Source organism: Lagopus leucura, unplaced genomic scaffold (genome assembly GCF_019238085.1).
Source record: "Lagopus leucura isolate 7727_CA_CO unplaced genomic scaffold, USGS_WTPT01 Super-Scaffold_100022, whole genome shotgun sequence".
In the NCBI taxonomy this organism is placed as follows: domain Eukaryota; kingdom Metazoa; phylum Chordata; class Aves; order Galliformes; family Phasianidae; genus Lagopus; species Lagopus leucura.
Window position 1 is genome coordinate 2380626 of NW_024962275.1, and position 70748 is coordinate 2451373.

Below are 70748 nucleotides of genomic sequence, written 5' to 3' on the forward strand. Positions count from 1 at the left end.
CTATCCTCAGCTTTCTCTTTATACTGAAGGCCAAATCTCTTCGTGCTCCCATTTCTCCAAGCAAAGACATAACTGATAGTGCCAGGAAGCAAAGTAGCTCTGTATTCATTCAGTGTGCCAGCAATTGTTACCACTCCTCAGCACAGAGAAGGTTTAAATCTCATGCACACTTTTAATTCCCTATGCAAGGCTCATGGGTTACAGGAAAGGATGGTGCTGCTGATACCACCAGATAGAAATAGCATCTTGTGACTGCTCTAGCATGGTAAAAAAGGGGAGTGCTGTGCATTAGGGTTTTAATTATTGGATACACACAAATCATTTATTAGATATCGATGTGCTTTTTAAGGATGTTCTAGCGGTGTGAAAATAGCTGATAATTAACCTATGATGAGATAGATTTACCTCCCTTAGAAAAGCAGGGGAATCTCTGAGGGCTTACATTTATCAACCGTTTCACTGCCCATCCTAACGAGCCAAAAGCCTGTATGGGAAAGGAATGAACGTTTGGAATTAATCACACAGAACTCACCACAGTTCTCACTGTGCGGAAGAACTGAGAATAAGGATTTCAGATGTATGATATTCATGACTGTGCCCGTGATTTTATTAGCTTCCCAAACAGTATTTGGAGGAGCAGACAGCTAATTGGACGCTAGATGTTCATTATCTGTTTAGAAAAGCAATATTGGTAGAGAACAGCTGAATCCTAAGAACACTGGGCCGTTGGTTTGATAGAGTTTCACGTAATATATCACAGCATCAGGCTCTGAATTCCACAGCCATCCAGGGCCCAGCAGCTGCTGCTATGTGGTGCTTCTGGGCAAAATGCAGTTCATCAAGTGTGTGAGCATGGGGAGAGAAGAGACACGGTAAACAGAAAGCAGCATCTCTATTCATCCCCAAATGGGATCTGATTCCTGTTAGGCTCTCGGTGCCTATTCCAGCTGCAGCTTTGCCTGTGATGAAGTTTGCTGCTCTGGATGGTGACATCAGGGGGGAAATTTGAGAGAGGTGACAGCAGTGCCTCCTGTGTGCCCACCTGCTGGAGCTGTGAGGTGGCAGCCTCTAATTTCTGCATTCAGTTAATCCTGAAAGAATCACCAATATCATTTCCATTTCCATCCAGCTTTCAGCTCAGGGCTTCACACCACCTTCCAGCCACGGGTGAACTAAACTTCCTTGTGGCAGTACAGAATTATTATCCTAATGGTGGCAAAGAGGTTGTTGGGCAGCACACATCTAGGAAACAACCTCTGCTTTTCGGCTCAGCCCTCTGCCTCACCCTGAGGTCACACTTGTGGGCTGCAGGTTCAAAACCAAACGCATCAGATAAAATCACTGCTTGCTATAGAAGGAAGACAGGCATCTGCTGGCTCCCATGGCACTGGGGCTTTGCCTTGGAGTTCAGTACAAAGGCGTGAAAACTCAGCTGGGGAATGATTACATTTACTGCACTTTCACAATGCAGTTCTTAATAAGGAGACTTTCCTCTTAAAACGAACGGAAATGAACTGCAGAGCAATCAGACGAGTTGATGCCACAAACAAGACCGGCTGGCTCGAGTTTCCCATTCGGATGCTATTCAATGCCACTGTTATTTCTGAGCATGAAGGTGCAGCCAAGTCTGGAAATGGAGGGATTTGAAAAACAACAGGAAGAAATTCCATATCCCCTACCTGCCTTAGTGAAATGTTACAAGAGACCTGAGGATGATGATTACAGGGCTGTTCCAACTGCAATCGGGGTCTGCACCAGGTGGCAAAGGGTTAAGCCTGAGTTATTTTGAACAATAGATTTCACTTGATTTTTCTGTGTTTCCTACTTTGCAGACTTACATTCTGAGGCTTTACAACTTAATCCCCACTGTAGTAATAAATTTTTTTAATCCTGTGTTTAAAATATGAGATTTACTTGTCAAAATCTGGATATACAGCAGGAATTATAATCGCTATTCTGCAAAAGCAATTCGCCTCAAGTTCAGGCTGGTGTTTGGGAGAGTTTGCCAGGTGCTTCATGTGGGTGCTGGAGGTCTGCTGCTTTGCTGAGGGCAGAGCAGCCTTCCCTTGGTGCTGGGGATGCAAGAAGTTAACAAGCATTTCCCAGCTCGAGTTTCCCATTTTCCTTTGTGTGTGTCTGCTGTTAACGGTACCACCAGGTCCCTCAGCACCTAGCAGGCCATGGCTACCTGACAATTAAAGTGCTAATTCTCTAGCCAGAACTGGGACTCAAAGCAGCTTTGCCATCTCACAGCCACGGCTGGGAAACACTTGGCCAAGGCCTTGAGCCTTTGGGAAGGGTGTTTCAGGTGGGGAATCCATGCTGGGTAAAGCACTGCTTCATCCATGCAGACTCACTCCAAGAAACGCATCGAGTGCCTCTAAAATGCAATCATTCCTCAGCAGAAATTCATCATCTCTGCTCAAATCTCCCGAGTTGAAAACCTGTGTCACTGAATGGCTGTGGATTCCAGCTCCTGTAGCTGGAAAAAATGAAGGTATTCTGCCTCACTGAACCCAGCCCAAACTCCCTTCCCAGCAAGTCCAGCTGCATTTTTATCCAAACACTGTGACCTAAACTGCAACAAATGGAGCCAACCCTTCCATCAAGAAAGGCTGAATTTATTGTGGGCGAAGAACAACAAATCATAGGCTTTCAGATTTATGGACCCCAGCATCTGAATTGACTGTAGAGAAAGCAGCCTTTCCAGCACTCTATTCATTTCTTTAATAAAGTTGAAAATGTAAAATATGCATGCATGCAGAGCCACCCAATCTGAATTTTATGTAAAGTGTGCAATAAGATTATGGATGGTAGCAACATATGACTCCTTGTAATTTCATTATGTAAAAAGACACAGTTGGGATCTCTTAGGCTCCTATTTAAACATTTGTGAATTAAATAATGGAAGGAATGCAAGACCAGGATTGGACAACATCATTTTGCAATAGGCAGAATTGATAGGCGAGTGGTTTCAGTACTTGAGGCTGTAATAGTCTGTGTTGCCCAATTAGGGGTGGGAAAAAAAAGAGGAGAAATCTGTCAAAATGGGGAGAAAGCAAAACGTAATGCAAACACACCCTGAGCTTCAGATACCTGTAGGGTTAGACCTGTGTGCTAACCTGTGCCTGTCACCCTAGGGGAAGCACAACAACAGGCTCTTCCTTTCACTGCTCTGTCATCAGTGCCACTTCGGTGCCGTGCTGCAGACACCAGAGCCCTCTGCCTCCCTCCCTGGAACCACAGAGGAGCAGGTGACACAAACTCATCATCTTGGAACACATGGGAGGAAACGTAAAGGCGCTGCCAGGCACATCCAGCTGGCTCCTCTCCCCTGAGGCTGATGGCAGCGCCCTGCAGCTCTAATCTGTACATTCAGAGCATCTAACTTGATGCACCGGCTGCATACCTACACTGTGTACGAAATAGAATCAGCTCTTTCCCCTGCCACCCTCCAAAAATAAAATAAAAAGGTCTCATGCTAAACTTCATCAAGCACCTGTCACAAGTTTTTTGTAAAACTGTTTGGTCACAGTGACAGCATAACCAAGGAAGGAAAAGGATTGAGCACGTTTTGGTTTTATGACTGCATGCATGGGACATCTCATACCCTGAGTTAAGCAAACTCTAACCTGTTTGGGCAATACCTTTTGGTTAATAGAAATGCCATTATTTAGGCCATCACAATCAATAAATTGGATTTTGCTTTTGCAAGTGAAAGGGCTGTTATTTTTCATACAGTTTGTCAATAGGCTCTGGGTTATGAGGTATATGAAAGATATTCTATGCAGGCCAGAGAGTTATGAGCTCTCAGGCGGATGAATTATTAAAGTTCTTTTTACTTCTATAAAAAATAAATACAGGGATGGCCGAAACAGATGCCATAAATTGCGTTTCTGATCTCGGATTTCCATCTCTTCTTGTCTGTTCTAAAGGGCTCTTTGCACTGAAACCCTTTCGCCATTTGCATCCGTGCAGAGAAATCCATTATTATCACTGAAATAGGGTCCCTTGGTCTGGACTTACAGGTGAATATTTACCACATACAGGAATTAAGAGGAAAAAGGCCGGATTTTGGAAGGAAAGACGTGGGCTTCTCTTATCAAAACCTCTTCTTGCCCAGCAGGGTTGTCTCCCAAGCCAACATGGGCACACTGCTCTCTGGAGATGTTCTCAGTTCCTTACATCTCATTTCCTGCCCCTTGCTCCCCCCTGGAAGCCTCACAGCTGTGCTGCCTGGGTACCACAGGCAGGGAAAAGGCAAAAGGGCAGAACTGAACGTCTGCTTTTTCTTGGCAGCTCCCCCATCAGTCCTGCACCTCTGGCTGGAGATCACCTGTCCCCATGAGCTACTGTAAAGAATCCTCCGCAGAGGAAACTGTAATTCATGGCAAATAGAAATAAATCATTTGAGGATAAAATAAAACCTGTGTATATGGATGGCACACACCATGGCAGCTCCTAGGCTGCCTTCATTGGAAGTCTGTCTTCCTCTTTGGCCCCAGCAATTCTCTCCAGCCCTCACACACCAGCTCAGCAGAGTTTTCTGCCCTACCGCCCCGCTCTGACACGATCCACCGTTTCACCTTCATGCACCCCATATACCTCAACAGCATGTTCAACATATCACATTTTTCCCCATTCCCAAGCGTGCTCAGAAGAGCCACAGCTCACAGGATGGGTCCTCTTGGTTCCCAGATGCTGCAGGGCTGTTTAAGCAGAAGGAGAACTCTCCACCCTGCTCCCACGTGTTACCACATTGCTTCCCTTCCCCCCCCAGTGCTCAAAGCACTCTAAGCCAGCCTGCTCTGTCCTTGCCGTTTCCTTACCACTGCACTCCAGTTAATACCTTTTTCATAAGGAGTTTTAAATTATAAGTCTAAATGAGGCCAATAAATTATACTTCATAAAATTCTGTGCACATCATTTTCCCACAGAAAAGGCTCCAAAGAAATATTTTCTGTGCCACCACCTATGTTCCCATCCCTTTGCAATATAACATTTATTCTAATATTAAAATGGCAGCTGCTCTATAAATTGTGAATCATTAGCACTCTTCATTGATTTTTCCCTTGCAGCCTGCAACCCTGGGCAGCGACTGTGTGTGAATATCAGTCTATTGGATTGAGATTCATATCCTATTTGAGGGTCAAAGACCGAGACCTCATGAGCTTGAACTTCTATCAGCCTAAAGCTGATCAATACTTGGAGATATATTTGATCCTGGCTGCTAGCACAGATTAAGTGGCCATAAATACAATCAAAAACGTGAGGCTGCTGGGAAAAGCGCCTGGGGAATGGGAGTGCAGCAGCACAGGTGTCAGCTCCATTGGCTTCAATGGGTGCTGTGCTGGGGGAGCAGGAGGCTCAGCACTGCCTGTGAAGGAGGATTAGGCACCTCTGGGACCTCAGACCTGCTGGGGTGCCTCAGTGCTTTCTAAGACTGGCATTCAGGTGTGGGCAAGCAGAGCTTCCACACAGCCCACAGCCAGCAGTGCCAAGCCAGCCCCAGCCATAGGGATGGGCACACATGGGGAATTGGTTGGAAACCATCAGGTGGTCAGAATGAGCTCCTCTTTCCCTACATCTTCCCTCCCACCCTCCTCGTCCACCCAACAAAACTTTAAATACATGATTAAAATGACCTATTAAAGAGGAGAGAGTCATTCCATTTCAGTATATTGGTGGTGATTCCGCGCTGGCTGAGGCAGAAAAAAAATCCATAATCATAAGCCTTATTAAAGAACAATATCCTTTGAGGGCTTTTTGTTTTCCTCTTTAGATAATGTAAAGCCTTGAAAAATAGACATAGAAATAGAAAGAAATAGAGACACTGTGTTGCACTGCTAGAGACCACGGCACTCAGGGAAATTACCTTCCTATTTTTAGGCATGTTTACAACACGCCTATTTGCAGCATTACCTTTGATCCTAAACTCTAATTTATAGGATTCTTTTTATATGCCTGGGAGATCCAGAATGGAGACAACCCTAAGCTTGGCATGGAGTCAAAGGGAACCGATTGGAGAAGGAGGGAGTGCAGGCATAGGTGTGGGGAGGAACCACTGCACTCCTCTGCAGGGCACAGCATCCTCCATCAGCGCCTCCTCAGCCTCCTTAGGAGGGAAGCCACCGTCTGCCCCCAGCCAAAGGCATCCCAGTGTTTGTGTTGACGTGGCTTTGTGTCCTTGCTGTGTCCTTGTGCAGAGAGACTTCATTACCATAAGGAATATGTTTTTATTCCACTACATAAGTACTACTTATTATAGTCTCATATATTTTCTGACACAACCAAGGGGTCTTTATTGTTGTACATCAAGGTCACTGACAAGTAATATATTCAATCTATTAAGTTATTAGGGAGATAAATAATTTGGATGCAAGCTGAACTCTGAACTTTTACCTTTTCCCCTGACAGACGGGTAGTTTCTTGGCATTCATACTAATCTTGCCTGTGCTTGAATAGTAATTCCATTAGGGTTATGACTGCAGCTGTACATATGCAACGACCTCAGATACAATTTCTTTATGGAGATGGGCAATAGGAATATTAAAATTTTAAGCCAAAGAGGATGTAATTTAACTTTGCATTATTTATTGTGGATGCAAATCCTTTATAATATTAAAGGATAAAGAATTAATAAAAGAAAGATCCCATAAACAATCCATAAAGTCAAATGCAGATCGTGATTTAATGCAATTGCTTTTTAGTGTCTCCTGGTCACAGGCTCGCAGCTCATTAAAAACATCCAGTCAAGAATCAGGCATTGCTGCTGCCTTCAGGTCCTTCACTGCTTCAGGAAGCAGCCCCAGCTCTGCTCTCACGTGGAGATACCCAAACCTCAGGGTGCCTGTGGCTAATCTGAATCCAGAGGGTACTGCAGTTGATCAGTGCCTGAAAGCAAGCTCCTTGCGCCTGCATGCACCACCATTGCCTTGGCTGGGTTGTGCCCCAGGTTGGGAAGCTCTGGTGTTCCCTACACTACCAAACAGTTTTCATTTCTGATAAAACCCAGCTCCAGCAACTGTGCACCTTTGAATTTTAACTGGTGAATACCAATACCACGTCCTAACTGCTGGGACAGGAGCGTGTGGAGCATCATCCACAAAAGTGGGGACAAAATCCAGGGCTTTCCTACCATCGCCATTAATGTTCCTACTGCAAATACCAGGAGATTCATGCATCTCTTCGTTTCAACCAGTAGAAGACCTCGTTCAATGAAAAAAAAAAGAAAGTGAGTGGTGTAATAGAAGTTACTTCATTAAGTCCTGTATCCCTAGGTCCCCTCAGTGTCACCTTTTGCTGGAAATCCCAATGATCTTTCAGGAAGAGATTAAACAGAAGTTTATACCCTTGCTCTAAGAAAGCAGGCTTACAATTCCTTACACTCATACAGCAGTTCCCATCTTCCTCACTCAGTTTTTGGAGGATAAAGCAGACAAGCCTTCCTACCTGAAAGGATCAGAGCAGCCCCATGGGCAAGCAGCAGCACCTCATCGCTTCTCCTGTTCCCTCAGGCGCAGCCTACTTGCTGCAGAAGCACACATGGATGCACCTGAGCCTACAGGACATCAGGCAGAGAGAAATCCTCCATCCTCTCCGTGCCCCCATGTGCCACAGGGCAGAGGAGCAGACTCTTGGGCCCTTACACCTCTGTGGGACCTGCAGCAAGGGGGAAGCCGGTACTGAGAGCATCTCTGCTTGTTTTTGTGAGGTCACATCTCAGACATGGACTGAGAGTTCTGTCACCCCACGCCAGTTCAGAACCATCCCAGCAGCCCAAGCATACAGGCACAGAACAGAAAAAGCAGAAGTGTATGGAATTCAGAGCTGACAAACACCATAGCTGCCTGCTTGTTCCCATCCTCCTTACCATCATTACCAGATAGTTACATGTGTGCTCGGTGCTGCAGTACTGAGAAGGAAATAGTGACTTTTACTTTTTGTTTTACCCATCACCATCCTGTTTTTATATATTAGAAAGATGCTGCTGTAACCTCCTGGGCTTCCCAGAGCCATCGTTGTTTACCCACCCATCTTGTTCCTCCCCTAAGGGCTGGCATTGCTGCTCCTGCCCCCAACTGCTAAGGGTGATGCTTTATTCCTTCTCCTGAATACAGAAGTCAGCCCCATCTGGGGACTCACACTGCTGCAGCCAGAGATCGAGCACTTCTTTTCACATCCTCTATTCTTCCTCCTTTCCCCCCCTCCTCCTCATTTATCATCCCCTGCCTGCACCCTTCCTCCAAGCAGAACCCCCTCAGAGCAGGGCACGAGCCCACAGGGTCTTGCACAAAGACCAGCCCAGGGAATGGGAGCTTTGCCCATACAACGATTGTTTGCAATGGGCCAATAAATCAGTTTGAATTTCTTTTTGGGGGTGGTGGGGATGTTTTAGCTTTGTTACCAACACCACCTTTTGTATTGCAATCAGCGATAAGCAAAACTCACTTTGCATTATTTTACCACTTTTAAATCCAATCTCCCACATGCTCTATTAATTTACATTTAATCAGAACTATTGCACGTGAAATAATTACCCATTGATTATAAGGGACATATTTATTGAAGATAAATCATACCTAGTGTATTACATGGCTGTTAATCCTCATCTGGCAGGCTTTAAATAATTAGTTGGTGGTTATTGCAAAGAGGCAGTAAGGAGTTGGGCTGCAGGGTTGCTCTCAGGAGGAAATGCATTGAAGCCAAGCAAAGCACAGAGCTCCAGGACTCTCAGCAGCTGCTCCTTGCCACGTCTCAGCAAAAGCACAGCAGCACCAGGCAGGGCTGCCCTCAACAAAGCTCTGAGCTCACTGCCTGCAGGCTCCCCACAACGTCCCACATAGGAGCTGTGGGTCTCTGTGGCCAGGGCAGCCTGGGTCACCACTGCAGCCTATGGGACCACACGCACACGCTCCACAGCAGGGGGGGTTTGGCTTTGCTGTTACAAGTCAAAAGAATGACATGGATTTGTGGCCTATCATCTTTGGTTGCCTCCTTTAAACTGCTTATTCTAAAACAGGATAAACAGAGGATTAATAACCTTGTAGAACACAGAGAGTCTGGTTTCCCCCAGGGCAAAGGGAGCAGGGAAGCCTCTGCAGCATCCCCACATCCATCCCACAGCTGGGTGAGGGCTTTGCCCCAGCCCTGGTGCCCTGCATGCCCATCTCCAATGATCTGTGTCCCCCTCGGACCTCCATATACTCTTCATGCTCAGGATACGCCCTACAGGACAGAGCAGCACTGACAGCTGACTGCAGGAATTTTGGGGTGAGATTTGGGGGACCCAACCTGAATATTTTTATAAGCTTTCAAAATAAATCATTTCAAAGTCAGGTCCTGCTTCAACACAGAGGGAGGAAGAGTTTGCTTCCTGCACTCCCATTCAAGTTGGATAGAAATGATGGTCCAGAACACACTTGTGAGTTCGGTCTGTCATTAATTGCATCATTTCACCCACTAAACAAGCACACGGGTGTTTGCTAGTGAGTAACCGCACAGCACAAGGGGGTCATTCAACGCAAGTCCCCACATTGCTCACTTATTTCAGGGCAGATTTTCCACCCAGCACCAGCAGAGAGCCCCACGGTGCCCATGGGCAGGGTGGGTGAGGAGGAGCAAGAAGATCCCCCTCACGCTTCTCCTGCAAGACCTTGCTGACTCCAAAACGCCACATTTTCAGCAAAGCAGCAGCACACCTAATAAATCACATCTGCACGCTGCTTTATTCAAAGGCACTGACAGTTTAGGATTGACGACACCCAGGGCAACCCAGTGTCAAGCACTCCTAATGAAAACTATCCCATTTTGCTCCAGTAGTAGCAGCTGCCAACAGACATAATCTACTGGCATATGGAGAAGGCCATGCTAATCCCTGCAAGGTCATTAACAAGAGGGTGAAAATTACATGCAAAGCACCAGCTGTGGCATCCCCTGCTCCCTCACACTTGATGTAGCAGGGGCAACAGAGGTGAAAAATGCAAGCACATCTCTGCAGGCCAAGTGTTTCTATTAAGAGCACAGCTATTTTTCCCTGTCCCCAAACCAAGGTTCAGTGCTGCTGAAATTCTTCCTGTGCAGAAGAGCAGAAAGCCTTCAATAAGCCAAACTTGGGGTCCAGCCCATCCTCCTCCCAGCAGGAGAACTGCAGACAAACAGCCCATCCATGTGGGCTCACCTTGCACTGCTGCCCCGTCCCACTGACACACACAGCTCTGCTTCCATCAACCCAAACTCCCTCCCAGGGATCACTCTCCCCTCGTATTTACTTGGGAGCTCAAGAGCTGTATTTGCCTTTTCGTTAAATCACCCCAACCTTTTTGTAAGCAGTAAATCACAAAGTCTGTTAGCCACCTCCCAACAACAACAGCCTAAAACAAATCTTTTCCAATCTAAATCCCAGCCTGCAGAGCGATCAATCCCATAAACCCCATGATTGTTAACATTACTTTGGGTAATGTTTAAAAACATTAATTTCAAAAAATGTAATAGGAAAAAAGCTCTTTAAATGGGCACAAAGATAAATGGTCGCCAGCAGCGTGACCTTTTTCCATACCACGGTGACATTGAATCATTTTAAAGTTATTTACATTTTCATTCTTCCTTGGAAAAATGTTGACAGGGCTTTCACGGGCCGTAATGGATCCTCTGCACCATCTATGGAAAGAGTAACAGCATCGAGAGCCCTTCCTCAATTCCTCTTCCCTGCCTCATGCAAAAACAGCCTTAATTAATGAAGGAGAGGTGACTTCAGAGCGCAGCTCCTCATTAGCGCGGCGCTGATGGGTGATAAGTGACACAGCTCCCCAAAACACCACTAATGCAGCCTGCAGCACGTCTCAGCACCTCCCTGCATCAACCGCACGCGTGCTTTCAGCCCCAATTCTCGGTGCTGGATTTGACCCCCAGGCTTTCAATCACCGTTGCACTGCAGGTTTGTCTGGGAGAGCTGAGAAATAACCCCCAGCTTTGCTTTGCAGCTGAAGCACGCACCCCTGCCAGCCCCTGCTGGGGCACGAGCATCACACGTGGTACCACAGCACGCTGTGCTTAGAGCACTCACACGCACGCAGAACCGTGGCCGTGTAACACCTGCAGCAGAGGAACCTTTCTAAGCGATGCTGCACAGAGGCACGGTGGCACACAGGTAGCACTGGACAGGCACAGCCATCCTCATCCATCAGGATCCCATGACCACTGTGCCCCAGACACCTTCCTGCCCTCTCCCCAGCCCTCAGCAGAGGAAGCACGGCCCCGTCGAGGCACTGCAATGTGATCTCTGCTTGCCTCCATGCAATATTCATGGTGAGAAGCGTGCAGCACAGGAGCTATCGCCTTCCAGCTGTGCTGTGCCTGCAGGGCAATGCAGCCTCAGCACGTCTGCAGTGCCACAAAGCCCCACGAGCACGCAGGGATGCAGCAGCACCCACACCTGGCCTCTGCCTTCTGCACGAAAGGGTGACAGAAATACCCCATCTGATCACAGCGTATCCAATTAGTGCTCCTCTGTGTTAATGAGATGCTTCAACGAACATAAGGGATTATTTTCCCTGGAAATTATGATTTTCCTGCTGGCAAATCTATCGACAAAACCCTGCACTGATCTGTTTCGATGCATCTGGGCTACTGCTGCCTCTCCAGACCACCTCACTATGGCAATGCTGGCTCTGGTGCTGCAGCACGGCTAATATTGGCATCCCACAATTAGCATGCAGCATATTAATCTGTGCAAATAAATGAGCTTGGTCCTCCAGTCCAGAAAAACACTTGGGGGACCAATTCTTTATTTCTGAGTGTATGATTAGTACAAATTAAAACCAGAGTAAGTTTTAATTTTGCCATATTGCTCAGCTTCATCAAAATGCCCTCACTCCCCAGAGCCAAGTCCCAGCAAGAACACGATGAGGGGATGCTTCAGCTGGAATGATCAGGGTAGGCCAGGAAAATTAATTTTGAAGTTCATGGCAGGAACAGAACACAACAAGGAGGTTACATGCAGAAAACAAAACGGAGAAGGCTGGGCAACAAGGAACAGAGAAGGAGCTGGCTGCATTAAATATTGGGCCAATTGTAGATGATAAACTCAACAGCTGCTGCCCTACCACCAGCCCTGAGGTCACCCGAGCTTCAGTTGGTTGGGTTTCAGTTAAGAAAAGTTGCATGTTGGAACTCAGCCCCATCCACCCCTTTATACATCCCCACAGACAAAGGCCACGTGCAGCTCAATCCCTGGCCCACACAAACACCAGGGCAGCCTCTGAGAGAGCCCAAGCATTGAGCCTTGGAGGTGACATCAGCCCTATCCCAAGGATTTGGGACAAACCCAAACCAGCCCCGCAGCACTGACCTGCAGCACAGCAGAGAGCTCAGACCTGAGTCCAAGCCAGCCAAGGGTGAGCCTAGGGGAACAGGAGGAGTACCTGGAAGCAGCAAGGACACAGCCCTAGAAAAAGAGAGCCTGCAGCCCTATAGCAGGAGCCAGTAAATACTCCCTCAGAGCCCTCCTGGGAGCACAGGTGCTCTGGTTGAGGCTGCTCCCTCCTTCTCAGCCCTCCCAGGTGGCAATAAGCCACACACCCTGAGCAGGACGTGGGCTGCCTTGTGCCTCTGTGCCCCTGATCTGCAGAATGGAGCCTGGCACTGCTGGCGAGCATTCTCTCAGTGTGTCATTTCCATTGATTGAGAGCAGCATCCTCCTCCAGCCAAACAGAAGGCATTCCTGAATTAATTTAGATTTCCCGCTGCCTTGTTAGGCCAGCTGGATACGGCACGCTTCATCTCCTCTGCAAACAGTGCCTCTGTCCCTATGGGACACTCAGCACTTTATAAACCTGTCAAGCTCTTAAAGCCGACGACCGTGAGGCTCTGCAGCACAACGCAGTGAGGTGTGGGTCTGTATCAGCACCAGCCCACCCTGCAGAGGGGAAGCAGCACGGATGGTCTGTCAGTGAGGGGATGCACTTTTGTGCCATGCTTTGGTTGAAGAGCAAGAAGAAGAATAATATGCAATGCATGATTTGTTTCGGAGCATCCAAGCTGCTGCAAACTGTGGTGCTTTGAGAGCATATGTATATACATGGGAAAGAGGAGATTGGCGCCAGAGCTATTTGCATTTGCTGCCCTCCCTCCCTCGTGCACTGTTGTTCAAAGGACTCATCCTGGAGACAGCTGGAGTACCTGCAGCTCTGTGGAAATCAGAGCCTTCTGATGCAGCACACCTGATCCAGCTGGGTTCCCTTTGCAAAATGTGCTGCTCTGCCAGTCCTTCTCCCCGCCAACTCACCCAAAGCTGAATTATTTTTCCTACTTTTCCCACACGTTTCTGAAGATATTTTTTGCACCTCCACCATCAGTTCAGCCCTCGGGGATGAACACCCCAATGACACTCATCACTCCCACGAAGGTCCCCCTCACTCCCTGCGTGTCCCTGGGCTCTGTCCTTTCTCTGCGCCCCTCCCAGGCACAAGGATGCAGTGATGGGGATGGATTTGTGCTGGCTGTGTCCCAGCCGGGGCCGCATGCTCAGCCCAGCAGCCGGCGTCTGATGGTGTCAGATCGTTGAGTCCCCAAGGGATGCTAATGTGACTGCAGCAGGTCCCGGCTATTCTCTACAGCCCGGCGTGTTGTTGCTTCATTAAATGCCAAATTGTTACATTAATTCTAACTGCCCTGTAGAGATGTAGCTGTCAGGAATGATTTACTCGCCTCCAGCTGACTTGGGGACTTTTCACAAGCTCCAACAGAGGAACGGGAGGAAGGCAGGAGCTGAGCAGCAGCGGGACGGCGTGCAGCCAGGCAGGGATAGCAGCGCCTGCAGCATCCCTGGGGGGACAGAGACGCTCACACCGCAGTGGGAAAAAAATCATGAAGGTCTGGAGCTGCTGGCAGCCGGAGCTGAGTGCTCAACCACAGAGTCTTTATGGACACCACTGTGTCACAGCTGAGTCAGAGCTCAGTGATCGCTGCTCCCAGTTCTGCCACCGCCGCCCGAGGGATGGATGGTGCATAAATGTCAGAAAGTCTCCCTGGTTGGTCAGGATGAAGAGGGAGCCGTGTGTCTGCGTTCTGCCACGCTTTCCCTGGGCTCAGAGCAAAAATCCCAGCATTTCACACCCAGCACACCCACTGTGTGGGGGAGCCCCACACTGCCCATCCCCACAGCACCGGAGACCTATGGGGCTGCTCCCCCTCTGCCCCTCAGTTGGAAGTGACCCAACTCATCACTCAAAATGGAAAAGGGAAGGAGGTACAACAGCTGTTGTGCTCTGTCGTGCAGAAGTCCATTTAAACCCAGTGTGTTTGGGTGTCGAATTATTTTCCATCACCAGGCTGCAAAACGCTGTGCACAAAAGCACTGTGCCCTTCTGCACCCCAAATCAACACCTCCCCGTGCCCTGCAGCCCTGCAGGCACACACACCCGTATGTGAGGTTCAGCACAAAACGCACTTCTGCATGGAGAGATAATAAAGATGTCAGAAAGAAAAGGCTAATAATAATTTAAACATCTTTGCTTATTTTTTCCCAATGTATTTGTGCTCGCTTGGTTTTCCTGTCAGCTTTCAACAAAGCCATTTGTGCTGTAATGTTGTTTTGGGGTGTAAATCCTGCAGGTCTGAGCGCTTCCTGCACCTGTAGGGAACACAGGTTTGGGACACAAGGACTCATCAAAGATGGATCTGCCATTCAAAACCAAAAAGTCATGCATTAGATTTTCCTCCCCGCCAGCACACAAACCGCTCCTCCTCAATGCACTCACACTGATCAGCAGAGCTGATGGAGCTCACCTGCAAAGTGAGCGATGCGAGCCACTCTTCCTAATTCCAGTCGGGTTTTATGAGCTGTCACTCCATTCGTGCTGTTGGTTTTATTTCCTCCTTCCAAATTGGTTTTGTTTTTAACGAGAAGAAAGCATTTCTGTTAATGGGATCTCTGAGTCTCAGCCCGGAGATGCACAGCTGAGATGCAGCAGGTGCCAGAGCACCGCTGTCCTGTCAGCCCAGCACTGCACAAAGCAATGGGCAGAGTTTGCATCGCTTCCCTTCCTCAATGCAGACATGCACGGGGAGCAGCAGCTCAGCTCTGCATTTGCTGTGAGGGAAACTACGAGCAAAATCTACCAAACGCTTGGGTCTGCTTCCAGACAGTGGTCCTATAGTAGCACCGTTCCCCTAAAGCAAACTCCATTTCTGCCTTTGTTCTCATTTCCTTCTTTCAAAAATCACTCTTAATAGGAATTAATTATGAATAACGGCCAAAATGTACTGCTGTGAAACAACCAGCCCGGGTTGGAAGGCCTGTCTCTGAACCATGGAGCAATGAAACAGAAAGCAAAGAGTTCTTGAAAATAAGAACTCTTCTCCGTGTGGGTGAGGTGTTGTCTTCTGATTTCCAAAGCTCCATCATTTTCTAATTAATCCATGAGTTTCAATGAGCCGTGGCCCCACGGTGGCACTGTGAGTCACCAGCAACAGTTGTCTGCCTGTTACTCAGTTCTGGCGCAGGAAGGGGAGAAGCTCCTGGGCCCAGACCTTACTGGAGCCCAATGTGCCATGGAAGGCACTGCTCCCAACACCTGAAACGCCCCAGGAGCTGAGGCACACAGGTTTGGCACCATGAGCTGAAATTCAGCTGCTCGGGGACCTCGTGATGCTGCAGCCTGGGACAAATCTGCCCCTGCCTTACACATTTCCACCTGTGCAATGAATGCTGGAAGATAACAACGAGCCATTAAAACCAGCCTGACTGCAACCAAGGGCTGGGCATGCACTGAGCAGCTCTGCTCGGATCTCCCAAGTGCTGCAGCCCCAAAGCTCCCAGTTCTGTTTCTGCCTCTCAGAGCATTTTTACATCAGTTGTATTGCAGCTGTGCTGAGAGAGGAGAGCGCGCTTTGGTGCTTTTGTGAATCAAGACTTCAAGTTTAGAGAGCTTTTACTTTTATTTTCAGGTATTGCATTTATTTATATAGATGTGTTTGATGTGAATTTAGCAAAAGACAATTTAAAGTTCAGCTGACAAATTTATTTGCAGCCTTGGAGTATTCGATCATCGGAGAGAATGCAAGAATATAAATAAAAGACACGGGACAGTCACATCATCTACAGAGAATTCCATCATTTGTACAGGTAACGACACACACATTGCTTTGCCTTTCCTCACCGTCCGCTCGCGCTCTGCAGAGATGCACAAATGCCTCCAACAGAGAAGAGCTGCCGGGAAGGCGAGCGCTCACTGCAAAGCACAGCTGGAGCCAGCGATGCGACCACAGAGAGACCCAGAGGGCGTTTGGCAACAGCAGGGGGAGCGGAGACACTGCAGAAAACGGCTGCAAAGGGATCTTAAAGAACAGCAAAAGATTCACAGCTCTGAGCCGCCGGTGTTCCAGGGCCAGGAAAACCACCTCTCGCCATCGTGATGAAGGTGGAGTTATTTGGGAATAAATACATCTATTCATGGTTCAACGCTTATATGGAGGAATGAAACTAGCAGCCTACAAATCAAAAAGATGCAAAGCGGAATCAACGGGTGGGCTTCACTTTACAAAGGAAAAGGGTCGATGGTGAGTGATTGGCATACGAAAGAGCGTCTGGATTTAGAAGAGTGAAGGTAAATTCAGAAGAAAGCAGAACATACCGCCTCAAAAATCTGCTGGAAGAACAGAGATGTTCGCTACCATGGGGTTTTGAAGTGATCCACTATTAACATTTCTCCTACAGAAATACAGACACGGTCACACCTTGCACCGCGGATGAGGACTTTATTTTCTCTTCAGAAGGTTTTCGGTGCGGGTGGGTGATGGAAGAAGTCCTCGCTTTGGAGAATGAACTGACAGCAGAAAGCAAAATACGTCCTATCAAATCTGTAAAGCACAACTGTCGGTGTTCAGTAAGGACACGACGCCCAGGTTCGTGGGATGCTCCTCACGCTCACCGCTGTGCCACGTCTCCCTTTGCCCACCGTCCACCGCAGACCCACCACCTGCTCGCCCTCCGCAAGCACATCCACGCTCTGCGGGCAGCCGTGCCGTCCTGCACTCAGCACGTCCCTCCTTCTTTCCCCATGGGCAGATGACGTTTGACAGCAATGAGTCCTTTCCCTTCCCACTGCATGGCGGCGGATCCTCTATCAAAACTGAGCGTGGTCGACTTCATCCAGCCAGGAGGCCGGGCTGGCGGGGAAATCCGGGTATCCCCCACTGCTGCCGGTGGAGAGGTCAGAGCTGGGCCCATTCCCGGCCAGGACCCGCATGGACTGGGGCACCCCCTGTCCACCTTGTCCCATGATGCCCAAACCGCTGTCGGGGTAAACCAAGCTGGAGATTAAGGGCTGGTGGCCTGGCAGAGCTTGCAACGAAGCCGGTGACTGGGGAATCCCGTAGGGGCTGTTGGATCGCAGGTCGTGGTACTGGTCCTGAGCTGGGATGCCGCTGTGATCCAGAGCGAAGCCCCCATTTGTCCCAGCCTGCCTCCCCAGGGCCGGGGACGCCTCGCTGAGATTGCTGTAAATCCCATTGGAGTGGCTCATCTCGGACATGGAGGGCTCATCTGAAAGGAAAGCGGAGTGCATTTACTGCGAGGGCGATGGCCGCGGCCGGCAGCACAGATAGGAGCTCCTGAGAGCCCTGGGTACAAACGGATGGGTGGGAACTGAGCAGCCATGCACTCGATACTTGTATTCCTTATCATTCCTTATTATTCCTTATTAGTTACTCCTTATCATTCCTTATTATTCCTTATTAGTTACTCCTTATATTCCTTACTATTCCTGCCCTTGCTGATAAGTCTCCAAAGAAAGCCATGGGATTATTTTTTCTGAGTACAAACGTGTAATACATTTTGGATCTGAAACACAGGCATGAAAAGCACACATTAAAATATAAGACTGTGGTTTTAAAATAATCCTTTAACGAGGAACGTGAGTTCAAGTTCTTTCCAACCTTCTTTTTTTTTTTGGTCTCTCATTTCTATTTGGCTTTGAGGTTTATTTTGAATTTCAGTCTCATTTTTAGGAACTACCCAAGCATTCAATCCATGAAAAACTGTGCATTGCTCAGAAGAAAACGTATTAAATCTCAGCAGCGTTTGTTTTCTCAGGATTGCGATAAGGAGACGGAAGGCTTAAAAACACTTCTGAAAAATGAAAATATTTTGTAAATTACCAGCAAAAATTGTTTGCTTTCGTTTGGGGCTTTATGGACAGTGAGAGCCGTTCTGTTGCCTTGGATACAAATCTGCCTTGGCACCCAACTATCGATAATTGTTCAACAATTTTAGTTATTATTTATAGCACATCCGTAATTAATGACACCACGGCGCAGTGTGTGTGTGTGTGTATACACAGGCTGGAAAATCAAACAGTTTTTAGGAACACGGGAGAGAGCAGAAACACGAAGCTGAGTGCGAATAAACATCCGTGCATCGCAGTGTCTTTGTCGGCACAGGTTTCCATTTCAACTTCTGCACAGCTTTGCATTTCAGCTTCTCTCCCGTGCCCCTGCAAACGATGTCCGTGCCCACACAGCTGAGCCCCGCGGGGATGCAGTGCAGGTGCTGTCAGTGTGGATGGTTTGGCGCTGCCGTCCCTGTGCAGCCACCCCAGCGCAGGGCCGGCAACGAGCGGCCGCCGGGCTGAGGAGCACAGAGCTGTGAGCTCCGGCGTTTACCTGCAGAGGTGGCTGCCCCAAAAACGGGACCCTGTAACGCAGAAATCTTCCAACACGAAGCAAATTCCTTTTTTACAGCAGGGAGGTAACGGCTCCCACAAGACTGGGAAGTATTTAACCAGGAACTACGCAAATAAAACGATTTTAAATGGGGTAATGCAAAAACAGCAGCCAAACTGAGAGGAACATATGCGCCTCTCATAGTTCAGTGCAGTAATTGTGAATTCTGAGTTTTGTGTTTCTAACAGTCCCTCGAGAAGGCTGCATGCAGGGGCTGCTCCAACAGCCCAGCGCTGCCCAGAGAACTCTCCCTGCTACGTCTGGGATCACGGGGTTTTCCCGTGCCATTTCTCAGCTCACGGCTGTCCCCGGCCGAAGCGGCTCCGGCTCTGCCAGGGCGATCCCTCCAGTCCGCCTTCCTCCTCCCGCACTTGTTTTCCCTCATTATATTACAGCTAAAAATTATTAATGTGGCCCCGATGGGGTGAAGCGAGTCCTGCCCGGGCCGCGGCTCAGCAGGCAGCGTTCGGCACAGCCCCGCCGGGCACCGACCTGTGAAGGAGACCTCGGCGTCGCTGTCGGGCCCCTCCTCCTGGATGCTGTCCTTGTCGGACTTGGAGCTCCCCCGGGACCGCTTCATGTTCCTGAAGTACTGCCCCCAGCGCTGCCTCCCCGCGTCCTTCTTCAGCCGCTTCTCCTTGGCCCTGCGGTTCTGGAACCAGACCTGCGAGTAGAGCACGGGGCAGCTCGCTGTGCGCGGGGCCGACCCGACCCCAGCCGCCTCCCGGGGTGGGAACCGCGCGGTCTCACCTGCACCACCCGCATGTCCAACCCCGTCTCCGACGAGAGCTGCTCCCGGACGTGCCGCGCCGGCTTGGGCGAGTTGTTGTAGGCGTTTTTGAGGGTCTCCAGCTGCTTGGCCGTGATGGTGGTGCGGGGCCTCTTGGCCGTGGACTCGGCCTCTGCCGGCACGCTGAGGGTTAGCTCGGAGCTCCCCGTGGGGACCCGGGACCCCCGCCCTCCCTCTTGCCCAACCCTAAGCACGAGTGGAGCCCCGAGGGCAGAGCGGCCCGGAGCCGCCTCTCTCTTCCGCGGGGGCGAAGGGCACGCGATACCTCTCTGCTTGGCCGTCTCGTAGTCAGCCTTGCACACCAGCCTGCTGTCCTCCATCAGGTAGAACTCGTCTCCGGTGGCCAGCTGCCGCTTGCAGACGATGCAGGCGAAGCAGTGCAGGTGGTACACGAAGTCCTGAGCCCGGCGCACCACCTGGGTCGGGGGGATGCCCTGCTGGCAGGCGGCACACTTCGTCCCGAAGCGCCTGGATGGGGCGACAGGCGGCGGCCGCTGAGCGCGGGGATCCCGCGGGCCGAGCCGAGAGCTGCCGCTGTCCGCGGTTCTGAACCCCGGGACGGAGCCGCTGTCCGCGGTGCTGAACGCCCCCGGTTCCCCTCCGCCCCCCGTTCTCCTCCGCCGCCCCCCGACCCACGCACTTGAAGAAATCCTCCTTGCAGTACACGCCGTCCCCGCGGCTGAAGCACTTCTCGGCCAGCTGCGTCTGGCAGTCGGAACATTTCAAGCACTTGCTGTGCCAGTGCCGGTCCAGGACCTTGAGGATGAACCTGTCCACGATGTGTTGATTGCAGCCGGCGCACAGCGGGATCTCTGCGGGAAGCAGCCCCCCATCAGCTGCCGCTCTGACGGTCCCACTGCCACCCACCGCCGCCCGATCCCCCCCGGCCCGGCATTCCCGGAGCTGCCCCCGTTTGAAACCCCGTGGCTGGCCCCGGAAACGGCGTGAAAAACATTCTTTTTCATTCAAATTTGTTGGTGCGGTGTTGTGAAAGCCTCTCCCCGCAGCACGGAGCGCAGAGACACCCCCCTCCCCAACCCCCCGAACCGCTCACATCCCAGGAAAACACAAACGGAGACGCTGGGAATGGACTTCAGCCCCAGCCGAGCCGCCCGCACCACCTCTCATAGTTATTCCATCCCTTTTCACTTTTCCGACACTTCAAATATTCACCAATGAATAACGGCGGGGCAGCCTGGCCTGGGAGGGGGCGAACAAACTGCCCAAAATAATGAAAATTCTACTGAAAACAAAACACAGCAGGAGTGTTCTGTCACCTTGCAGGTATCAGAAGAAGTGATCTCTGGAAAGAGACGATACAAAGATATAGAAACAGAGAGAAAGAAAAATGAAAAGGTGAGTAGGAGAGAAAACCTACAGATATATGGACATAAATATACAGATATTGGCAGGTACAGAGAGAGAGATAGAAATGTAGATGCAGAGACACAGAAATACGGATTTATCAGCACAGATACAGATATAGAAATGTACAGACACAGCTGCGTGGATACAGATAAACAACAGACATATGGGTATCTGTATGCAAAGGTAACCGTGCGGAGACATTCAGAGATGTACGGCTGTGGGTAGGAGCAGAGGTTCAGGTGATGCCGTTATCGCTATAATCGTCTGCTCTACTCTTATCGGCGTCCGAACAAACGACACCCGCAGCGGTAGCGATAACGGCAACGGCGACAGCCGACCCCAAGCTGCCGGACAGCCGAGCAGCGGCACCGGCATCGCGGCCCGGAGGCAGACACGGGGCTGGAAGGGGCCGGCGGCTCTTACGCTGCATCGCGCTCCGCTCGCTCAGGCGGGACGCACCGCTCCGGGGACTCAATGGGGCGCTCCCTCCGCCGGCCCTCCCCGCTCCCTCAGCTCTCCGTTATCCCGCTGCCGCCCCGGGATTGAACCCCCCCGGGATGGTGATTTGCAGCCGTCGGCCGTTCCCGCCCGCAGCTCCGTACTGCGCTGTATTTAATCCCCTTCTCGGCTGCGCTCTGCGGGAGGGAGACGGTACCGCGGTGCCCGGAAACGAAATCCGGGCGGGGCCGCCCCGACGGGGCTGAGGGATGGCGGGGGCCGCGCTGGGCCCTGGGGCCGCATCGGGGGAGGACCGGAACGGGGGGGGAAACGGCGGTCGGTGCCCGGAATTCGTTGTGCGCTGAGAACGGCCGCGAGCTGCTGAGAAAAGGGATTGACCAAAGGATCAAAATAAAAACAAAACAAAACAAACAAACAAACAGCAACAACAACAACAAAAAACGGAAAAGAAAACGAAAATGAAAACGAAAATGAAAACAATTACTCAATAATAAAAGCACGACGAACTCAGCCCGCAGCGCCCCGCACTGCCTCCCGGTGCCCCTCTCTTCCCCGGGCCGCGGGGCTTTTTGCGGGCGTCGCGTCCTGCGGGGACTCGGCGTTTTTGTCTCGTTCCTCCCGCCGTGAATTCGCTCCGGGCTGTTTCGGTTCCTTCCCCGCCGCTAAGAGGAACCACCTCCCGGCGTTGGGGGTCAACCGCGCAATTCCCGCAGTGAGCACAGCGCGGAGAGAAGCCGGGGAGAGGTGCAGAGACACGCGGGGCTCGGAACGGAACCAGAGCAGCGGACCGACGGCGGGGAGCTCCGGCAGCTCCGGCACCGCGACCCCGTCCCTCTCCGCCTCGTCCCCTCCTCGCTTTCGTTTAAAAACCCCGCACCGACGGTTCTCGCCCGCATCGTCAGCGCCGGCATTTTCGCCATTCGTTAAATTGAGAAGGGAAAAAATAAAAAAAAAAATTAAAAAGAGGAATTACGGGGAGATTTTCCAGAGTGGGAACGGAAAGGGTCGGAGCCAACGGGGGTCGCTCAGGGGGTGTCCGACCCCGGGCAGCAGCTCCTCATCTCGCCCCGCCGTCGTTGTGCGCTGAGCTGCAGCCGTCACGGGACAGAATTCGCAGCTCCGCCAGGGCCGAGCAGAGCCCTCCGGGTTCGGGCCGTGCCCTCAGCCCGGCACAGACGCGGCGTTTCCCGCTCGGCAGAGGCGGAGAGTTTCTGGCTACACAGACGGCACGGACGGACCGAAACGAGCAGGCACAGGGCACAGCCGGGATCGGGACACGTCGGACGGGGGAGAAAGGAGGCAGAGGCCGTCGGGCTGCTCGACCTTCCCTCGGCCGACCCCGAGCGCGATGCCACGGGGCACCCGGACCCATCGGCGGTGTCTCCGCGGGGCTCTGCGCCCTCTCACCTGGGCTCCGAGGGAAGGGGCAGAGCTCCGCTGCCTTCTCCGAGCCGGCGCGGACCCTCTCCAGCAGCATCGCGGACGCGCCGGGTGCACGGGATGTCCGAGATGCGCGGGTGGCTGCGGAGGAGTGGCGGAGCGTTGCGGGGAGCGGCGGGGAGCGGCGCGGGGCTGGACCGCGCCCGGGGCGGAGCGGGGCCGGCGGGGGGGCGGGCCGAGGGCGGCACCGAGCCGTCGGGCCGGGCCGCAGCTGGGCCGCGGTTCACCGAGGGACGATTTAGCATCACAAAAGCGCAAGGGCGAGGGGGGTAAGGATCGTTCCCCACGTCCCACGCGTGCCCCAGGGCCCCGTGAAGCCCCCGCGGGGGCACCGCGCTGCGGGCGGAGGTCAGGGGAAGCGCCGTCGGGTGGAGGTCCGGCCCCCACAGCTCCGATTGCGTTCGTTCCAGCGGCGCGGGGCCGCCGACGCTGCCCGTGGGGAACGGGGAGCCGTCACTCTCCGTTAATTAGTTAATGAGCGTGAAGAAGTAGCGGGGAGAGTACCTGACCCACGGCAATCAGTGCCCTGAAGCTGGCAGAGGTTAATTGTGTTAATTGAGCGTCCAAGAGCGTGCAAGGGGCGCACATAGGAGTGCAGGGATGTGCACAGTGGGGCTGAGCTACGTGGCTGTGAGTGCAGCTGTGGGTACCTGCAGTTGTGTGCAGCGCGTGCGTCCACGTCAGCCTGCGTGTGCTTTGGGTGTGCAACTGTGCGTCTGCATCTGTGTGGCTGTGCTGCATTCTGATAACTCCTGTGTGTGCAGGTGTTGTGTGTGTGCACGTGTTGTGTGTGTGCACATTCTGTCTGTCTGTCCACCTCCCATGGTGTGCAGCCCCATAACTGCATGCACACCGCTTGTCCCAGCAGCCGGAGCTGATAATTGTGGTTGTTACTGTGAGACCACTAATCCCTCGAATCCCTTTACCTCCTGCTCGCAGGGGATTACAAATTAATAAAAGCAGCTTAGGGGCAGGAGCCTCCAAACACACATATGTTCCTGGCAGAGGGCGGCATGGCGACTTTCACCTGCCTCACAGCAACACCGAGCTCTGCTGGGTGCCACGGCCAGTGGATGGGTGGGTGGGGATGGATCCCATCCCAGGGACGGCTCCGAGCTGCAGGGCGATGGCACAGGGAGAGGGACGGAGCTCCTCGCACGGGGTTACAGCAGCGCCCCCAGCACCGGAACACTTCGGCTGTCCCCGGGGCCACGAGCAGCTCCTGGGGCAGGCAGTGACCCACGCAGCCTCTCTTAAGCTTGGGTTTCTAAGTGGATTTTATGTCTGATCCTCTAAGGAAGCAGTTTAAAAGCCTGCGTGCTTGCAGGCGCTGTGCGGCAGCCGCTCCCCGTGAGCAGCTGGGCAGGGCAGCAGCCCAAGTCTCAGCCAGGTAACCTTCAGCACCCATGTGAAACAAGGCAGCACACCCATTAACTTCGGACAGCGAGGGTGGGTCATCCCTAACCAGCCCCAGAGGTGAACGTCTGCATTTCTCCCCATGGTATTTGGGCTGTAACAGTGAAAAAAAATGGAGTAAGACTTTCCGAATTCATTACCTACAGAAAACAACGGGTATGATTTGAAATGGATGTGCATACAAGCTGTGCCTGCACTGGAATTCAACTAAAAAGATCCCAAAAACACAGATTAAAAACTCCAGCTGCACGACTTTGCTCAAACGTTTGTATTTTTAACAAGCACATCAGCTTACAGTTCAGTACAAAATATTCACTTTTCCTTCCTGGAGTTTAAAAACACCCCTGACAGAACAGACACGAAAACATCAATTACTGAATCTAAATAAATAAAACATTTAAATAACGGAGCTGTTACATCCAACGTCCCCAACATCTGATACGCAGTGCACAGATGGAGAAAACACACCCCAAAGCTTTGGTTCCACTCATAGATCGCAGTCAGCTCTGAGCAGCAGCAGGACGGATAACAGTGCTGGGAATCACAAACCAGAGGCATCACAAAGGATGCCAGCGGGGCTCTTCAGCACTCAACCTTTTCCTTCTCTCTCTACGCAGGTCCAGTATTTCCTCTTCACAAACATCTGAAGAGCAAAGAAAGCTCCACGAATTACAAAGGCCCAGAAATCCTGACTGGAAACGGCTGCTCCAAGGATGGTGGGAGCCACAGATGGGAATGGCATTGCAGAAAGTTGGTGCACGGCACAGAAACAGAAGTCCCAGGAGGAAGGGGATGGTGCTGCGAAGCACTGCAAGGAAGGAGATGCTGTGTGACACCTGCCAGCACAGCGGCAACACCACGCATCTCCCAGCAGATGTACAACATGCATACAACCAAAGGGCACGAGAGGATGACATCCGTCATGACAAAGATACCAAATAAGTAAACCAAGGTTGGCACAATTGAGTCCAAAGTCAAGAAAACCTTTCCAGATGAGGGCAGTAAAAGCAGTTCAAGTGAGAACCCGTGCCAGCTTACTGCTAACACCATGGGAGCATCAGCACAGACAAACCCACACCTTTGTGTCGTGCTGCTATGCTAAGAAACAAAGAACACCACTGCAGTTCCATGTGTCTGGCCATTTTGTCACGGAAGTTATTGGTATGTACCAAAGCAACCTTATTCCAGCAGCACATTTGCTCCTGTTCTGATGGCAGAATCGCCTCTACAAACCTTCAAAGCCTTTCGTTTTCTTTTGGAGATGAAAATACAATGAAGAGTCAAACCAACTGGGGTCTGTAAAGCATAAAGGAAGCTTAAAGCAGTGATGACTGTTCTTCTGCTTCAAAACACCGCTGGCAGCAGGAAGCCCAGCAGTCCCAGGGAACTGCCACATCTCCCAGAGCCCTGCGCTGCCTTTTGCTGTTCCTCTGGATGTAGTTCAGTGTTTTGGTTGGTTTGTTCTGAGAAGCAAAACAGTTTTGATTGGCTGATACCAGGATCTCCCCAGATCCGTCAGCCAGAAGTGAACCAATTTTCAAGCTTAAACTTCACAGGTCTGGGCTTTCCCATCAGCTCAGCTCCTCCTGGGAGCTCTCACGGGATGCACAGTGGCACAGATCAGCCACCACAGGTCAGCCACCCTTCTACCTGCTTACAAGTTGTTTTAACATTCAAACCCAGGCGCTATAATCATAGGGACTCCTACAGATTCCTAAAGAAAAGAAACCCCCAAGGGCTCCTTGCACCAGAGCTCTCCAACACAGAGCATGGCCAGGGAAGGTGCTCAGCTGCAGGCACAGAGCTCACAGCACACAGATGGCTGTGCAGGGCTGCAGGTAAAACAAGCCTTACGTGCACAGAGCAACAGCACCATGTGAATGGAGAGCTTTTCCTGACGTGTTTACAACAACGACACGGGGTTGTTACCTTATCTGTAGGTTGTTTTGACACTTAAAGGAACCGTTCATCCGCCTCAATTCCATTACTGGAGTTTGAAGCTGCAGAAAAAGCTGTCTGAAAAAAAATCCATTTTGTAAAGAAACCCATTTAGTGATGAAAAAACATCTTTGCTGAGTTTTCGTGCTGAGCTTGAAGCTTTCCATGCTGGGATGTGCAATGGGAAGAGGCTGGCAGATGCAGTACAAATAACAGAATGAATCGGCCAGGGACTGCTCACCTCTCGTGTAACAGAAGAGCTACTGAACATTCAATTAAATTACAAGTTGGAAATGCAGAATTGAAAGGAAAACCCTTTTTATATAACATAATTAATCTGTAGAACTCACTGCCACGAGAAAACATTGAGGCCAAAACCTATTAGGATTAACTAAAGATTAGGTAATGGATAACTAGAACACGCTCAATTACATTGGATAGGATTATAAACTTCACTACCCAGAACATGAATTATCCTCACAGATCAGAAAGGAACTCCTATTCTGAATGGTAATTTTATAACTGTTTTCATGCCTCCTTCTAATAGCTGCCAGCCAGGATCCCTGTCAGATCTGCAGAGCCATTGGCCGTTCTCCCCACTGCTGCCACATGCAATGGAAGAGCTCTTGGACCCACCTACAGTTAAAACCCTCCCTGACCCCACAGCAGAGCTCTCAGCACACCACCAACACAAGCTGGCTGCTTCTGAGCCTGCACAGAGCTCACACCAGCAGGTGACATTCCCATCACTGGACATTCCCATCCCAAACGAAGCATTTCTGCTGACTTCCAGAAGAGCAACGACTGCGACACAACGGAGACATTCAGCATTTAAGGAATGTAGTATTTCTACACCTGAGCATCTGCTCTGGCACGCTGATGCAACAGCCTCAGTTTCCTTCACTACAAATGGTGTTTCTCTTCCCTGCAGTCCATCAGAATTGGCACTTGGCTAAGACCACATTCAGTACTGAGCTGCTCCTCCAGCTCACAAATGAGCCATCGAATGCTCTGTTAATACAGCCAACAGTGGTGAACACAAAATGTTGAGTCTGAGTTGGTCATTGCTTACACCTGAACTCCATTAAACTGATGATGGCATCAGCAAACACAATCAGGCTGCTTGCAGAGATGCACACCAGCCCAGGCCTCCTGTCCTTGCAGAGGCACACACATCCTTGGCTGTAACACGAGGGAATGGAAGAAGTGCTTGAAGACGCTTTCTACTCTATGTATGCAGTGTGAGCAATACTTGAGAAAGTCACAGAGGCTTAGAATCGATTTAAAGCAGATCTCATAACCTACACTGGTACCAATGCTGATTGCATAAAGTCATGCTTACTCTGCAAGTGAGTAAATGATGTAAGCCAGGGAAAAATCCTCACTGAAAAACGCAACACTTCCCTCACTGGATATTTTGTGACAGCACCGTGTGCCTCAGAGAGAAAGGCTGGGGTTCTTACAGCAGGCGCCTTACATTAAGCTAGAACACTTGTGAAATGACTTGGGGAGAAAGGGCTTTAAAACAAGGAATACTGCATATAAAATCCCTGATCATTAATATTAAAGTCCTATCTGGTACTGAAAAGCCACGTCCAACAGAAACAACCTGGCTCCACCGTGAGCTGTTACACAGACGGGCGATAGTACTTCACCTTCCACCTTTTGGATCTCATTCGGAAAAAAAAGTACATGATCATCAGAAATAAGGATGATGCCACATACAGGACGACACACAGACTCATGTCTATGTTGGAAAATCCAATCCCTAAGAAAATGACAGACTGCCTGCTCTCCTGATGGTGAACGGCCTCAAATGCACCCTTACTGCTGTCTCTGGCAGGTCCATGGTTCCCCGTGAGCTTATTGAACAGCTTAGACTCTGAATCTCTTATGAGTTCTTGGTTCACGACCACGTTTTCTCTATTTCCACCTGGTTTCTCCTGCAGGCTTTTGTCTTTCTCCTCCCTTGCATCTTTTAGTTCAGTATCACTGGGGTCAGCCTGGCTCTCAGCGTATTTATTAAGAATATTTCCACTGTCGTAGTGATGCTTCATGAACTGCAGAACTTGGGCCTCGTTCCAGCTGTGTAACCCTTTAACTTCCTCGTGACACGCAGGACAGAGGTCTGGAGTTGGCCACTGAACTTTGGGAAATTTTGGGTCTTCCGTCAGATCACCTGTTTGAGAGAAGGACAAAAATACATCAGAAATGAATGAGTGAGGCAGCTGAACTGTCAGACACCTCAGCAGAAACTGCAGTGCGTATTTCACTTATAAATAGGGAGGCTGGAAAACAAACAATCACCAAAAAACCCACCACAGCACAGTAATGTTTGTATTAAACCGAAGGCAATCACAAATTAAGCCATCTGTGACTTCCCTGACGGGTGCTTGCTCTGTCCCAAAGCACTGCTTCCTCCTCTAAGGTATGAACACTATCAGTTATTTTCCTCTTCTCTCACTAAAAGAAGCAGCATTCAAATTCCAATACAACAGGATCCACAAGTGCTGTGGTGCTGGAAGGCATGAGAACATCACCAGCTGGGCCTTTCAGGGTTAACTGCAGTTATGCTTTGAAACAAATGCTCTTTTGCACTGGATGCTCTTTAATCTTCCAGCCTGGTCTGCAGTAAGCTGTTACAAATACTTGTCTCTGCTATTCAAATGGGAGAGCACAGGTCTGCCTTTCAGATGTCTTAGAATAAAAATCACTCTGTAATCACTTTGTTTCACCAGAGAAAGCAGAAGAAAGACAACTCACGTTAAGATTACCAACAGAAAACTTACTGCACCTCGTGCTCCCCTGCCAAAAAGAATGCACACATTTTGTATCAGGAATTGAGTAGGGCAGAGCTACAGACAGCAACCTCATAACCCACACCTGAGGTCTGTGCCAAGGTGTTTTCATTGACCACTCAGACACTGTTTCTCATGAAAGCTATCTATGTTGCCAGAAATACAGCTGCAGCTTTTAGGGACTACAAGAAGTTGCTGTCCCAAAGAGAAATTTTAGCAAACTTAAAATGCATTATTTGACACTGTTCTTCGTTCCAGTTACACTTCTGACTAACAGTGTTTCAGCCAGCTGCTGCATCATTTCAGTCAATATCCACGTGGCTTTTCCAGTGACTGAATGCTCTGAAGCACCACATCGCTCCACTGTAGGAACTCCACGCCAGCAGGATGTGACTCCCTGTGTTCTGTTTGGCAACAGTAGCAAACATTCAGGGATGAGTTTTTGCAATACCTCCTCATAGGCTTCTTTCTTCTTGCAGAAAGGAAACCAACTGCTTCTACTCACAACAGTATTTAATTCTTCATAAATCTTGGGAATTCAGCCTAACCACGACATAAACACAGTGCAGCATATTTAAATTGTAACTAATGCTACATTACACAGATCCATAACAGGAGGCGAGGATTAAGTGCAAAGAGAAACCAATTTTCTTTAGTGCTTTAGCTATTTGATATCCCCATAACAGAACAGATTAAATACAACCCAGTATTTTAGCTGTATTTTTAGTCCAACTGAAAACACAGCAATCGAGGCAGCGGGGGAAAACAGATATTCCTCATATGGCAATTTTGTTTTATTTGGTTGTTGATCTGATAGTAGTTCAGGCTCTTTTATCCTGAGAAAGCCTCCTCTTCAATTATCACCCTCTCCACTAAAGCATCTTTCTTTCCAGAACAAAATGAAGATGAGTTTTAACATCTGCTTCGATTGTAACGGAAAGAAAATTAATTATTTTTATCCACTAAGTAGCTGGACTGCATTGCTCCTTTTGGAAAAGCATCTCATCAAGCAACAGGTGACATCTCAGAAGGAGCATTACCTCTGAAAAGCTTTTTCACTGCATGTCATAAGAGATAAACTGTTCTATTGGAGTGTGTATCAAATGTGGATATTCCTCAGTCAAGAAAAAGTTACCAGGCTGGTCTTTAGAGTTAAAGCTGACTGAGATGCTGTAAGTCTTGCTCTGCATACAAACACCCTTAAGGCTGTTAACCTTGCACACCAACAGAATTACGGAGCTGGTCTTAAGCCAGTATTTCATAGGGGACATTAAGCTGAGACAACAGCTGCTGTTGGTTTGAACCCATGTCACAAAGCACTGCCTGCACGCCTGTTTGTTCCAAGACAAACTACACTGTATAAAATGCCAGAGCCTTTCAGCACAGCTACCCTGTGTGCGTTTTCCTTCTTACCTGCAAGTCTGCTATTGACTACATTGTGTTTCTCCCAGAGCCAGAGAACAGCCCTGTCCCAGGTTTGCACCGAGTCCATGGATTCCTTCGCCATCTCCTCAAAGTGCTGAGCACAGGCCTTGCATCCAAAGAAGTGATGGACGTATCTCTGCATGACCTCAAGCACTACTCTGGGATTGTCTTCGAGACCTAGAAAGGCAGTGAGATGCATTCAGCACCACTGGGACAAACACAGCTTCAGCGTGTGCTCTGCAGAACACACCTGACAGCGAACCAAAGAAGGCAAACCTTGTTCTCTTCTCATCCCACGGATATGAACACCTCCAGAGGCACAGAACCTGCCCCCTTTCCCATTGACTAGCACACGTGTAGTCATCAGCACCAAAACCAAATGCTTGCCAAATTAAACAGCTCACGATGCAGTGCCTCACTGCAGTGCCTGAGCAACTGCTGCAGCCAAACAGCTGGGAGGAACCCACAGCACAGGGCTTGCAGATTACGTGGTAAAGGGTTGCAGAGCTTCTGTCCCATTCTGGCAGTGAAAAACAGAGGCTGGGAGCACATGTGCTCTATGTACATGCTCAGAAAAAGAATCCTTAGCAAAACCTATTCAAAACTGCCAGAGTATTTGTCTGCTGCCTGTGGAAGAGACGCATGGAGACTCCACAGCACACCTTCACTCAGAGCAGAGATGTTATTAAAGCCAATGAAAAGCAAACAATCTCTGCTCAGACGTTCCATATCTGTGATTGAATAGGCACGTATAAATAAAAGCGAGGAGATTACAGCAGATTAAATTACCATCTTACAAGAAAGGCTAAAAAGCGTTTTGGAAAGTTGAAATGAATTTCAGACAAAAGAGTTTCACCACATAAATTGACTACAAATTTAGGAATAAAATCAGTAAGAAATAACTGCAAGCCAACAATCTCTTCATGCAGAACAAATTTAACTGTAGCTGTTCTCCTGTGTAATGTTACATTCTTGAAGTCTCCTTCAAAATTCCTTTTCCAAAGAGGGCTTTCAAATTTAGCAACGGATTAAAAGATTCAGATATGGAGTTAAAAATCCACAAGCAAGTCTTATCCACACCAACAGATCCCATTCATTGAGAACTCCTCCATACAAACGAAGGATGCCCAGGATGAGATTTCTGCAGTGATTTTTATCTGCCTTCTGAAGTGAACAATTCAGCTCCTTTGGGGTCCCCGATGTTCATCTCATTGCAGCTTCAAATGACACAGCTCAACATTAAAACACGTCAAATTTAAAGCAATAAAAACATTCAATCAAGAAAATCATGGTAAGTTTATGCTGGCTGCTGCCAGACTCTGCAAGGAGTGGAAACTATCAAGAAAAATCCGGCTGGTTTAAAAAGGAAACAAACAATTGCAAAATGGCTCATTTTGTTTGTTTTTCTTTTATCAGCCCAGCGATGAATCTTCTATTAACATCTGCCATGTATCATCGTGTAATCCTCCTTTTCTCTTTCCTCCCAAACTACAGCAATTCAGGGTAACCCTAATCTTTAAAGTGGACAAGAACCATAAAACCCTACCTGTGGTGGGAAGGATTAGGGAGTACATCATGCTTTTTAGTAGATGGGATTTAAACAAGCAATAAGGAGAGGAAAACCTCCCAAGACATAATCCGACAGTCTCAGACTGACCCAATTCTTTTGCCATAAGAAGTGATCATCACATATCTGCCCCGATTTAAATCGAGGGGTAAAGTGTGCCGAAGAGTTCTCAGGTTCTGCAGTGTATTTTTAACTTCAGACTGACAGCTTGGAAGATGGGAGCACTGCCAGCTGTGATGTTGTACACCCAGATATTCAGAACGCTTTTCAATTCGATTCAGTTCCAGCACTTTGCCCCAGAAAAGGGGCAAAAAAAAAAAAGGCCATTCAACTCCTGCACGATGCTGCTGCACAGCTACTACAGCATGCAGCACAACAAAGAGATTCAGCCTATTGTCCCACGAATAACAAACAAAACAAGGCAAAATGAGAGGAAAAAGCCCTACAGCATGATGAGATTAGCTACTCAAAGTATGCCTATTTGCAGGGCATTCAACATTAAGAATTGAGTTTTTCACTGTGACTGCAAACTATGCTGGACAGATAAATGTATCCAGGATTTGAACTATATTTGTATTTAATGTATAATTGACAACTGGAAAACTGCAAACTACTGTTACCATGGCCTGGTAGCACTCTATCTAGAATTCTTTGCAGAAGACATTAAAAGCCTGAAATTAAAAAACAAAAACGAAATGGAACAATAAGCAAAGAATGCACTGCCCTGACAAGAACAAAATCAGATGAAGAGCAATATTTCAGCATCAATTCTTTCCATTGTGCTGAGACAGCATCTACCCTATGCAGAACGCTTCTTAAATAGGAACCAACATCAGAACACTAACACTCTTTCAAAGATACTGCAAGTCTAAAAACAAGGGATTTTACCAAGCGTTTGCAAAGGAGTGAATGCCTCGCACTGCAACAATTAATGGGGACTCAGCTGAAAACAGATCTGTCTTGAAATTCTGTATTGCTGAAATTTAATTACAGAAGGGGACTGGCTAACGGCTGTCCAGCTTTTATTGCTGCCAAACCCCATGGTTTCATCTCATTCTTCTCAAATAAACAGCGCGACCTCACAGCCTCAACAGGCTCCCTCCTTTTTCAGGTGGTTCAGAATTTCTTCCTTTGAAATTCTCCCCCTCCTTGCTGTCTTACTGCTCACTTCCCCAGGGTCACGTACTTTCCTCCTCCATTTACCACGGTTCTAAGCAAGGACAAACTGACACACTTTCTTTTAAAGCCTTCCCACCGCAGGGAAGCTACGCTCTGACCCCTGCTGGCAACAGCCTGCAAACTGAGCCTGGAAAGACACTGCTCATGAATGTATTAGCAAGAATTTACAGGAAAAAGATAGCTTGAATCCATTACCTATTTTGTTGCCTAGCAGATCAGCTGTGTGTTTTTGCCTTCCAGACCCTCACATAACTGCTACTTACCCGTATTTATCAAAGCTGTCGGTCGCAGCGCAGCTTGCACAGTTAGGGTATGAAACAGCTTCCAAAGGGAGCAAGTATAGCCTCTGAGCTCCGGCCTGCTGCCCTGACAGCCAACCCACTCCGTTCTCTTAGTGAGAAATATCCCAGAAATCTGAAAAGAATACATGTTTCAGATACATGCAGCCCTGGGACCGAGATTAGCTTCAACATTTGTAGACATGCTATTTCTCTCCAAAGCCCATTGCTAAACTCACCCGTCTTGCAAACACATTACATGACATGCAGTAACAGCCAGTGATGTTAAACCTGCCAAGATGCACATCAGGGATGCCTGATTAGACTGCCAGGATACCTTAAGCAGCTTAACTTCTAGAGACTTTTTTTTCAGCACAGTATGAAAACAAGACACACACACTGCTGTAAGCTGTGTTACAGCTTCCGTGGGCACAATAAAAATTGTGCATCACTCAGCAACATCCATGGAATCTACAGCAGTAACATCTTAAGAGGATCAGATGTGAAATTAATGTTTATTTCTTCTTAAAACTACTACTGCAAATGAAAATCTTGCATGGGATTTCTTTCCAATGATTCATCTCTGATTCCTAAAACACACACGTCTGCTTTCCAAATCCCAGACAGCAATCCCACTTCATGGGGAGAAAGACTCACATTAACTTCTGTGCAAAGACAGCTCCATCACAGTGCTTTTCATTACCAAACCGAGATGGGATTCCCGGCAACGACCAAAGTCAGGAAATTAAGTAGGAATAACGAAGAATAATTTACCCTTCAACGGGCAAATTTCCCACCTTTTACACTCTGAACTTAAGAGAATTCTGCTGATAGCAGGCGTAGCAAATAAAGCCAATTCTAACATCTCTGCTCTCCCATGGTTTGAAGCTGACATTAAGGAAGGCAGCAATGCTTGCTGCTAAAACCACGCCAGGATTGTCTGCTGCAATTCTCTCATTCCAATTTCTTCATGTGGATTTTTTTTTTCCTGGCAATGATTTCACTTTATTTTCATTTTAACCTTCTTATAACTCCATTATGGCTGAGGGACCATCAGTCAGTGATGCCTTAGATTTATACAGAATCTTATCCTTTACTAATGCTGTATTTTACACTGGAAACTGGTAACAGCTTACCCGCATTTTGTTGTTGACCAGATCTAGAATAGCATCATAAGGGATTTTGTCTAATGGAAGGCTCACCAGCCACTCCTGCAGGGTCTCTAACAACTTCACCACAGGCTGACGGCCAGGAAAAAGCTGAGGATATTAAAAAGAAAAAAGAATATAATATTTTAAAGCACAACTTCCAGCAGCAGCATGACAGTTTGATGTTTACCTAAATGTGTTTTCTCATCTCTGAAATGCATTAGCTCAGTTTAATAGACAAGATTTTCTTTTGTTGTTTGCTTGTTCTGTTTATCAGTAAAGCAGTTGATCAGTTATCTCACAGTAACTCACAAAATTTAACACACTGCATTTGTAAAATGTTAACCAGCACGAAGATGCTCAATCTCAAGCAGAACAACCTTGGGCAGATGACACAGAATTTTCTGTGAAGGTAATTCAGCTAAGCACACAGCTGGAGGAGCATAAGACCTAAGAAAGGCTGAAACCCCTTCTCACTCTTTGAATATAAACCACAGCAATGGTTCTTATAGTATTTTTATTCTGGTTGATGATGGCAGTTACCTAGAAAAATAACTTTCCTTTTCACACGTGTGATTCCCAAAGTGGTTTGCAAATGGTGATTACAGTAACTTGCAAGTTAAAGCAGTCGAGCTCTGTCAGACAAGCACAAGGAGCTGTAAGTCATGGGTCATATCATTATTATACACTAGAAATGCTTGCCTGATTGTTGTATTTACTATGGAATTGAGTACACAACATTTTCTAAGCACCCTTCCAGAGGAAGGAGAAACAAAGCCCCTGCACCTGCTGTCTTAAACACATCCCATGTATTTAATAGATGTCAGGAGATGCTCTGCAATACAAGTCCCTTCGCAGCCACTGTCCAACTATACAACTAAAACAGCTTACTTCTGTACTACAGCCAGCATCTATAATCCTGTAGGAATCCCAAAATATCATACTTTACTATCTAAAAAAAATAACAGTAGCAGAGTGTCTCTGGCAGATACATTTCATGGAAGAAAAAAGTAAAATCTAATTCTACAATAACGAAGATTTCCCTAGTAGGGGGGGCAGAGATCAGACCTCTGGGTTTAGAATTGAGCATCATTTTAAATGCTGTTAAACAGGAAGATAGGAAAAGTGTTGGAAGTCCTGATTCACAAAGCTGTTGTTATGGATTGAATGCTGGGAACTTTGTTAAAAAGGAAAGCAAGAGACAGGGTTTAACTTTGAAATCCAGTGCGTGAGCCTGCAGAACGATGCACGTAATGACAGTGCCAGCACTGCAAACTCAGCATTTTGACTGCCTCAAATGCAAGCAGTGCACATGTCAGTAAGTGGGAATTGTGAGTGAGAACCAAGAGAAAAGCTTTTCAAAACAAAAGAATGCAAACGGAGGACAGGAGTCCCCATGTACAGTGGCAATCTGGAGATGAGCGTGCAACAGCATTCCCCACTCATGCACTAATAGCCAGGGAAGCAAATGACATAAGCTGGCCAGGAGCCATCAGGAAGAACAGAGGATGTTTTAGGGATAATATGATGGAAAGATTACCACCACATTTTCTTAAAGAAATGAGGCCAGCTAGAGATTTCTGACCTCTGATGGCCGCAGGGGGGCAAGAAACCGACTGATACACCCAGATAGCTGGGAACAGATCATACAGCCCCTGTTATTCCCTTAAACAGGAACTGGTTAAGGTATTTTAAATAAAGCCAAGTGGTAGCAGTCAGTAAGTACATCCAGAGTCTGCCCGTTTCAGAAGGCTGATGTGACAAGGTGCAATTTCATTTTCTTTCCAAGTTAGATGGCACGTGTTGCTGGTATTACAGGTGATGTGCCTGCATCTTCATTTCTGGAATACTCAACCTCAAGATTCAAGATTCAGACTGAAGTTAGAAATTTCTAAACAGAACACTACTTGTCAAGCATGCACAATCCAAAATTAAACAGTGAAAAGAATACTTTTACTTACTGAGTTAAAATAGCTATTTACCCCAAAGATCTGATAAATGGACTGTATTAAGAGCATTCGTTCAATATGCTGCAGGCTGCTTAGCCTTTATTCAAATTTGATCTGTCTAAGATGAAATTAAAATGCCTTTCAGCTCTTTAAGGATATCAGAACGGCACAAAGTAACTCAAAAACAACATTTAAAGAAATTCACAAAACTATTTTTAAGCTATTGGGAAAGCACACACTTAAATACATTCTGAAAGGCATTTTGAGAAGCTTACACCACAATAAATTTTATGTTACAGTCATTTTTTTTCCCCCTAAAATAATCAAGGAGTGGAAGCACACACCTTGGCAGAAATGGTAACAAAATCCTTGAAGGTCTTCAGCTCAGCTCCCTCAAGCATCCTGTGTGTAGCAAGCTCCACCCGGAACAGGTAATGCAATCCAGATTCAAGGTCAGCCATGTACAACTTCGATCTGAAACACACACACACATAAATAACATCGTGACAGGGCTCTTTCACTCATTTTCTCATCAGTCACGAAGGTAAAATTGATATATAGTAGGTGCCATTAAAGCCCCTACATTTGCCACTCCACAGCGATTGCAGTACAGCCTGCAGCAGGCACAGGGAATACAGCAGTTGCTTCAGGTGCTGGGAATGGTGTAAAGTTCATTGAGACCTACTGCACCTCCTGAACAAGTTCTGTATCACTCAGCTCTGAGCTCAGACATGTGAAGCAAGACCACACTTCAGCTTTTTGTTTCCCAGCCAGCTGCACCTCGCAATGAAGTCACAAACCACTGTCAGCAAGGAAGTAGAAATTACAGCTTCTCTCCAGAATCTGACACAAACAGTAAAATCACATCCTACCAGAAAAGGGAGACACAGATGATGCACAGAGCAGAGGTGCAAGCAAGACTGGCAAAAATCATTATTGGAAAGGACTGAACTTAGCAATCCTCTGCCAGATGCAGCAGTATTGCTGCAGGCTCCTTGGATACAGAGTCCTGTGCAAACAATTTTATTCACAGCTGCTCTCAGTTACACACCTTATGACAGGTACAAGTAAAACAACTAAAGCAAATTAAATGTTTTAACATTCTCACAACTAAATGTCTTTACAACAAGAGCTACTTCAGATAGAATCCATCAGGTAAAACATCCTATCTTTCCATGTTCTCAGAGTCCAACCTTCACACTGCACCATGCAGAGCAATGTAACTGAACAAACAGAAGTTCACACAGTATTCTTCTGTAAGAGCTCAACAAGATCATGGTTTCCAAACCAAACAAAACCGATCATTCAGCTGCCTCCACCTCTAAAATCACATGCATGAATTAACATATATTAAAATGCAAGATAATCTACATTTTTAACAACTCAAACTACAAACTTACTTTGACATATCTCCTCAGTTAATAATGTACTCACTTAAATTGAGAGGAAAAAAAAGAAAAACTCTGCTGGCTTCAAGTTTCTTGAACGCAGATCCATACGTGTGCATAAGGGTCTCACAGAAAAAGCCCATTTGGAAGATACTTGGACTGGAGATTCATATCAACAAGATTTTGGCTTGCTGGGAAGCAGCTACATTTAACTAAGCTGTTTTAATAATACAATGCTTTATGTACAGTATTTTACAACAGTCATTGAAAGAAGATGACACTAATAGTCTCCAAAAAAGGAAAATAAGTACAAAATGAAAGCACTCAGTCCTGTATCTTTTCCATCTAAAGATGCTGAGGGATTATCTCTCTGCAAAGCCTTTGTATCCTTCTCTCAAACAGAGAATGGGGAAAAGAGGGTAAAGATAAACCTCATCAGATTTGGTTTGGCAAACATCTTTCACAGAGACTTTAGCATTTTCAACTGCATTTGCATTTTTGAGCATTTTTACTGGGCACTGCTTACTTTCCAATACACACAAAGATAATCATTTTTCTACAGAAATGTGCTACAGCTCGTTGCTTTACTGCTTATTTTTTCAGGGAATTGATTGAAACACTGCTCACAAACACAGAAATGTTACCTGCATTTGGCAGAAGCTGTAACCTTGGTGCTGGAAATGAACTAATTCAGTGCCATCTCAACATACTGAGAAACAGATCAAGCTGAAGCAACAGCTGAAGCACTGCTTCCAGCTTTGGTGCTGTAATTTCTCCAGCAATAAGCATAAATGCCTTACACTTTATTCTGCAGAAGAACAAAGATCAGAAAGTCTGATCAACCTATTCAAATGAAGCTACATCAGATGGGATAGAAAGAAATACCATTTTCATCTGCACCAGAACTTTACAATGACAGGGCAGCCTCCTGCATGGCAAAAAGAAACCGCATGTGAATTTTAATAATCAAGCATTGATCTGGAAATCAGAATTGCTTACTTATCAAATTCCTTCCACGGCTTCATCTCTGCGCTCTCCTCCTTGTTTCCTTTAGCAGGCAGCTCAAGTGGTGCAAGAAGTTTCTTTCTTACACCTGGCAGCGACTTCAGATATGAGGAAAAGACCGACCGCAGGGGCTTCAGACTGGGTGCAAATGGACAAAATTCAGATGATTTTTATCTTGGATTAATAAAGCATCCAAAGCAAACCAGCATATTTATATCACACTCACTTTGTTCTCCGCTTCTATTTTGATAAATGGTGATGATTTTAGGAAGAGTAACAAAAATAACTGCAATTAGTCGTCGAAATTCCACATGAATTAAAAACATCATTGTTCATCAAAATATCAGCTTGATAACACAGGCAGCGTCCACATGGAGAAGTATTCTGACTTAGAAGCAAGCTTGTCAGACCTTGGATACATTGCTAATTTTTCTCATTTTCATTCCAAAGTGTTTTCCTTTCAGATACATCACAGCAACAGGCACAAAGACTGTAAGTAGGCAATAATGGCAAGCAAGCTAATATCAAGTCTCTTATAAAAATATATATATATATAACAATATTAAATGCTTCATTAGGAACAGCACACAGCTATCAGCATATGCAACTCCAAATAACAAGCAGTCACCTATTTCCAGACAGAAGCACTACAAAAGTGGCTACTTCAAAGAAAGTTTTACAGTAAATAATCTTGTCAGTGCAGTGCAGCAAGCCAAGGGTTATGAGGTTATGAGGCCACAGGACTCTTCCATAGTAACTCTTTCTACTGGCATAATCCATCTCTACATATTATAAGCATTCATAAAGAGCAAACTGTATAATGAGACCACTGAATACAATTAATAACAGCTGAAGAGTGCTCAAGACAGACAATTTTCAAACACAGTGCACTGAATACACACTAAGACACAATGTCATCATACATGTGCAAAAATGACCATAAAATAACTTACTTTGTATAAAAGGAAGCTATAAAAAACAGTTGCTATAGCTTGGGTGAATCCCCCTATGTTCCCTTGAGACAGGAAGTGCTCACCTGTTAACCAACCCGTGCGACCCATTAGGATGCATCAGGTAGCACGAAGGGACTGAGGTAATCCCAAGTTTCTCCAGGAAAGACTTATCAAAATTCACTGCTCTCTTTACAACAATGTTTTCATACTGGATCAAATCCAAGATAACCTGGGTAACAAAAAGGAAACACAAATTAAATACATTGCTGGTGGCATATCCAGTCTTGCAGGACAAGACAGGTAAGTAAGCAAAGCGCATCAACCCTTAAACTGTTCACCAAGAAAGTGCATCTGTGAGGATCCTGTGGACACCAATAACCTCAGATGAAGATTTACTCTGCAAGTTATTTACTCCTACCTTCAATTCTTTCTTTGTTCTATTCTGATATTTTTCTTTTCCAGTCTAACATCTGAAGAAAACATGAGAAAGAATGGTGAAATGTCCTCAAACCTCAAAATAGAGCAGGGAATATTCCATAGGCAACAGCAGATATGTTTTGTGCTACATGTGCAAGGTAAGTTTCCACTACATTTTTCCTTTCTGGGTGCATATTATCTTTGCTATGTTTCACCTCACTTTCAAACTTGTAATTTAAAAGAGGGGTCTCTTTTAATCAGTAATAAAAGCACGGACTTCATTTCTTCAGCTGTTGTGACTTCTATTAGGTTTGTCTATACTGTCTAACGCTGAAAAACTGAAAGTAATGTTGTTTCTATTTTATCAAGCTGCTTCATAAATACAGAATTCTCTACAACATTAGCAAATATTTAGCCTTCTGAAAGCAGATTCTATTCTTCTTACTCAGATGACAATCTGCTTTCCCTGCAAAGGGGAAACAGTGTTAAAATCAGAGACAAAATGCTAGAGAACTTGATAATCATCACCTCCTTTTTGGTACTGCCTACAAGGACCCAAACAGCAGCTTCCAGAAACCAAATGTCTGGAAGCAGTCTGCTTCTCAAAGTGATTCTTGTTTTTGGCAGCACACCCTCCTCCTCTTGTACAACTCAGTCATCTTGGCATCAAATCTAATTAGAAACATTTCACAGACACAGGATGTTTCTGCACAGATTATACCTAGATAATTGTGCACTTTATTTACTTTACTTATTCCAGATCTTGGCAGCAAGAGAAAAGTAACAGCTCTAGGCGAGCAGCAGGCTCGTTAAGTGGTGAAATGAAGCCAAATCAAATATTTTATTGGGGGGGAAGGAAAGATCAAAGACTTTCACTTCCTCAGTGGCTCAGAATGGAAACAATCGCATGCTATCATTTAAATTAGAACCACTAATATTATGAATGTTTCTCTAGCAGTCACAAAACATCTGACAATGTTTTTGTTGGGATTTTCCTGCTCTTGAAACAAAAGAATTGTGCTAACAGTGAAACAGCTAAATTAATCTTCCTCTCAAGTGGGAACAGAAGAAGTTAACATAACATGGCATACAGCTGTAAGCAAGTTCTTCTGCATAATTAAATACAACAGCCTTATGTAACCACCTGACTTTACGATATCTCAAAAAACACGACCTGACTTTGACCATCCTTCAATCCAGTCCTAGAATCACAAGCTCTATTGCTTGACTAACATAAAACTCAGCTGTTTCATAATAACACCCTTTCATACTCACGATGTCACAAATCATGCATTACCTCTCGGCCAATGTAGGAGTTATTGCTTTCAACCACAACAGCAGTGTAATGAGGGGTTTTCTTGTCGAAGAGAGAAGTAACTTCACTGGACCTTTTATGAAAAGATAAAGCATTTAGCACGGGAGAATGCAATAAGCTCACTGTAAATCAACAGAACTTCCTTTTACTATCTCGTAGTAGTATTGATAACAACAACACTAAAAAGCTTACTTTATCTTTAATAAGACTATCTATATTGTGTTTAATTAACACAGCAGACGTACATTAGCTGCACTTTAAACAAGGCACTTACGAAACTGGATCCAATGGTGGGCAAGCAGGAGGTCTTGACTCCTGAGAATGGTTCTGCAAGAAGTCAACCATCACCTGGCGAACTGTTTGCAGCTCACGATCTGCTCCTGCTGAGTCCAAGGCACAAAAACATGCAGTGCTTCAGACAACTGACACACAGCTGTGGCAAACACTTCAGGTGCAGGTTTTCACACATTCTCATACTTTCCTGCAGCATTTTCGTTTTTTGTTTCACATTCAGCTTGGGAAAAAGAGGCACTGTTTTCTGTCTGACGAACAGGTACCAAGGATTTAATTGTAAGATTGCAATTTAAGGTTGGAATGACAACTTAAGAACTATCAACCCATCCCAAAATTTACAGAATATCAAGACTTACAAATCTATCTGCCTGCCTTGCTGCTTCTCTCTCAAAACAACGCTTCATTCCAAATGTGTGTTTGTTTCCACAGCAGTTGCAGATTCTAGTAGGCTTTTTTCGATAAGGATATTTGTGATGGATTAAAAACTGCAGACATGTGGCACTTATACCAAATGTGACAGGTGACCTTACAAAGCCACATAACATAAAGGAATAACTGACCTGTGAGATCATTTTATCAGCTTTAAAAGGAATAAATCAAAATGCAGGAGCTCTCACAAATACCAGAAGTAACAGGTACAGCTACAGTCTAATTCTACATAAAGGGTTAATGGTGCAGGTGGTCCTTCTTCTGACCTTTGGCCTTTTAAATGTTAATCCATTAGAAAAGACAACATTACTTTTGTCCCCAGACAAACCACCTCAAGCTGTGATCCTGTCAAACACAGGGGATAAGCCTGCTTTCAGTTAGTCAACATCTGAGTGGGGGTTCCCCAATGAAATTCAGGATGCCTGGAAACTGACTGACAGTTCAAAAGGCACCAGAGCCACGACTGAGCAAACTGCATCTCAGGCTGCAGAGATGTGGGCTGGTTTTGTCCTCTGGGACTTCCACCCCCCTCCAAATGAGGGCAACTCACACTTACAGCAGGATATTCCTACCTTTGTAATTTTCTCCAGTCGTAAACTGCTTTGTAAATGCTCTGAAGAACTACAGGGGAAGAAAAAGAAAAGTATTACTGATTTTAAAAAGTCACTTTTGAAGACAAAAGCTCTGGTTTCACACAGTCGTTTTTAGTTTTTACAGCTGTACTACAAAACATTTCTATCTCTCCATTCACGAAATAGTTTTTACTCCTAGCTTATAGTTCCAAAGCCCTGGCTAGAGCATCAGAATTTCTAGTAAATACTCTCTGCACATAGGTTGATTTGTAAGTTTTAGTTATCATACAACACCCATCATCTACCTAAGGCAATAAATTCATCACGGCACTTACCCTCACAGTTGGATAGAAGTGGATCCCATACTCCTTACACGTCTCATAGTTCTCTTCTTCCCCGCAATCCAGCACACCAATTCTAATTGCAGACTCCCAGTCTGAAAACAAAAATATATTTCCATTTTCAGCAGAAGCGACCTCGGATCCCAGCTGCAGACTGGCCTGGTTCCCAAGGAAATCAACTCCACAACTCTGACAGATTCCAGTAGCACAGAAACCAAGCCTTAGGTTGGCCCTTGTTCACAGGCCATTTCCACCCTCAAGATGAATGAGAGACTGAATATGAGCCAGCAGTGCGCTCTGGCAGCTCGAAAGGCAAATGGGATCCTGGGCTCCATCAGGAGAGGGGTGGTCAGCAGGGACAGGGAGGTGATTGTCCCTCTCTACTCGGCTTTTGTGAGGCCCCATCTGGAGTACTGTGTCCAGGTGTGGAGCCCTCAGTACAAGAAAGACATTGAGATTTTGGAAAGGGTCCAGAGGAGGGCGACTAAGATGATCAGGGGGCTGGAGCACCTCCCCTATGAGGACAGGCTGAGGGAGTTGGGCTTGTTCAGCCTGGAGAAGAGAAGGCTGCGGGGTGACCTCATTGCAGCCTATCAATACCTGAAGGGAACCTACACCCAGGAGGGGAGTAAACTCTTCAAAAGGGCTGACAACAGCAGGACTAGGGGAAATGGTTTTAAGTTGAAGGAGGGAAGATTTAGGTTGGATGTTAGGGGGAAGTTCTTTACTAGGAGAGTGGTCAGGCCCTGGAACGGGCTGCCCAGGGAGGTTGTGGATGCCCCGTCCTTGGACGTGTTTAAGGCCAGGTTGGACGGGGTCCTGGGCAACCTGATCTGAATGTGTATGTTTGGTGGCCCTGCTAGGCAGGGGGGTTGGAACTACATGATCCTTGAGGTCCCTTCCAACCCGGGTGATTCTGTGATTCTGTCATTGAACAACTAAAAGCTCCCTGGCTGGTTGGGCTTCTGTTTGTTTGAAGCTGCAGCAGTATTCCCAAGACATCTAAGTAAGAACAATCTCAACATACAATGTGACAATTATAGGACTGCAGATTTTTTTCTAATCAAGTCCAAGAAGATGAAATAGGGTCCAACCCAACAGAAGGTACCAAATCAGTTCTGCAGTCAGCTAAGCCCATAAACTGAACACGTGGAGCATATTCAAATGAATAAAACAAATCCAATAGTTTCTCATCCACGTGGCTGACAATCACCAAATGCCACACTTGCTGCACCAGGCATCACAGCTAATTCTCACACAGGCTCACTGCTTACTGAGCTCACAACGTCCTCAGAGGCCTCCAGATCTGCATTCAGCCCAACGCTTACATTTTGCCCACTGAAAGCTGTCTTTACTTTTTAGTGCTCCTCAGGCACGCTCAGGATATGCTTCTAAAATCCCCGAGTTTTAACTGGAGTGCTACAGAGTTGGGTCCCCACATCACTAAATTTCCTAATTTCCTTTATGAATGTTTCATAGGAGTAACCGCAAGAGTTGAAGTATTTCCATAAATGCACCTACATAACTTCAATAAAAGCTTTCAATTCATTCATAGCTTTTTCCTTCTCCTTTCGCCAGCTCTGCTCTGCTGCAGCAATCACTTTAAGGAAGAACTGCTCCAAGAGACTCCTTATGCAGTTACTTTTTACGGCTGAGCTGAATCAAAACAGCTGTGGGCAGAATTTGAAGACACACCGTAACTCCCAAGGATCAATAAAATATAAAATAAGCACTAAAATTAAATTTGCTTTTATAGCAAAGAGCCCGAAAGCTTCATCAAGTTCAAGATCTGATTGGATGCCTGGCTGCTGCTGAAGTTTAGCTTGACCTTTCCTTGTCTTTGAAGGAGGATGGGGCAGCTGAGTGGGAATTTCAGAACATGCCAACAGCCCAAAAGGCACAGCAGTAACTACAAGCATCCTGGAGCAGATGGGCACACATTCACAGCAACACAAAAGATACAACAGTCCATTTTATCAAACAAAATGCAAAACAAACAACAGCAAAAGTTTGGCTTCTGGGTATCCAACCCATCCAACTTTCACCACTCCTCCTTTTTCCACCTGCCTTCATATCCTCCTCCACACCATGAATAGGAGCACTATGAACCCAATGCAAATCGCTCACTTATAACAATGAAAATGCATCTCTGGCTAAACACTTGGGTTAAAGAGCACCAGCTGGGGGTGTGCTGCTCAGCATTTGCTTCTGCTTAGTGAGGAGCTCCTTGTTTCTAAGAGACGTGAAATCTGCTGCAGCACACGGCCTATACTGGCAACACAGTGTAGATTTGTTTCGAAGAAAACACTGCTGATTTTTAAATAGCACTTTCAAATAGCACTATCATTGCACATCTAGGCTGCTTCCAGCATAACAGCAACGTTTCTGTAGTTCCCCAAAACAATTTCTGGAAGGAAAATGTTGCTGGATTTGGGACAACTGTGCAGAGAAGTGGATTATTTCTGCATATAATTCAAGGGTTGTATGTGGGATCTCTATGAGTTTGTCACTTCTGCACAGAAAACCACTACATGTAATTACAGCCCACAGACATTCTGGTGGGTACATTCAACCACCTTTTAAGTTACCAGAAGTGAACTGTAATACAGCTAAATGTGTGGTTAGGGATGCAGCAGTGACAACTCTACGCCTATTCTGAGAGAAAGCATCAAAATGAAAACTGCAAACAAAGCATGCTCTGTTCCCGAGTTTCAGAAGCATCATCTTTAAGCTTGCAGTCAAGTTGCCAAGGTTGAACAGATGAGAAATGAAATAGCTCTCAGATGAAGCTACCTATGGAAAGCATGAGCATTCTTAGTCTTCCACTACAACCCATCCATTCCCAGTCTGAAGGGGAAACGTTCTGCTGTCCAATAACACCAGACATCCATTTGCATTTGCTGATATGGCCAACATCCACACACCCCAAAATCCACTTTTTCAATGCAAGTCTTTCTGAAGACTTAGACCACACTTTATTGGTCCTTGAGGGGTTACAGCACTACAGTGCACATCGTTGTAACTGCAGATAAGTAAGAGCACAAGGACCTGAAGCCATTAAAAATTACCATGATTGCCTACAAAGATATCACACCGCTGCAGTAAAACATGAACATTTTATTTTGAGAAGAGCTCTGCTCACTTTCAGCTCTTCATGATCTCCATTGCAATGCCCACACACCTCCTGGCTCTTTCATGTCTTTAAAAAAAGGTCTAATACTATTTTGGCCACAAGGCAATCCAATTACAAGGTGAAAATGTTATGCAAGCTTATGTAAAGAAACAAAAAAAAAAGAGCTGCAGCTTATTCAAACAAGAAAAGCCATGAAAATAACAAGTGCCTGAAAAGCTATGAAACCAGTACTGCTCTGTTTCTTGCTCTTTGAGTTTCTGCTCGGTCCAGCACATGACAAACACCCAGGGCCATACTCTGGGCAGGTCCATTTCTGTGCCTCTAAAACCACATCTAAAAGCATATGTAACACTGATCTACGCTGTGTGTTCATCATCATTGCTTCTCACATCCAAGGCTGCCAGAGAAGCCAGAGCTCCTCACAGCCTCAAATAGAAACCACATCCATGCACCAGAACTGCTGCCTCCGCCGTGATATCATCTCTTGGGTAAAAAAACACAGTAGAGTTTGAAAGCCTTTAACACATCCACATTAAGAGCAATTTCTCCCAAGATTCTGTCTCAGTTCAGCTCCCCACCACAGCTACAAACACCTCTAAGCCCTGCAGGTTCCTTGCATCAGCTCTACAAACAGAGCAGAACGCTGCAGCACGTGCCAATAAACCCACGAGCAGATTGAGACGCAGCAGTGTGAGCGTCCCTCTGTTGAGGCACAGAGGCCAACGACCCATTTAAAAGAACAGTGTGATAAGCACAAAAATGTGTGTCCCTCTTTGCATTATCACCTGGCCACTCTTTTTTCCCTTCCAACCCACTCCTGCTCTGTTGATTTTGCACGATCCAACACCAAACACACGTGGCATCCCCAGCACTGCAGTATTCACGCGCTTTCTGCTCAGAACGGGATGATTCCTTTCAAGCAACCAGAGGATGAAGATCTCAGAGAGCTGACAGTCGGAAGGCATCTCGGTGCACCCACCATCAGCCTGCAGTGCCACCTGGGCAACCGAGGGAGGCTGCGGGTCGGAAGGGCCGCACAGCTCATCCATCACACACACGGCGGCATTTCGGTGCTCGGCTCCCCCACGTCATTCAACCTGGAGGCTCACCGCTGCTCCCCACAACCGCTCACAGCTCAGCTCCCAAGCAGGACGCGGTCCGGGCAGCGCCCACGGCCCCGCAGCGCCCCACGTGCGGAGGCCCCGCAGCCCAGCCCAGGCCCCGCGGCCCACACTGGCGGAGACCCCGGCAGCCCGGCCTCGCAACGGCGGTCCGCGGGCAGACCCCGGGCCGGGCCCCCTCACCTTTGACGTCCCCCGCCAGGGCTCGCCAGGTGGGGGCGAAGGCGATGCAGTGTCCGCAGGACGAGCTGTAGAACTGCACCACCCAGGCGGCCGAAGAGTTGAGCAGCGCTCGCCGCACCGTGCCGGCCGCCAACACGCTCAGCGGATCCTCCCCGGCCCGGTACAGCCGCGCCGCCACCCCCGCCGCCAGCAGCGCCAGCAAAACCAGCGGCCCGCCGCCGCCCGCCGCCATGTTGGGACGCCGGCCGCTCGGGGCGGGGCGGCGCGGCGCGGGGCGGCGCCATAACAACGGCCGGGCGCGGGGACGCGGCCTAGCGGAGAGCGCGGCTCTCAGCCCGCCTGCCTGCGGGCACCGGGGGAGGGGAGGCTTAGAGTGCCCGAAAGCGGGTTGTGGCTGGCGGTGCTCGCAACTGCTCCTTGTAATCACTCAAGGACCGAAGAGGAAAAGAAATTGATCCAAATCCTCGCGTTTCAGGCGCTCTGTTGCAATTTCAGGGGTTAAAATCTAGGCTAGGATCGTTACGGCAGGCTGGCTGCAGCAGTGTGATATCTTTGTAGGCAATCATGGTAATTTTTAATGGCTTCAAGTCCTTGTTCTCTTACTTATCTGCAGTTACAACGATGTGCACTGTACTGCTGTAACCCCTCAAGGACCAATAAAGTGTGGTCTAAGTCTTCAGAAAGACTTGCATTGAAAAAGTGGATTTTGGGGTGTGTGGATGTTGGCCATATCAGCAAATGCAAATGGATGTCTGGTGTTATTGGGCAGCAGAACGTTTCCCCTTCAGACTGGGAATGGATGGGTTGTAGTGGAAGACTAAGAATGCTCATGCTTTCCATAGGTAGCTTCATCTGAGAGCTATTTCATTTCTCATCTGTTCAACCTTGGCAACTTGACTGCAAGCTTAAAGATGATGCTTCTGAAACTCGGGAACAGAGCATGCTTTGTTTGCAGTTTTCGTTTTGATGCTTTCAGAATCGGATTGAAACGAGATGACCTTTGAGGTCCTTTCCAACCCAGGCCATTCTGTGGCTCTCTGACTGTGCAGGAATCCCACACACTGTGCAAATCATATGAGAACCAGCAGACTCTGCCACATTTCCCTATTTTTGCCCATTTCTCTGTTTTTTGCCATCACCATCTGAAGTTCAGTCACATCCTTCCATCCACGTGCACTGCCCTGAGTCATTTCTTTCCTTGCTCCACGCTCCATTGGAGCTTTTTGTCTCCAAGCAGTAACAGGAGGTGGTTACAGCAGTGCAATCCAATGATAGAAAAGGAAAACCTTCTTGCAGGTGCTAATTAGGATTTTAAAATCTTCAGGTATTTCAGAGCACATTTTGTTCAGAAGAACTGCTAAAAGTGCAAAGATGAAAGAGATGGATTACGGGAAAATTAAATGTGGGGTTTAACTGAGAAATAATCATTTTCTATGAAAGATAATGACTCCTCTTGAGGCTAGTATCGAGATTTATTGACCCGGGAGGTTAATATTGATCAAAACCAAGGCAAACAAAATATTAGACCTTGAAGTAGAGTCATCTTGATATTGAAGTCTTGCCACTGACTGAACAGGTCAATATATCTGGGTGCCAGAATCTAAGGCTTGGAACAGATAATGGCAGGGGATATTAAATATGTCTGACATGTTCTGTGTGTACACTTTTTATTCTCATCAGCAGTAGTTACTTTATGGCTATGTCCTTCTGTATATAGCTATCTTGCAAGGGCTCAGGCTTCACTCACAAACCTAATTGCAAACATAACGGTTATCTTTCTCCCGTGTAACACATAGCTGTCTGAAATTAAACAAGTTCTTCATCTATTCATTCACATATATAGATGATATTTTTTAATAGCTTTCATTCCCAACACACAACAAGTGATCCTGCTGCTGCTGCAAAACTATAGTGAAAATAAACTGGCAAGCTGTAGTGCTTCAATATATAGATTTGTCATTGTATCCAATAATTTGCCTGTGAGTCCAGGGGAAAAAAAAAAAGCCACCATTGAATTAAATTCTAATAATAAGCTGACAAGAAGAAAACACTAATCTTAGAACAAATAACTTATCTGGATTACTGGATTAATTAATCAATGAGGATAAGGGTCAGGAGGACGGGGGGGCTGGGGAAATTCTCACCCAGGAAGGAAGAGCTCATTTAGTGCTGCATCTCAGCCCCGCCATCAGCCCTAGGATTGCGAAGCAGGAAAGTCAAAAGCCCAACCAGAGAGCCAAGACGAATTAAGGGGTGCTGTGGCCAACTCTTTATCATCACCAAGTACTGCAGGCTGTATCAGGCAGTTGGTTTGGAATGAATTCGTAGCAGACTTTTAGGAAAATGTACCCCATGGAACATAGTTTACAGGGTAAATACAGAAGTTAACGTGCTTGGGACAGAAATAATCCTTTTCTTTTCACAAAGCAGCTGCCGTTACTGTGCTTTGAAACGTCCTAAGAGCTATTTGCAAAACAACAGAACTACTCCCATTCACTAAGGAGAGTAGCAGTGTATACAACAAAATCTGAAATCAAGTAGAGTGTCTGTAAAAATAAGAATGAGATACATTCGATTTATTTTGTTTATTCAGAAAGCAATTCAGTATGAAAACAGCTAAACCATCAGTGCTTGAAAACAGAAACAAAGTGCATTTCATTAGTCTGTAAATATGATTTTAAATACAAACACAGGATGTAAAAACTGGTGCACCATCACCTCTGTAATGGTGCGGAGCCCATATGGAGAAGTTTTAGACTTGTTCCCATTAGAAGAGTTTATTCCAAGAGATCAACAACGATTTACTTTCTGTAAGATTTAATTTCATCTGCGCCCTGATTTTCTGAAGACAGACAGCATTGATTTCCTGAACATCTTTCTTAAAATGTGATTCATCCATCATCATTCACAACCAGAGTGCGATAATGAAGAATAAGATCATTTACACATAAATTGCTTTTGAACCCTGTCTGTATAATCATAGACTCCTACACAATTTTAAACCCACAAGGAGCTCTTAAAATGCATAGGTGAATAAAATGCTATCTTGATAAAAAAAACCAACCAACCAAACAGAAGAATAAAATTGTCACCACTCAAATCACGTGTAAAACCACTCTAAGAAGAGTATTGAGCTTAATCAGCGTTTCCAAAGTTCAAAACTGAAGAAGAAAGTTTCAGGTAGCATTTTTGTTACTTGCATCCTTTCATTGTAAATATGAACATGTAACTTAGGCCACACCTGTGTTGGGTAAAGCTCAGAGTTAAGATTATTAATCGTGCATCTCTTGCCTTAGAAGTCAGGGATTAAAACTCCACCATGAGGGCACACTTCTAATCACTGGCTTTTCTCAAATAAATCTTGTTGAGAACTCTGACTGTATCAAGGATCAAGCTGTCAAATATGTCTTCAGTCACGCTCATCTTCACAGTTAATTCATCATCACCATAGTAAGTCCACTGAGATTCTTCTTTGTGGAGCTCCTGAATCTAAAATATAACACAGATATGAATGTTTACTGCAAGAGCATGGTCAGTTCTGGGAGGCACCAAGGAGCTGTGCCTAACCTAATGACTTTACATACGCAATATTCACTTCAAACAGTCATAAGAAATTAAAATACTGAATAGTTATTGCAGGTGCAGTGAAAAGGATGCCCATGACCCCTGTAAGTTCCAAAGTTACTTTAAGTAAACATGATGAAACAACGTGAGCGTTTCTGGTTTCAGTGTAGAGAAAGTAAACAGGTCTTTGTTGAGAGGTCTGCTTACCAGGATGAGATCCACTCTGTCTCTCTCACAGTTTCCATACTTAGTCATATTAAGGAATTTTCTTTTCCCTTCTAAGTCATTCCTTTCCAGGTTCATTATTTTAATCATTTCCCCCTGAACAAATGTCTAAAAGATAAGAAAGGGTGAAAAGAATTGTTCTCATGAGAGATCTATCGTTGTGAAGTGTTGGAAATGTGTGAAAAGGGCCAGTGTGGAGATCCAGCATCAAATCTAGAAATGCCCCACATTTTAGGGGGCTGGTTTAGAAGCAGCTGATTGATACTGACCAAAGAACACATTTTCAATGTAAGATCACTTCAGGGGTAGCACCCGAGATTACTGTAACCATGGACATTCAGAAGCCTGTCGTTCCTCTTGAAAGCCCTCTGCACTTGGAATATTGGGACAGTCTGTATTTACTGAGATATTTCAGTTGCACTGCCTCAACCCTTCCAACTTTGCCACTGTGTCACTGCAGTGCCTGCTCTCTTTACTCTTGTTGTTCTACAGTTTACATTTCCAGAATTTACCTTAACCTCATTGACATCTGTGCTTCTGCAGCAACACCTACAACAGCAAGATCTCAAGTTTTCTTTCAACCACGGAAATGTTTTTGGATGTGCAGTCACTTGATACTCCGCACATAGAAGCTCGTGAGTCAAATCGAATATAACCTGCAACATCAAAAACACAGAGCCAAACTGAGTACCACATGATGCTCTTTCCAAAGTTCTCTTAGTGTTTGACAAAAGATACCAGGCTGCTGACGGCAGGGCCTTGCATCTCAGTGCAGAACTTATGATCATAGCTCACATCACAGATTTTCCTCTAGCTGTTGTGATGATCGTCACCTAACGAGTACGTCAGCCCGTACAGCAGCAGGTCTCAGGCAGTAATGTGTGATCACTCACTAAGTACAGGTTATGCACAAGGCCCTGGTGGGACTCAAATCTGCCATGCAGACAGAGGTCCACAAAATTCAGTAATTCCATGAAGATCTGTCCAAGCTCAGAGGCAGTGCACTTGGCCTCTAGATTGTAGCTTTCCAGGGAGTTTGTTTTGTCCTGACAGACCCAAATCTTATCCAGGGTCTTAACAGAAGAGCCGTAGCAAAGGGCTCGTATCACAGCAAGGATGCCTATCCTAGAAGAATTAATTTACAGTTCATTAACAGAAGCAATATTTTGCAATAGCATTGTCAGTGTTCCTCTGCTCTATTCAGTATCAGCAGCAGGCATAACAGTAGGTACCAGCTAATGCAACTCATCCTACAGAACACTGAAAAAAACACAACAAATGACAATCAAACACTTAGAAAAAATACCTGATTATACATCCTTTTGCTTTCTGTTTCCAAATCACTCCCTGGGAAGTCATTACACTCAGACTGCTTTGGCACACTGGTTCTTGTGAAATTCGAATAAATGTTTTCTGGAGTCCATAATTCTTCTACAGCATATGCAGACAAGTTCTTTACATATGAAGTGTAGTGTGGTACCACAAGGGGAACCTCTACAGTTCTCTTCCAAGGAGCTGAGTGCCAATGATCCAACAAGTATTGCTTTTGTGTTTGCCTTTCCAGAGCACGTTCATTAGAGTTTGGCTGATCAAAGTCTTTAGAGCTTCCAAAAACACCAGCGTCGAGGATTTTTAAAAGGAACTTCAGTGGGGAGAGAAAGAAAAACAAGGTGATGTACCCCATACTTCTCCACTGCTTTTTAGAGGCATTGAAATCATTAGCAAGTGATTTAGGGCTACACTTAGAAATCAGGAATCATATGCTCTCACTCAGGGGCTCAAATAAAGGCTTACTGATGTGTCAGAAAGAAATATGTATTTTAATTGTATTTACTAGAATTCAGAATTAGATTTACCTATTTGAGTTCTATGAAAGTTTTTGCTATTTTTACATTTTTGGTTCTGATTTGGGATTGCTTTTCCTACCCACTCCTCAAACCAAGTCTCTTTTTTAAAGCTTTCTTTTATAGTGCTTCCCCATGAACTACTTTGGAAGCGAAAAATGAACAGGCTGGAAATGGAAGCAGCAGGCATCAAAAGTGCCGTTTCACTGGAGTTCCAGGCTCCCCAGTAGGCTGAAGGAGAAGTGAGAGAACACTGCACACACGTCATCCACCAGCTGCAAAGTTCTTTAAATGATGGTTTAGTAGTTCAGCTCCATATGTTGACACAATGCAATTTTTGATGGAAAAACAACTGGGCAACAGAAATGCTTGCAGCATAGACCCAACTTCAGATCCAACACTTAAGGTGACAAACTTTTCTGAGTGTACTTACAGGCAAAGTAGTTGGAGGAGTCTCTGAAGATGAAGGGAACCTCTTGTCTGTTTTTACTCCTTGTTTTCTTTTAGTCTTCTTATATTCCTTAACTGCATCCCCTACAAACTTAGCCACAATTCTTTCTGCTATCGTGTGACAACCATGAATGCTAAGCATATTGAAATCATGCAGTAAAAGATCAGCAACCTTTGCTGATTGCTCAGTTAAGCTAGCAAGTGGATTTTCTTTGATAAGAAATTGTTTCTGACTGTCCCCTTGTTTTAGGCCTTTGATATAATTTGTCACATTTTCTTCAAAGGCACCTTTGTATTTGTGTTGAGCTGTTTCAGAGAATGCAATTAACGCATCCAATAGAAGTTTCTTACTGAGTTCAGCTGCGATATCATCAGTGAGTTTATTTCTTTTCTGATCCTCTACCAAGCAACAAACATTTTTGTTTGTGTTCATGCCATCTGCATGGCTAGCCTCACTTTCCTTTGGAGGCACACCTGCGAGCATCCCTTGTTTTATTTGTATCAAGTCTGTTTTTTCTTTATCTGATCCCCAGCACATTAAATTGTTTTGGTGATGACATTCATCACATTTACAGTGGTCAGAATGTGGAAGTGTTTGACTTCTTCCACACTGCAAGGCAACATACAGCCTAGACTTCTTTTCTGACACTTCTGATCCTCCTGGACTTTTTGTATCTTCAGCTTTCTGCTCTGTTACCCCTGCACCCTGCTCACCAACTTCAGGGTATCTGCAGTCTCTTCTGAAGGATTCATCATCATAGAAAGAGTCTGAGTCTTCATCCCCAGTGGAACTGGAACCATTGTTGTTATCCTCCAACAGGTGTGAAATCTCACCAGGTCTGACAAAGACACCACAGTGCTGTGCACATTCAAAATACTTCACCCCTTTGTAAGTTCCAGCATGATCACCTTCAGCTTTGTCCAGTGCGACACCAGCCCAGAGGCCGCTATCAAAGCAAGTCCGTCCTTTGAACATCAGGGTTCCAGGTTGGGTCTGCTTTACTAATACTCTGTCTCCAATTTCAAATGCTGACAATGGGTCATCACTGTCCTCCTCAGCTAATGGCAGCGTTACAGATGTTTTGCACTGTTTCATCATGGAAGCAGGATTTTTACTGGCCTGACTAGAAGAAATAGGATCTGACACAGGCAGAAGCTCCAAAGACTGCGAAGGCATCTCCTGTTCTCCTTCCTGGTATTCTGACAAGTGCTCCTTTGCACAGGAAATATCTTCAACTAAATACTGTTCTGAGAGGTTACCTTCCCGAGTTGAAAAGATATCAACTGGCTCTCGATTGAACGAGGGATATTCTTCAGACGCAGTGTCATCAGGTAATGGGGGAAAAGCATCCATTTTCAGGGATACATCTTCATTCATACACTGTCCAGTCTCTGGTGCTGTCATTTGTTCTGGTGGAGATGGGAAATCATCTGTACTGAAGCTAGAATCATCATTTTTCATTGTATCTACACCCAAAGGGGGAGGAGGGAGATCTTCCCTTGGAAATGACAAATCCTTTTTATTAGAGGATGGCAAATCAGCACTTGCATAGGACAACACTACATCAAGAGGAGACAGTATTTCTGACAAGGTAGCCTCATCAGACAGAGGAAGGCCCTCATCACTAATAAAAATTGCATAATCTTCACTTCTGAAAGAGTTCTCAGAGTGAAACAGTTGCTTTTTTGAGGAAGAAAACTGCCCATTTCCCAGTTCCTTTGTGGCTTGCCTGTCAGTTTTTGAGTTCTTATGAGCTCCTGGGGCCAACCTCTGCAAAGACCCAATGGAGGTGGTTTCTGTATGGACTTCCCCAGAAATTCCCTGTGTGGACAAGGGCAGAGATACAATCTGATCGAGTTCTCCAGATATGCTTTTCTCATTCAAAAGCTGTGCATGATCATTTTGCACTGTTGCATTCCTGGACAGTGAACACGCTACTGATTTGCCATTTGCAATATCTTTGTCAGGTGGAAAAGAGACAGTACTACTAAATTGGTTATCAGCCACATCTAAAGGTTTCAAAGAATCCATCAGCGGAAGACTTTGATCCCCTAATAAGCTGCTAATTCCATCATTCCTCTTTGATTTGTTAGTGATAGAATCAGGAGCGTGCTGCTTGTAGTTCTGAAGGAGGTAAATGCCATCACTGCACAAAGAGCTGGCAGCTGCATTTTTTGAGTTCCCTGAGGCTTCCAAGTGTGGCTTATCCATTCCCTTGGTGGGTTTACCAAACTGAGAGGAATCCAGTGGTGTTGTTTTGGAGGTATTTGCTTTGTCTGCTGAAAGGAAAGAAAGCAAATGACCAGTGCACCCATGAGCTGAAGCCTCTCCAGGGCATTTCTGGAAGTTCTGAGAGCATGATGAAATCTCTGTGCTGCTGTCATCCTTGGACACTTCAAGTTCATTGTGTTTGTCACTTTGTAATGTTTTCCTCCCAGAATTTATTGCTATCGGTGCCTTTTTGGGAACATTAGGAGAAGCATCATAGACTAATTCTTCTGGAATAGTGACATCAGCGTCCTCTCCACCTTGCGCCTCTAATTCAACATCTGCAATAGAGCATTCTGAAACATCAATCCAAACTGCAGACACTTTCTGAAAATCTGGGAGAGAACAGTCAGATCTGGCACTTTCAGAGCTTGGAGAGAAGCTGTTTGACTCGCACAGTGATTCAGTAGGACCTAATCCTGCAGAAAAAGCTTTCCTCTGTAGTTCTTCAGCAGAAGTTTCTCGAGAATGATGGCCCAAAGGCTTCAGAGACTGGCTGCCATCCACCTGGTGGATCTCAAAAGGGGCAGACGTTTCCACTTCACGTGGAACATCTAAAGAACAAATTCAAGAAAATGTTTTTATTTTGTAGAAGAAGTTGCTGGATTCAAATCTATTGAACACTCAGCAATAAGTTGCATTTGAAAAGTCTGCAGCATTAAATTCACTATCAAGTTGGAAATTATTTGGATATCATAAAAACAAGTCAGGCTTATCAAATAAAGATGAAGAAATGAGTGTTGTAGCAAACAAATACAATAGTGCCAAGGTAGTTGATCAGAAGAGTCAAAGGCAAAGTTTTCATTAAGATCTCTATTATTTTAGCCCCAGGAGGAACTTCACTGCCTGATACAAGTAGACCATTATTCCCTATGGACAGAGAGTTCTCCAGGAAGAGCTGTTACTAAGATTATGATAAATAACCACAGAAGCCCTATGGGGAAAAGGCACTTACCTTCTGAAAAAAGGATTTCGGAAGGTGCTTTTTCAGCTACACGCATGATCTGCGATTCTCTTTCAGAATCTGGGCTAACCCTGAAAATACAGCATTGTAATTGGATTAAAACTGAAATCACGAAGTGCACGGCACTCAGAAGCGTTCAAAAATGTTGGTGCATTACATTACATTTTTCTAGGTGTATTTCTACCCATACACAGCACAGTGCTGGACATGGCACCTTGTTTTCAACTGTTACTTCAGATGCTCTCTATTAAGACCAAAGCACTCTGTAGATACATTTTCTGAAGTTGATTTCAACATTCATTCAGTTGACTCAAAAAGAATTAGATGTTCAAAGAACAGAACCAACTATGAGCATCAAGCTGAAACAAGGCAACATTTGACACATGAATAAGCAGCAGAAGGTAGGACAGGAGCTCTTGATCTTGACAGGGACGGTACCTTAGCTCAGCTAATGAACTTTCTTTCCTTAAATGAGTTCCCATTACTGTAGATCCACTTGACATTGGTGCTGACCTTTTTTCACTGTCTTGGCCATCAAAAGAAAGATCTTTCTTCCTTGTCCCAGCCTGAAGAGGCAATGATAAAAAAAAATAAAAAGCACTGAATAAACAAGAAAACTGAAGAATGCCAGTGAATTGCCACTGAAATTTCTCCAGGTTTAAGGCAATACAACACAACAGAACTTCAACGCAGCATCGACTTCATTATGTACAAGCTGAGTTCCAAGTGTGATATCTCCATGACAGACAATACTGTGCATTTCCTCCCTTGAAAATTTTATGCAAAGATAAAAAACAGGTAAGAAAACCATCAGCTTGACACGTGCCTGAAATGGACCACATGGGTCTTGTTCTTCTCTACAAGTCCTGCCATTTCTCTGCTCCCTGGGTGCTTTCTCCACTGTCACAGGGTCATTCTCTTGATCTTGTAAGAATGAGGTGCCATTACCTGAAATGCACAGATTACTCAGTGCAGAAGGAAGATGCGAAAGCCTTTCACCCTAAACTGATTGTTTTCCTGGTTTTATTTTGCTCCTACTCCTTGTCACCCCTACAGAAGCTAAAGGGGCACTGACCTTATTCATCCAACCACCTCCTTATTTATCTTCCAGTTATGGAGCAGAAACTGTAATTCTCACTTCCAGAAATTTCTATGCAGTCTCTCTTCCTATGCACAAATGCCTCCCCAACAAGACCACTTACAGCTTGTTACACTTTCTTCTTGCTAATCCTGAACAGATCCTCGTGCCAAAACCCACACTGCAGACAAACAAGGAATAGATAAGCATCACAAGTTCTCTCCCATAGGCTACTCAGCTTTACAGTCCTCTTCTAAAAGATCATTTTGAACTGCTCCAGAGCACTGCTGAGGTTTCAACTCTCGCCTTCAGTAATTTAATTTGACTAGATGTTCACAGTTGGCTACAGAAGTCCTTTTTTAATTGTGTACCTGCGTTTGTGGAATGTCTGATCACTAAGACCATGCCTGTGGTTTGACTGGTAGCATCACACACTTTCTTGGCCACTGTTCCAGACACATCAGGACCTCTTGCACCCAGGGACTGCTGCAAACTCAATGGCTCCTCTGTCTGTTGCTGGTACTGTAGCAGTGCTTTCTTATTCTTGGTAGAAAAGCTGAAAACAGTCAGACAAGGAATTCATGACTGGGAGTTTTTTGTGTTCCCAAGTCACAACATGCCTCTGCAAAGTTGATGAAGAAATGAAGTAAGAGTTTCTGGTAGCCCATGCTGGTACCTATACTAGTAGCATGTGCTTGCATGCACATGCTTATAAAAGCCAGTTATTTCTCTCTCTCCCTTCCACTCACAGTACTGTATTTTATACAGGCATACCAGAACAGAAGACTAGAAAATAAATCATCAGCTCTGAAAATGCAAAACAAAAACAAAACAAAAAGACCAAACCACAAAACCAACCCCATGACTATCAAGTATTTAAGGACGTGAAACCAAGCATCCCAATTTGGCAGATTCATTCTCAATCCCTAGCCAAATGTTTGCCTGCTTACAAGAATTCATAACTATAAACTCCGTGTTCCTTGTTTCTTGTATTTCACATCTACTGTTGAAACCCCAAACCAGCAGCTTTTTCTGCAGGTTAGCAATTTATTTATTACTTCACTTTATTTTTTAAATAGCATTTCCCAATCCCTTCCATTCCCTGACAGCCCTGCTTATTAACTTGATCTTCCTGGTCAGGATAAAATATTAACATACCTGCACAGGGGGTGGATGGCATCATTACCATTCCACACTTATATGGGAAACAGATCTATACACAGTAATGCAGCAGAGTGTGGATGCATTGAGCTCCACCAGGCCCTGTCTGCCCCAGACTTATGCTAATACTGCTCTCCTATGAGCAGGCTTGTCAGTAATAAGAAGCGAAAGCACAGCCAAGAAACCTTTTAAAGATCCCTGTGACTTGTAATCAATAACACCATGAGTTATGGATCAATTCCACGACGGGATTTATTTGAAAGCCTTTCCCTGTGGGCAGTGCTCTGGCCAGTCTGCACAGGGTCTGGGGAACACCAAATGAGGGAGCTTCTCCTGTTGTCTTCAGTCGCTTCTCCTGAAGCAAGCTGGACGTTTGTTCACCTGAACCATTTGGACAACAGCCACACTGAGCAGCACGAACACTGCGAGCCCTCACCTGCACTGCTCAGCACCTCCTGCTCAGGGCAGAGCAAATGGGGGTGTTGGGGGTGTTGTGGTGATGGCATCTGGGGAATGGGAGGTCAGTGCTTTCTCAAAACAGTTCTCCCTGAATTCCCACATTACACGTGACTGTGGGTATTTTACTGACACTTCTAAGCATCAGTTTATGCATAACATGAAGCCCCATGTAGCACAAAAGCCTTCTGTAGTTAAATCCCAAGCGAAAGACAAACCTGCTCTGAGGGGTTAAGTGATACATAACCTTAGAGTGGATGATGGAGTGATTTTCACCAATTAAATCAATACGTTTCTACTCACTTCACCTGGGTATTTTGAAGTTTAATATATAGTTGCAAAGTGCTCTGAGCTTGTAGGTAGAAGTCATCATGACAATGTGAATTATCATCAGACATTGTATGGCATCATTAAAAAATATCCAGGTTATTAAAGCTATGGAAATTGACTGGCATAGGTCTGCTGTCAAAACTACAGCTGTTCCTAACATTACAGAGATGGGCTTCAGTCCCACAGAACTGCTTAACAGTTCATAATACAGATAATCCTAGGGAAATGGCATACACTGGTAAACGTATTCTACTTGAAGAGTTTAGCAAGTAATATGTAACCTTTATATATCTCCAGATATGGATCTATACCTCAATTTACTTGGAACTGTTCATATACCTGGCAATAAGCTGGTACTTGCCCCAGTGAGCTTACCATTTTAGATACGAGATGGCAGACTGAACAAACAGAGGACACACAGAATAATCGATGAGGCAATATCGGTCAGAATGTTAAGCAGGGATATTGATGCATCAACTGCTTGACCACGGAGGTTTTCAAAACTTATCATTATGAAACGCCCTCTTGGGAGCATTTAAACCTCACACAATTATCTGGGCTATAACTGCTCCTGCCTTCCCCACCGGATTGGTTTTTGTCTTCAGCTATCACTGCGGAATGGGTTTTACTTACCCATCATATTTTTTGTTTTGTTTGTTCTTCAGCTGGACATAATTCTGTTTATCCCCACACGCATCAGGCCCTGAAGATTCTGCCAAGGGGGAACCTAACATAGCATTAGAAATCTGTCTCATCTTTGGTTTAATTACTTCGTCAGTTGCTGGGCTCCTGGTAAGCTGAAAGGAAAAGGACTGCGTAAGTTTTCACCTGGGTATTAGCTGCAGTGCCAGCTCTGACTTTGTTATTATCCATCCACATAAACAACCAAAAAGAAAATTGAGACTTCTATTAACAGCCTCATTAGGACTGCAAAAGTAATCAACAGGCTAAGAATTAGTTTAATGGAAACAATCTCATGTAAGAATTGAATGGTCTAAGATGCTGAAGTCCTGTTCAGATCCAGCTTTTATGAGAATCTTTACCTTAGATTCAATTCTAATAACAAAGAACACCTGTTTATTAAGAGAATAAGCAGATGCCCAGCACACAAGTCCAAGCCTAGCACGACCTGCACCCACACAATTAAAAGCTATCACTCATTAAGTGACTTGATAACCTTTTTCTCCCCAGTTAGATGATGCAGTTCTTCCCGGAGTTTCGCTGCTGATTGCTGTATCATTAAGATTTCTCTTTGTTGCTTTAATAAGAGTTTCCTCTCTTGATGGGCCGCCCTGTAGATATTTTGCAGGTGCTGTATTTCTACCTGCATAAAGCAGAGAAAGAAAACAGTAGGAGAGAGCTAAGAATGAATTTTAAAAAGCACCAGAAGGTAGGAAACAAACGGAACAGTGCACATGAAATAACACCAGTAACCTTTTTCCCTTTAAAAATACAAAAAAAGCAATACGAAATCTTGCTCCAACCACCTCCCAGTGCTGCATGAAGCAGGGGAGATGCAACAAGCCCCAGATGCTCTTGCAGCATTACCTGCTCTTGTTTCAGCTCTGTTAGGACTCTGCGCTGCTTCTCAGCCATGGCAGAGGCTCCCTCGGTGTCTTGCAGGAGTTCCAGACAGCTGAGAATCAGAGAAGGACAGGTACCATGGTCAGGTGGATAATTTAATGCCATGAATGCAATAGTTTCGAGGGGGAGGGGGGGAAAAGCAGCTATAATGCACAGGAGCAAAGCTTCTCTCCAAAGAGCTGTGGAGCTGCAGTAGCCATGGCAGGCGCTGCAGAAGGTCCTGCTGGGCTGTGAGGGCACATCACCATGGAAGGCCGACCCACAAGAGGAGACCAGACCACCCTGAGGGTCAGAGGAAGGGACACCTCACACTGCTGGGATGCTGCAGCTGCCCCTTCTGCTGTGCTCTGAAGAAAACCAGCAGGTCCTCTCCTGCTTCTTCACCCGCACACACTCCATACAAATTGGGTTTTATATTTGCTCTCTTTCCCCTAAAGGAGGAAGCATTCTGACAGCGCAGGAGCTGCACCCCTCCATCACAGGACCCTCCCCAAGGCAGGCCCACCTGCCCAGCTTCCCTCACCGCCTCTGGTGGCCCAGCCAGGCCAGCTCAGCTCTGGCTTTATCCCGCACGGCTCCCCTGCGCAGCTCCAGGAGGGCGGCCTGGTGGCGGGCGCGCAGCTCCTCTCCCCTCAGGCACTGCTCTGCCATGGCCAGGCTGAGGCAGCAGAAGGAGCTGGAACGTCCATAGTGCCGGCCAGCATCACTCCACTGGGGACAGAGCAGAGCGAGTTTCACACGGGGACCGAAAATACAACAAGATCCAAGCCCAGTAGGGTGGAAGCAGAGCTGGTGTTACCTGGCTGTCCTGGTCACTGCTGTCCCTGGAGCCATCTGCTGTGCAGGGATCCCCGTGGGGCAGCTCTGTTGGAGCTGACAGCAGGTTCAGCCCTTGGTGGCCATGCAATGGCTCCCTGTCCTCTGCTGGCAGAGATCCTGAGGAAGGGAAGGTTTCAAGTCATCATAAATAGAATATCTAACAGATAGAGAAACAGAGAAATGACTGAAATTTGTGATTAATGGTTCCAGCTCTTGAATTTTACAGTATATCGTAAGCTATGCTAGAAAACACCACTGTTTACACTGTGCCACCAAATCCTTTAACTCAGAGCTCACCTTCATGAAGGGCTGAGCCAAATGAACTCCTTCCTCCCAGAGATTTCCTTTGTCCCACAGCTTTGGAGTCCACTGGGCTCCGATCTCTCTCCACATTCAATGGAAGTTGTTCCAGGGAATGCATCTCTTCATTACTGAAGATACAAGAGGAAGGACATTTTTCACTTGTTGCAATTAGAGAGAAAATTTAAATCCCCAGCTTTCTTTGAAAAACCCTCAGAGGAGGCATCTGATGGCACCACTGCAGGCTGCACTGCACACTGTGTCCCATACCTGCCAGCTGTGCTGTCACCTGCAGACTGCTGTCCTGCCCATGTTTGCTCTGCATGGTCCAGCTTCAGCACAGGGGAATCGCTGCCTTTAGAAGTGCTGCGCAGCTGCAGAAACAGAAATGGTCCATAGATGTGAGCAATCTATTTGGAAGGCAGAACTTTCAGTCCTTCTCCCCTTACCCTGTTGGGTACAAATATATTTATTTTAACAGTTATTCCTTATGAGCTCAAGGACCGATGAGATGGGTACTACTGACAGTGAAGTAACTGGGTACGGAGGGCAGGGAGCATCACTCATCCTTAGGGTGTATAAAACATATGGAAAAATAAAACAGCACAGAGGATGCTTGGCTCAATCCAGAAGCAGCAGCACAGGAACTGGAATCACTCACCTTTAAATCGTTCTGAAGCAGGTCACTCAAAGACCTCTGGCTTTCCTGAAGCTCTAGCTTGGCTTTCTCACTCAGCACTGCCAGCCACTGCTTCTGCTGGAGCTGATATGCCTATGGTAGGAAATGACACACTGCATATGGTATTTTTAACTGAGTCACATGGCTCCTCAGAGCTGGGTGCCAAAGGGCAGCAAACCCTGAGAGAGCAGCACAGGTACTGTGCCACCAACCCCTGCTGTATCCTGCATACCCTCTGGAAGGCAGCCCAAACACTTCTCTTTGCCTCAGCTAACACAAAACAAGGCATTCGTGGCCACCTGCACTAATATAGCATTAACAAACAGTAAATAAAGCTTTGCACCTCTCCGTTGCAGCCACATGGATTTTATAAACCTGCTGCAGAACCAGCTGATGCCAATTATGGCCTGAACACACCTGTGTCCTTGGATAGCCAGCAATTTTTATTTCATTTTATTTTTAAACCTCTGATAGCAGCACTGAAATTGCTTTTGGTCTGGACTGCTTACTGTACCTTCAGTTTGTGAGCCAGCAGGAGGGAAGTTTGTTTTAAGTTGTGCAGATGGTTCCTGTGTTTCTCTTTCAGTTGTGCACAGCTAGGGTCTGCCTCACCTGCAGAAACTTACAAAGTGGATGTTAACAGTCACCATATTTTAATTGAAAAAAATAAAAAGAATCCATGCTGTATTTAATAGGTGCCAGCAGAAGAAAGTATCAGAATTTAGGAGAGGGAGGCAGCAGAAGGAGAATGCTTCGGATTCCAGTGGGATGCTACCCTGAAAATGCATTCCTATGCTGTCAAAGTCCATGGGGATTTAGGGATTTGCCAGGAGGGGCGGCTTGCTGGGTCCCAGCTGGGCACACGACACCTTGTGAGCAGTCAGGATATTTTCAGCAGGGTCCCAAGGTGTCCAACTCCCAGCTCTGCTGCGTTTCAGGCCTGGCTGTGCTTCTCAAAGCATTCTGAAGTTGTAACACACAGACATAAACAGGGCTGCTGAAAGGGAGAGGGTGATACATACATTTTTGTACCTATGTTTTCCTTTTGAATCCTTCCTGGACCTATAATTGGAAAACACCTAAATCTCACATCTGCCTTTATTCTCAGACCAGCTTTTCTGCATGTATTTAAGAAGGAAATCGTCCCTACCTCCATCCTGTCAAGAAATCTGTTAGCAGGCAGTCCTGCAAGCAGTGGGGAGAGGGAAGGGGGTCGGATTCAGGAGGGTTGTGCCAGGAAGCAGGACTGAGGAGCTCCTAACTGTTCTCTGGTCTGAAGTCCAGAGGGTGTGTTTTTGTCACTCTGCTCCTTCACTGCACGAGCAGAATCAGATCCACTGGTTACAAAAGAAGAAAATCTTCCCAACCTGGTGATCTCTGGGGGAGCCCTAACAGCATCACATGTGCCCTCCATCCTGTCCCTGTGCAGGGCTGCAGCCTTGACGTCTCTGTTTTGTCATGGGGGAGAAAAGCCTTTTGCTTCTATGTGGGGAAAACAACCCTTGTTCCAGGTGCGCCTGTTTCCCTGCTACTTCCTTATTGTGACTCTCTCATCTGCCTTTTACAGTATAGGTGATGTAATGTTTACCAGTGATGTTCTTGGCTGCCTTAGGCTTCTCAGATGAATTGCTAAGCTTATGCAAACAGGTTGAGTGTTTACTCTGAGCTGTGCCACTGTCACAGCAACCAGAGTCATAAATGAAGTGTGGGTCATAAATAGAAATAGGTTTGACTTGGTAACATCAGATATAATCTGTATCCACGTTCAGATCGCCTGAATCCAAATGACCCCACATCCCAGGGTAAACCCACAACACGCAGGGTTCAGTTTTGCTTATGTGAATCTCCCAGTTCTGGGTGGTTGTTTGGAAAGGCAGAATCATACAGAATGGTTCAGCCATCGCACGGCCAACAGAAGGTTCGCTTTCAACAACTGTTGGTTTCACCTCACGCTTCCCACTCTGGGGGTCTGACTCAGATTATCCAATGCTCACAGCTACCAAAGCTCAACGTGAGGGTGGCCTCTTCAGCGCAGAGAAATAAGATGATGTCACAGCAAACCAAATTAATAAAGGGAAGGTATGGAGCAGATCTATTGGTGTTAACTTGTCTGAGTAGATTTCAATACCAACGTGTGAACGATGGGAATCTATTAGGGCACTGTTTACAACTGGGAAGTATTTTCCATTTGTGCCTCATGAATGATGTTATTGGTGTTCCATTCAGAGACTGACCACCAGGATTGATCTCAAGGTGAACACAAAGTTTTTTTCTGAGATGTTTTCACTCCTCTTGGACATCATTTTCCTAACAGAGGCTGTTGCCAGATGCATTCATTGTGTTACAACATCCTGCGTTAGGGAAAATACCATCTGGCTAGAATTCACGTATGATGAATGGCATTTTACTGCATATCCAGATAGCTTCAATGTACACACACTCTGTCTTTAAAAAAAAAAAAGCTATTTATTAAATCAATTTCCACTGCACCTGCAGAATCTCAGCAAAGCCCTGTAGTATCTCTGTGACATGTAATTAAAAAAGCTGGGCTAAAAGTCTCATTTTTCTAATCACTTGAAGCTAGGCAGAAGCACTTACTGCTGCGCTACTCAAGGACAGCTTTTCCTCTTTCTGCCCGTGTCAGCAATCAGTCCAAAGCAGTGATTACCAAACTGCTTCCATGCTGCTTCAGATGGAAGCACAGCTTTTACTGCATCGTTCCCTGGATGTCAATGGAGGTGGGGTGACAGTGGTCCAGAAAGGTCTCCTGTAATGGAGACACGGACCCAGCACTAAGAGACCACTTGCTGCCCAAGGCAAGGCAGTCTTTCTCTCTCAGTCGTCACTGCACTGACCTATTATGTGATGAGCTCTTCAGGCTTGGGGTGGGTGAAATCCCAGCCAGGCATTTCAACACTTTGTTGGTGTGCAGGAACTGAGTTGTAGTGATGACAGGTGAGCAGTGATACAAAGGTTTGCAGACTCCAGATCAAACTGAGACATGCAGCACCAAGTAGGACAGCTGTTCGTCCTTCCTTTAACAAGACCTGAGCCAAGAGCAATCCCTAAGTAAGAGACTCTAATCTTGAGAGCTACACTTATTTACCCAGGAAAATCAATGCCCTCATCTGCATCCTTGAGTACCTTGGAGAATCTGTATTTCCACATCTGCAGTTTCTTCTCTCTTCTATAACTATGCCACTTGTCACTGAGGGGTAGCTGCTTGCTGGACTGAGGGATTAATGTGGCCGGTGCCATTCCTGTCCTCTGCACGTTTTGTGCTTATATTTAAATCCTCTGGTGCATGGGGTTGGCCAGAGTTCAGCTTCCAGCCAGATGTTGCAGCACATGGCCATACGTCACCCTGCTATTGACCCATCCGTGTGTGACATCTCACACACACAGCAAGTCAGCAGCTCTTGCCACAGGCTAGCAAGAGATGGGCCTGCACCTGGACCTAACCAGCACACTGACTTTCTGTGAAATGTTCCTTCTGTGTCTTATCTGTTATATTAAATTCCCTCAGCCTATTGCATGCCCAGCATGGGTAACAAAGCCCCGCTCTGTGTGGCAAAGCAACACTGGACCCACAGAGCAAGAAATACACGTATCCACATGCTTTGTGGCAACGTTTTACAGGTGACTTTACAGGTGGAGCTCACCCAAGCTTTGTGAACTACAAAAAGCGGTGCCTATTTTGTGGCAAAACACGAAGAGCTCTCTTATCTCTGAGCCATCAGTCGGAGGACCATTGGCTGCTGCACTTCTGTGCTGATGGCGTTAACTTCATCGTGCCTCCCTCTCCCACAGACAAGAAGGCAGCTCCCTCTAGTGATGTGAGACAGCACTGGATCAGCAGCTAAGCACATACGTCGTAGAGATGAACATACACCTTTTGTGATCCAGGCTAAGATTATGCATTTTAAGAACGATGGGCAGCATTCCATTGGTTTCTCAGTGCCACAGCTCTCAATCAGTAGCTGTGTGGAAGATGAAGCACTCACAAAAGACTTGTTTAATGGCAATTCTCAGCTTACATCTTGTCTCTCGGATACATAACAGGAAGAAATGAGGGCCTGGCATACTGAAGTGGGCTTTCCCACTCATAGTCCATGTGCAAATGGCATTTACAGTTCTGGGTTTCACATTGGTTGTGTTCAAAAACAAAGTTCAAGAGCTCAGGACAGGCTCACTGGCTCCACTCGAGCAGTGAGCAGTTACAAATAGTTTGTGAACATCAGTTTGGTGTATTCTATTATATCTGAAAATGCCAGTTGTCCTTTTGCCGAACGTGTTTACAACAGAGAAGAAGTAATTTCTTTGGCACAGCAATTAGTAGCTAGGTGATGCCTGTGCCTTCTACGTGTAAATATTTATACTTTGCCCTGGCTGTATAATTACACATCATTACGCTGCGTGTGCACGGCAACTTCTGTGTCCTGTGAAAGAGAACAGAAGCAACTGCTGTGCGATGCATGACAGCAGACAATGCAGCCCTGCGTCTGAATGCCCTTTTCCAGATACGAGTGGGGAACGGATCCACCGGTGACCCATATTTCAGGAGGACATTGTCTGCAGGATGACAGTTGTGTGCCTCATCTGCAGCAACACGGCTGTCGTGGGGCTGTGGGCTCGTGGTCAGAGCTTGGGCTGAGCTCACTGTCAGCTCCTATGGACACCCGGGGAAGGTGGAGGTGTCTCCTGGCGCAGGCAGCAGGCAGCTGCTCCCATTGTGCAGGGGCAGCAGCGGGCAGAGGGCTGTCTGTCTGCCATAGCTTCCAGAACTGGGCCTTTCCATATTAATAGTAAATAAATACAATGTCTTTCGTTGATGGTAAACACTTTGGACAATGGACTTCTGTCCAACCCTGAGAGGAACTCATGTGGTCCCCCGGGGACCGGAGAGAAGCGCAGCAAACAATGCTGGCTTCCCCACCAATCTCAAAATCCAATATTACTTATAAAATGTTGTGGGGAAAACAATGAAGAATCCTTAATAAGAGCAAAGGCTTTTTGTAAGTACCCTCTTTGAGGAAAGGTTATCTGATCTTGTTCTTTTGTCTCAGAAAAGCCCTTAAAACAATGCACCATCTGCTGCTGTTTGTTGCAAGCAAGCAGCGATCTCTCCAGCCAGAGCAGGCCTGCGTGCTGCTGTTTGCTGCTTAACCCTTTCAGCAACAAACTTCCCCTTGTTTCTATGCAAATATCTGCTGTGAGCAGAAGTGGCACTTTGCACCCACCCTTCCCTTGGCCTTCCCTTGGCTTGAGCCTCATCCAGCCTGCATCCTTTGTCACCCCCTGTAAGTGCTCTGTGCTGCACAAGGCGGATAACACCCCACGCTTACCCAGTGTATTAATCATGGGGCGTTAATTGCAAAGCATCCTTCAGATGCAGCCACAAGGGGATGGAGATGGCTCAGATCTGAGGGAGGTTTGTTCCGTCAGGGCAGTCTGTGGCTGCCACCATCATCGAGGTGACATTCTGCTGAGTTCACCTCTGCGAGACAGCGAAGCACTGAAGAAAAAGCCAAAGCACTCCTGTTGCATCTCTAGCAGAGTGTATCAGTGAAATTGGACGTGACATTTGGGGGGTAATGCTAGCTGCTGATTCTCTCCCAGTAGCACAGGCAGCAGAGGGGGGAGGCACAGAATACTCACACACCCACCCCATGGAAGCATCCCCTTACCGCAGTGCTGCTTAGTGCTGCCTCGAGCCCTGCAGGGCTGCAGTGTGCGGCTGCCTGCTGTCCTCAGGCTCTCCATGCAGGGATGGCGTTGGGCAGCTGCCCCTCGATCCTGCAGCGCTGGAACTGCCCCACACCTCTGAGCTGCAGGGTCTGTCTGCAGGCTGTGTGGAGGTAACAGTTACTGAGAGAGTTTTTGAGGTCAGGCACGGGTATAAGCATCTGCTGAACTCAAGAACGGTTTATTTCATTTTAGCAAAGCTCCCATTTCCCTCATTTTGTTAAACAGAAACAAAAGACCCACAGAAAAGTCACAGCTGCCCATGTACACAGCTGCCCTTCTTGCACCTCGGTATTGTCAGGAAAGCCAGGAACGCTCATTGCCTGCTCTGGGACTGCTCTGCAAGAGATGCCTTTTTCAAAACCAACTTTGCTGTTCCTAAGCTTTATTTATTAGGGTTGCGCTGTACATCACATGCCATTGTTGGCACCTGGTTGCACAGTCTGGCTCTGAAACTTGGCAGACATTTCCAAAATCTCTTTAGAAACCCAACGTAATGATCTCAGTTCCAGTCTGCCTGGGACCGTGCTGAGCATGGCCATGGCCCACCTGAGATCTGTCAGTGTATTTCCATATTTCAGCACGGTTGTCCTGACCACACTCTCAGGTAATTGCCTGACTTTGTTTTTATCCATAACTGTCTGAGCTGAACTGAAAAGATGAGGAAGGAGCAAAGGTGTGAAAATGGGCATTTATTGATCCAGCCCCAGCTTGAAATGCAGGTGGGGGACACATCAGAACGATGACAGATGTTTTCTTTTTGATACAGAAAAAAATGATTGTGGAATTTTATTTTTTTTTTAATCAGCAATCAGCTTAGGGAAATCTCATTTCATTTTTCTTGTTAATAAGCTTTTCTTTGTTTGTCATGACCCAGAAACAGCTGAAACGATTAGCGCAGCCTCCACTAGCGCGCCTTGGATGTGGTCTTCAAGCATTGGGAGCAGAGGGGGGTGGGGGAGAAAGAAAAGAGGCAAAAGGGATTTCTTACAAAGCAGTTCTAGCATTGGCTGGGCAAATACGCTGAGTAGCGTTTCTGCCTCTTTGTTGTGTTAGCTTTTCAGTCAATGCCACTTTTTTCTTCGGCTGTTGATAAATGTCTGCTTCTGTTTGGGAAGGCTGTGAACATCACTGGGAGTCAACACTTTGTATGAGGAGACACTGCACAACCAACAGTCCCTCTCCTCTAAACACAACCAGCTCTGCAGAGGGCATAAATCATCCCTAAATCACCCCAGTTGCCAGGTGAGGTTCTTTGGATCAACACCCCCCAAAGCAATGCAGGAGGAGCCGGCACCTGGCAGCCCCAGGACACAGCACCTCCACCTGCCCCCTGCCTGCTCTGCCTTGGGCCATAAGGCTGCCCAGGGCACTTCAATAAATGAACGTACAGCAAAAGTGCCATGATCTCTTTGGCTCCCCGGAGACGTGGAAAGAAACAGAGAGCCACTCCGATAGGTAACCGAATCCAAATAAGGATGAAATCGCATCAGCATTTCGTGGCGGTTTGGAGAATTCCCATCAGTGAGTCATTTGCATCAGCAACAAATCTCCGTCAGCCGCCTCTGCAGACTGCAGAGCAGCCGTGCATGAAATGGGAGCATTTCTTATGGAAAGATGCACCTGTGGGACTGCTCGCATGAATATGAAT

At 46.4% G+C, this 70748-nt stretch overlaps 3 protein-coding genes across 4 annotated transcripts in view; all 3 read right to left on the reverse strand.

Moving 5' to 3' along the window:
• Positions 1–17126: 17126 nt before the first annotated feature.
• On the reverse strand, positions 17127–26897 carry LHX3 (LIM homeobox 3). Of its 2 annotated transcripts, none has more exons than XM_042879200.1 (6): positions 26759–26897; positions 20154–20325; positions 19779–19981; positions 19474–19625; positions 19216–19387; positions 17127–17545 (listed from the first exon to the last, which is right to left on the reverse strand). In XM_042879200.1, the coding sequence occupies exons 1-6, from the start codon at positions 26895–26897 to the stop codon at positions 17127–17129; spliced, it is 1257 nt and encodes a 418-aa protein (XP_042735134.1). The 2 variants fall into 2 exon arrangements, with proteins under 2 accessions (XP_042735134.1, XP_042735135.1); XM_042879201.1 differs by lacking the exon at positions 26759–26897 and adding an exon at positions 22748–22817.
• On the reverse strand, positions 24442–47861 carry QSOX2 (quiescin sulfhydryl oxidase 2). The gene is made up of 12 exons (XM_042879199.1): positions 47630–47861; positions 43187–43287; positions 42852–42900; positions 41831–41936; positions 41539–41629; positions 39908–40053; positions 38866–39009; positions 36823–36952; positions 34518–34640; positions 33367–33517; positions 30346–30534; positions 24442–28313 (listed from the first exon to the last, which is right to left on the reverse strand). The coding sequence occupies exons 1-12, from the start codon at positions 47859–47861 to the stop codon at positions 27763–27765; spliced, it is 2013 nt and encodes a 670-aa protein (XP_042735133.1). The 3' UTR covers positions 24442–27762.
• Positions 47862–50199: 2338 nt separating this feature from the next.
• The window catches only part of CCDC187 (coiled-coil domain containing 187), a 25189-nt gene continuing 4640 nt past the window's right edge, over positions 50200–70748 (reverse strand). The window contains exons 5-23 of the mRNA XM_042879249.1: positions 69040–69200; positions 63867–63964; positions 63335–63445; positions 62944–63047; positions 62671–62804; positions 62354–62490; positions 62078–62265; positions 61519–61606; positions 61148–61294; positions 60604–60767; positions 58395–58579; positions 57772–57893; positions 57384–57511; positions 56937–57016; positions 53696–56535; positions 52725–53060; positions 51931–52074; positions 51401–51526; positions 50200–51118 (exon numbers count right to left, since the gene is read on the reverse strand). Of these exons, the coding sequence (XP_042735183.1) occupies positions 50963–51118; positions 51401–51526; positions 51931–52074; positions 52725–53060; positions 53696–56535; positions 56937–57016; positions 57384–57511; positions 57772–57893; positions 58395–58579; positions 60604–60767; positions 61148–61294; positions 61519–61606; positions 62078–62265; positions 62354–62490; positions 62671–62804; positions 62944–63047; positions 63335–63445; positions 63867–63964; positions 69040–69200 (5449 nt within the window). The 3' untranslated portion in view covers positions 50200–50962. The remainder of the gene's footprint in view (positions 51119–51400; positions 51527–51930; positions 52075–52724; positions 53061–53695; positions 56536–56936; positions 57017–57383; positions 57512–57771; positions 57894–58394; positions 58580–60603; positions 60768–61147; positions 61295–61518; positions 61607–62077; positions 62266–62353; positions 62491–62670; positions 62805–62943; positions 63048–63334; positions 63446–63866; positions 63965–69039; positions 69201–70748) is intronic.

Coding starts and splice junctions, on each gene's coding strand:
- QSOX2 (XM_042879199.1), bottom strand. CDS start 47,861: ATGGCGGCGGGCGGCGGCGGGCCGCTGGTTTTGCTGGCGCTGCTGGCG. Junction 41,937..42,851: donor GACTGGAGAAAATTACAAAG/GTAGGAATATCC, acceptor TGGACTCAGCAG/GAGCAGATCGTGAGCTGCAA. Junction 40,054..41,538: donor ACTCCTACATTGGCCGAGAG/GTAATGCATGAT, acceptor TTTGTTACCCAG/GTTATCTTGGATTTGATCCA.
- LHX3 (XM_042879200.1), bottom strand. CDS start 26,897: ATGGGAATGTCCAGTGATGGGAATGTCACCTGCTGGTGTGAGCTCTGT. Junction 20,326..26,758: donor AACTGTAGGTGGGTCCAAGA/GCTCTTCCATTG, acceptor TGCTTCCCGCAG/AGATCCCGCTGTGCGCCGGC. Junction 19,982..20,153: donor TGCAAGGAGGATTTCTTCAA/GTGCGTGGGTCG, acceptor CGCCCCATCCAG/GCGCTTCGGGACGAAGTGTG.